This window comes from Podarcis tiliguerta, assembly GCF_965153285.1.
Source record: "Podarcis tiliguerta genome assembly, chromosome: 17".
Classification (NCBI taxonomy): domain Eukaryota; kingdom Metazoa; phylum Chordata; class Lepidosauria; order Squamata; family Lacertidae; genus Podarcis; species Podarcis tiliguerta.
In genome coordinates this window covers 354,875-416,113 of record NC_139550.1, presented here as the reverse complement: position 1 = coordinate 416,113, position 61,239 = coordinate 354,875, and the positions used below count along the sequence as shown (strand labels likewise).

The 61,239-nt window shown below is 46.7% G+C and overlaps 3 protein-coding genes across 5 annotated transcripts; 2 read left to right on the top strand and 1 right to left on the bottom strand.

Moving 5' to 3' along the window:
* The first annotated feature begins 3,251 nt into the window (after positions 1-3,251).
* POPDC2 (popeye domain cAMP effector 2) lies at positions 3,252-13,326 on the top strand. Its single transcript, XM_083420928.1, has 4 exons — positions 3,252-4,202; positions 7,135-7,243; positions 11,165-11,684; positions 12,972-13,326. Exons 1-3 carry the CDS (start codon positions 3,712-3,714, stop codon positions 11,645-11,647), a joined length of 1,083 nt encoding a protein of 360 aa, XP_083277054.1. The 5' UTR covers positions 3,252-3,711; the 3' UTR covers positions 11,648-11,684; positions 12,972-13,326.
* A 2,480-nt stretch (positions 13,327-15,806) lies between these two features.
* On the bottom strand, positions 15,807-32,634 carry PLA1A (phospholipase A1 member A). Of its 2 annotated transcripts, XM_083420267.1 has the most exons (12): positions 31,898-32,634; positions 31,133-31,793; positions 29,875-30,076; positions 28,916-29,093; positions 27,250-27,358; positions 26,672-26,773; positions 25,005-25,094; positions 23,883-24,050; positions 22,400-22,489; positions 20,966-21,074; positions 17,662-17,826; positions 15,807-16,754 (listed from the first exon to the last, which is right to left on the bottom strand). In XM_083420267.1, exons 2-12 carry the CDS (start codon positions 31,203-31,205, stop codon positions 16,670-16,672), a joined length of 1,371 nt encoding a protein of 456 aa, XP_083276393.1. In that variant the 5' UTR covers positions 31,206-31,793; positions 31,898-32,634; the 3' UTR covers positions 15,807-16,669. The 2 variants fall into 2 exon arrangements, with proteins under 2 accessions (XP_083276393.1, XP_083276394.1); XM_083420268.1 differs by lacking the exon at positions 31,898-32,634 and having other exon boundaries at positions 31,164-31,653.
* Positions 32,635-33,587: 953 nt separating this feature from the next.
* Positions 33,588-41,947, top strand: LOC310667803 (uncharacterized protein). Of its 2 annotated transcripts, none has more exons than XM_083420760.1 (4): positions 33,588-33,884; positions 35,383-35,628; positions 37,015-37,116; positions 40,597-41,947. In XM_083420760.1, exons 1-4 carry the CDS (start codon positions 33,617-33,619, stop codon positions 40,614-40,616), a joined length of 636 nt encoding a protein of 211 aa, XP_083276886.1. In that variant the 5' UTR covers positions 33,588-33,616; the 3' UTR covers positions 40,617-41,947. The 2 variants fall into 2 exon arrangements, with proteins under 2 accessions (XP_083276886.1, XP_083276887.1); XM_083420761.1 differs by having other exon boundaries at positions 33,781-33,884; positions 40,594-41,947.
* The last annotated feature ends 19,292 nt before the right edge of the window (positions 41,948-61,239 follow it).

Genomic DNA, 61,239 nt, shown 5'->3' with positions numbered 1-61,239 from the left:
AATGTCAACTGAGTAGTTGGGTGGTGAAGCTGGGCTGGTTGGTTGGTTTCCTTTTATTTGTTAGATTTCTATTTAATCTTTCTGTCAGGGCTTTCAGGGTAAGATGCAAAGCTTTCCAAGTGACCTTATATTGAAGTTCAGGACAGGTCCTGGCCTGTGTCAAGTTTGTGGATGGAATTATTTTGTTAATAAATAAAAAAAATGAAAGCTGCCTCTGACACCTTCAGACTCTGATGCATGTAAAACAGAAAAAAAGACATTTGAAGACATTCCAGTTCTTGTAAATTTCAGAGAATACTAGTCTGCTGAATATTACTGAATCAGAATTAGCTCAGTGTAACACTTGTTTTTCAGCTGCATGATGGAGTTCAGTTTTCAGTGGAATCGCATCCACTGGCAGTGTTGCTTGAGCAAAATGTGCTCCTACATGTTGAGACGCCAGATTTCTATTGGTCTCTCGTCACCTCCCCCACCCCCCTTTGCAGTGTCCTTTTCATATCCTATTATATCTGTAGGGTCCCTCAGGAACAGCTTTGGGGTGGTGCATGGGCGTTAAAAATCAGTAGGGGGGGTTCACTAAAAATCTGGTACCCAACTTGTAAGAGGAAAACTATTTTTTGCTCATCCAAAGCCACCATGGATACAACCAGTGTTGTTTTTTTTCTCTAAAAATGTTTAGGGGTACTCTCATTTCCACTCAAGAAAATCACCATTTTATAGTTCAAATTGGGAACAATAAATACAGTCAATGGACAAAAGTACAAAGATTCACAAAATGTTTAGGGGTACGCATAGCCCTGTGTCCCCCCAGGAAAAAACCACTGGACACAACTGCTGACTTCTGCATTCTGATATGTTTTCTGTATTCTCCACTAGTATTTTTCCTTGAAGGCTGATAATAAATTAGAATTTCTAACTCTCACACAAAGGCCTTATGTATGGAATTCCTAAATTCTGAAATTAGAATAAATTATTAGGACAATCTTATATTTATTTTGGTGCTGGAGGAGACTCTTGAGAGTCCCACGGACTGCAAGAAGATCAAACCTCTCCATTCTGAAGGAAATCAGCCCTGAGTGCTCACTGGAAGGACAGATCCTGAAGCTGAGGCTCCAAGACTTTGGCCACCTCATGAGAAGAGAAGACTCCCTGGAAAAGACCCTGATGTTGGGAAAGATGGAGGGCACAAGGAGAAGGGGACGACAGAGGACGAGATGGTGGCACAGTGTTCTCGAAGCTGCCAGCATGAGTTTGACCAAACTGCGGGAGGCAGTGGAAGACAGGAGGGCCTGGCGTGCTCTGGTCCAGGGGGTCACGAAGAGTCGGACACGACTAAATGACTAAACAAGAATATTTAATGGCTGAAGGCTTGGATAAGGACAAATGTTTGCCTGGAGCCTAAAGACATTTAATGATGGCGCCAGGCGAGCCTTGAGAGAGCCACCACAGAAAAGGCCTGTTCTCCTGTCACCCGTCGGTTCATGTGGGAAGAGGTTTGTCCTTCAGGTCTTGTCTTGAGTCATGGAAGGCTTCGTTGGTCAGCACTAGCACTTTGAATTGGGCCCTGCGTACCTGTTCCCAAGGAGGCCAGGCAAGATTAAACACACTTCAGATGTTCTGAGAATATTGAGATCTTTGCATCCAAAACTTACTTTGGATAACTTAAATCTGCAAGGACATGTTATCTTGCAGCATGTGAGGTGTCTTTTGTCCCTCTTGATGAAAGGGTCAACCTGATATTTTGTATTCGGTGACACAAAACGATATTCTTTAAGGTGTGCACCAACCATAATTTCTTTAGGACATTGTTTTGCATTTCAAACTCTTAAAACTCCAATCCTTGCATACTGCCACTTGTTTTCAAGGAAGCCAAGAAAAATGTGAAGTATACCACACTGTTACGTGCTCAGAAGTGTGAGATCAGTTTAACTCTGTGGGTTTTACAGGGTGATTTGAGGTCTGAATACCATCTTAATCCTGCGTTCCTTGTTGCATGATAGTTCTTTCCACTTCACATAAAATCATAAATGAAAATGCCTTATAGTAGGACGGCCACCTTCTGTTTTCTTGGGGATCACTCTGTTTTGAAACAAAGGGAAAAGACTATATTTTACTCCATTTTGAATGGAATAATTTTCATTTCTTTCTGTTACCCCCCTCCCTGCCCAATGCAGTATTTACACATAAATCTCACATTCCTGCTAAGAAAAACTACTGGTATATTGATAAGGTAAGGCTTGCCTGACATTGCTTTGTGACAGCAGCTCAGCTGTCAACAGGGCATGGTCTTCCTATCTCACTGAGAAAGACAGGAATGCTTGTCCCCCTCAGACCCCCGGTACTCCAGAGCTTTCGAAACTTTTCACGTCGGTGATACACTTTTTACACGTGCTTCAGTTCGTGACACAGTAATTCAGTTTTACTAGCAAAAGGGAGGTTAAAATAACCCATTTGCAGCCCCGGGAGGAGCGCCGGAAGCATTCACACGACACACCTACACACTAAAGCCGACACACTAAAATGTCACGACACAAATTTGGAAAGCTCTGCTGTACTCTCTTTCTCTGCAGTCAGACCCAGCACAATGGTGGCTTTAAGACTGGTAGCATAATTTTAAAAGTGGAAAGTCCACTCCCCCACCTGGTGCGTCTGCTGTGTCATTCTAGTGGCTGAAAAATAGGAATCGAGCATTCTACCACTGGAAGGAAGTAGTTCTGGGGAACACCAAGCAAGAAATGGGACCGCAAAGCAGCTGTCCTTTTGACGTATCACTGTTAAAGGTCAAGCAAACTTCCTTGGTTGACCACTCCAGTCTGAATCATTTATAAAATTGGCAGCCTCAAAATATTGCAGCTTGTTTGACCAGACTCTGATCCACAGCTTCTGTCTAATTTTTAAAATCCCAGCTGTCACCACTTCCTTAGGATACTGTGGTCTACAGCCAACACCCCCCCTCCCTAAAATCCTACCTTATCTTGTTTTCTGTGGCTTGCAGTTCATGATAGAGGAAATTCCTCCCCCCTCCTTGTGATATGAGAGGGGATTTGTTCTGCCAAGCAAGCTCTGGGAACAGACTGAAAGCATCTACAGAGACAATACTCTGTGTAATCTAGTTCTCTGGGTTATGTTAAGTGGCCATCGCCCGGCTGGCCTCTCTTCGCCTCTCAGCCTCTGCTTCTTGGATTTCAATTCCAAACATGGTTATCTATTTGGGGTCGCTCTTCTTTCCACGGCCGGGTGCTCTACATGCCAAATTAGACACAAGTACCCCCCCCCCCCGCTCCTCCCTCCCCCCCCCCTTTGCCCTGGCTGCTGCTCTTTCACTGAGTCTATTTTCATTTTCTCACACGGCGGCAAGGGAGCAAGCCGCAGGCAACTCTCCCCACCTCTTCTTCCAGGGAGTTCTCAAACTGAAAGGCGCCACTTCCTTCGAGATTGAACTTCTGGTGCTTTTGCAAGTTGGTGCAGCTGATTGGTATGAGACTGGACTCCTGCAAACCCCATTTGGTCTTCCACTTTGTAGGGAGGGGTTGCTGGGGGTGTTTGGTGCAAACGCATTAATAATTTCGAAAATGTTCTGGGGACCCACAGGTTGAGAACGGCTGCTCTAAGACATAGCTACTGTTCAGCTCCAGTTCTAGGAACTGGTTTTCAAGTTCTTCAGTATAATTTTTCAAGACATATTGGTGCAGAGGTGAGGAGACAAGGAAAATGAGTGCAAACAGCACCCTCTTGGATCGGATTGTTTTCTACCCAATTTTATGTGAGGGATGGAAGCACTATATGGAAGGAGCGATCTATCACCTTGCTGGCTTCCTCCTCCTCCTGGGATTCATGGGAGGAAGTGGAATGGTTGGCTCCATCTTCATCTTTGGCTTCTTCACCGCTGGTTTCTTCTGTGCTGCGCTCTGGGGCTGGCTGGATGCTTGTGGACTGGACATCTTCATCTGGAACATGCTCTTAGTTCTGATCTGTCTGCTTCAGCTGGCTCACCTCGTTTACCAACTCCGTCAACACGCCTTCCCTGAAGAATTCGACACGCTCTACAAGCAGCTGTGCCAGCCTCTGCAAGTGCCACCTCAGGTCTACAAAGAAATCGTCAAGTGTTGTGAGGAACAGGTTTTGCCCCTGGCCAAAGACCAGAACTATGCTGTGGAGGGCAAGACCTCAATTGATCGTCTGTCCTTCTTGTTGTCTGGCAGGTAGGCCTCACCTTCCCCTGACAATATTTTTTCTTGGCATTAGAAAACTGACCCAACTGGTGCTTTTGAAAAACAGATGGAGTGGCATGAAAAACAAACCAACCCATGCGTTCTCCGAGTTCTCACATAGGTGGTAAAACCTGTGTCTTGGCTGTATCACTTGACTCTGCATTTGAGGACTCAACTCATGTGATGGAATACCCCCTTCTTGTCATTTTATCCAAAAAGACCTTGTATGCCATTGAGAAGACTAGGCTAGAACTTCCTCTCTGGCATCTAGTTTTCTTTTTGGAGGGCTCCTTTGGTGTGTATGTAGGAAGAAGCAGTCCATCCCATACCCTCCAACATTTATCCTATGAAAATAGGGACGTCCTATTCCAAAATAATAATAATATTATTATTATTGATACCCTGCCCATCTGACTGGGTTCCCCCAGCCACTCTGGGCAGCTTCCAACATATATAAAAACACAATAAAAAAGTAAACATTAAAAAACTTCCCTCTGCAGGCCTGCCTTCAGATGTCTTCTAAAGGTTGTCTAGTTACTTATCTCCATGGCTCGGGGGTCACATAACTCTATACTTTCCAACATTTCTCCGATGGAAATAGGGACATTCTAAGGAAAACCTTGACATTCCGGGATCAAATCAGAAACTGGGATGTCTTCTGTAAATCCAAGACTGTCCCTGGAAAATAGGAACACTTGGAGGTTCTGAAGTCCCAGCGTGTATGCTGAAGTTGTGCAGCCCAGCTTTACCTTCTTACAGATTTAGGCTTTTTTTTTACCTTCTAAACATGGCTATCCATGGGAAAAGGGGAAGGAGGGTGAGGGCTTAAGGACCCCACCCACAATGCTTTTTTGTTGCCAATGGTCTCCTCCTGAGGATGCTTTGCAGGACTGATGAGCTAAAGTTGCACATGGCCCACAGTCGTGTAATTTGGCCCTCAGCATTTAGGGAGACAGGTGTACTGTAAAATTAAGGTCATGGCTCCTTGCAAGTGAATCCTTGTTTTCAGGTAAGGTTGCCTGACAAAGCAGATAAAGCAGCTGGCAAACAACAATGATGCTTCAGCTTCTCAAAGGGTTAAAAAAATACAAGTTTTAAATGTGGCAGCTGAAGGTTGGTTCAGGGTTTGTTTGTATGATGGGGAACAGTTGCCGTAATTGGGTTGTATCTATTCCATTCTTTTCTGTCCTATGTTGGTTAAGTCTGAAGTGTTCCACACTCAAGGGATCTGGAATTTTACATTTAAAAAGAAAAATATTTCTACCGTGGGCCAGGTTTTACCTAGTTTGCTTGATTTGTTGGCTTGTTTTAGTTTATGCTGTGATGCAGAATTTGGAGACTGTTTTGTCACAACCTGGAGGAATTAGGGTTGGGGCACATAAAAGGAGATGGCTGTACAATGGGTGGGAAGGGGATTTGCAATCTGTATTGGCCACTGAGCTATAGTTCCCTTCTCTTCCTGCTTGCCTGTTCCATCAAAAGCCCCCAACAACAGAAAAACAAAACAGAGACATGTTTCCTGGGATAGAGCCTGAAACTGGCTTAGATAATCAGAAATGAAGAGTCTGTGGCCAGTTTTTGCACCAAAGACCATACTCTCCCATCAGGGGGAAAAGGCGGTGTATAAATATAGAATACAGTGGTACCTCGGGTTACAGACGCTTCAGGTTAAAGACTCCACTAACCCAGAAATAGCACCTCGGGTTAAGAACTTTGCTTCAGGATGAGAACAGAAATTGTGGGCAGCAGGAGACCCCATTAGCTAAAGTGGTACCTGAGGTTAAGAACAGTTTCAGGTTAAGAACGGACCTCTGGAACGAATTAAGTTCTTAACCCGAGGTACCACTGTAATATAGAATAATAATTGCCATTATCACACAAGTCCAGTGGCGTAGCGTGGGTTGTCAGCACCCGGGGCAAGGCAAGTAAATTGCGCCCCCTAACCCGTGGATTTGTGCCCCTAACCCTAACCCCCAGATGTTGCGCCCGGTGCGACCGGCCCCCCCTGCACCCCCCACGCTACGCCACTGCACAAGTCTCAATGTAGCCTTTAATCTTGTAAAATGTCATATGCATAGATGAGACTGTATTAAATGATGATGATGATGATGCAATTGCCTAAGCGGAACTTGAGCTACTGCAGCAGAGGCCACCCTCTGCCTGTTCGCGGATGCAAATGATCCACAATTGGTGCCATCGCTGTCTATCCTGCGCTGTACACACGTGCTGCTTATAATAAGCATGTCTCCTGCCTTCCAGGGGTTGTTTTGGCCTTTTCTTTTTGGGTTTTATGCAGAAATGTCGGTTCCTACCTTTATCAAGTGATATTTTGCTGCGCAACTCATGTCGAAAACCGTTCACTCCATTTGGAGTGGTTCTTTTGAAGCTCTTTCCCATCTCTTTCTGCTTTTACAACCCTGAGAGTCCCCTCACCCCACCTACCCGCTCCGGAGCTATTTAAGACCTGTATGCTCTCTGGGAAGGCCTAAGCGGAACTCAGGCCGGGAACCAAATGCCTATCAGCTCCTGAAGTTGGCCTGATAATATTTTGCACCAGGACGTCCAAACTTCCATCGGAGAAATGTTGGAGGGTATGCATTTGTTATGATAGGTTAATATTTTATATTATAAAGTGCCTTGACTGCCTTAATGCAAAGGTGGGATGTGAATGCAATAATACATATTTTTTAAAAAATGTTTGCACAACTGCATGAGGACCTCTTACCTGCTCCCACATATACCTGCCAGACCATCACCTACCGTCAGATGCGAGGCGGGTGGCGTAAGAGTAATTTCTGTGGAGCTCCACCTTGGGGTGGGGGCAGGTATTATAATGCACTGTATAACCTTTGGGAAGAATTTTCAAAAAAATAATCTGCTTTAAAATATGTCTTTTTCCTCCCCCCCCCCCCGCCCCAATTAGGGTTAGAGTAAGCCAGGACGGACAATTTCTACATTATGTCTTCCCATATCAATTCCTGGATTCCCCGGAGTGGGAATCACTGCCCCCTTCGGAAGAGGGAACATTTCAGGTAACCTCACAGAACGCAATTGCATCTTTGGGGTTTTTTGAGATTGTGTGTTGTGTGTATGGTGGTTTTTGTTTGTTTACTTTCTGGGTCATAATCATATAGCAACAAGAACAACAACTTATTTATATGCCACCCATCTGACTGGGTTCCCCCAGCCACTCTGGGCAACTTCCAACAAATTAAAACACATTGAGACATCAAACATTAAAAACTTCCCTATATCAGGCTGCCTTCAGATGTCTTCTAAAAGTCAGATACGGTCAAACCTCGGTTGTCAAACGTAATCTGTCCTGGAAGCCCGTTCCAGGCTTCCAAAGCGTTCTGACAACTGATTTATGGCTTCTGATCGGTTGCAAGATCTTCCTGCACTCAGCAGAAGCCACATTGGATGTTCGGCTTCCAAGAAATGTTTGAAAACCAGGGCATTTACTTCTGGGTTTTCGGCATTTGGGAGCTAAAACATTCCAAAACGGAGCCGTTTGGGAGCCAAGGTTTGACTGTAGTTATTTATTTCCTTGACATCTGATGGGAGGGTGTAATAGAGGCAAAGAACTGCTCTAGTCATTCCATGCACTCAAGAAATCTCTGGGCTTCTGTTTCTTAGCAATCCAGCCTCCACCCCACTGATGCCGCATAGCAAGCTGCATACAAATCGTACCTCGGAAGTCGGACAGAATCTGTTCCGGAAGTCCGTTCGACTTCTGAAATGTTTGGAAACCAAAGCGCAGCTTCTGATCGGCTGCAGGAAGCTCCCGTCAGACGTTCAGCTTCCAAAAGAACATTCGAAAACCGGAATATTCACTTCTGGTTTTTGATCTTTCGGGGCTCCCAATGCGTTCAGGATCCTGAGCACGACTGTACTTTGAAAGCGAGGAGACTTTCAAAAGCAGTGTCTGTGGTGATCTATGGAGATCTGCCGTTAATCAAAAGAAAGGTGAAAATCCAAACTGGGGATGCTTAAAATAGCTGTTTGGATCTCCAAAGCAACTGGATCCCCAAAGCCCAAGGGTTGGGATTCAAAGCTGAGGTGTCCTGGGTGCAGCTTGCCTTTAAATTCCCTTGAGACCAGCTGTAGACGTTTGAAATGGCCATGACATTCCAGAGGAAAGGGGACTTTGGGGTTAACGTCTTCATTATTATGGGACATCCATGTCACAGTATTTTTAACACTGGACAACTCCAGACGCCATAAGATTGCTCTATCAAAAAATTCTTTTAAAACACTCATTAAGCCTTCCCCAAATCGCCCAAGTAGAATTCCTGCACAATGTTTGGGATGAATGGTGCCTCCCTGTGTCTGAGGTCCTTTTAAGAATTCAGAGTCAGGATCTGTGACACGGGAAGACTTTTGTCGTCTGGGCTGATAAATGGACTGTTCACTCTACTCAATGGGACTGCGATGGCCTGCAGGAAACTTTAAAATAGAACGCACGGTGACAGGCTGTGGAAAAATCTCAAATATCCATTCCTGTATGGAGTGCCCAGCAGCTGCCTCTGAGGCGAACGTCTTCATGGAATAGCTGTGCTACAAAAGTGAAGGGGGGATGTAGATAAGATACGGGACACAGATTTAGGAAGAAAGGAGGTGGCAGATTTGGGCCCTTTCCAGGAGGCTTCAAGTCTTAGCTGCCTGTGAATGCATAGGCTGCAGTGTTCTTTGACGCTTGCCGTTTTCCAAATTCATGGGCTCAACATTGCAGACATCACACCGTACTTCTTTTGTATGTTCTGTACTGTTTTGTTGCTGCCTAAACTAAAAATGTGACATACATTATATTTCTTCAATTTTCTTTTTCTTTTTTAAACCAAAAAACAGCCATGGGAGGCTCTGAAGAACATGTGTGTGTGTGTGTGTGTGTGAACTCTCTCTCTCTCTCTCTCTCTCTCTCTCTCTCTCTCACACACACACACACACACACACACACACACACACACACACACACTTTAACCCATTCCCTTCTGGATATTTTTCTGCTCATAATAAACATTTTCTGTGTGTGTGCTTTTTTTAAAACAACAACAGGGAGGCAGTTTGGCAGCTTGTCACATCTCTAATTTTGCCCTCAAGCTCGTAAACTGGCTGAAATTCCCTTGAAGCATCAGATTATTTTTAAAGCCTGAGGCTGTATCAAGGAAAGAAGCACAGTAGCGTTCCTCTTGCTTCCCTTAGAAGCCAATCCTTTTTCCCTATTAGGTTTGACTGCGTTTCTTGTAGAAAACAGCAAAAACTGATTTTTAGTGCATTGGAATAACATTATATGACTTCACTATAAGCTTACCAAGTTTTCTAATGGTCTGGAAAATGGGTTTCTCATCCCCTGCAGTCTTTCAGAGCTCCCTGAGGAAAGCGATCCTATTCTGGCTCCCCTGATCAGTGAGGAGGCCGAAGCAACTGCTTGCTTGGCAGCAGCATGAAATATCAGACTGAAGGACATGGCGTGTCGCCTGTCCCTGTTCTACTTCCCAAGCCCCCATTCCTTGGGTCTTGGCCAAGGAGATTCCGGGACCCAGGGAGGCCTCCGGGAGAAGGTGGCTGAGCTCTTCCATCTTGCCCATGCCAACGTCTCGTTTACCCACTCCAGGGAATGAAATCCTGTGTACATTTCAAAAGTCTGGGGAAACACACATCTTTTCTCTCTTGCCAGAGTTTTACATTTCCCCAAACCTGTAAAAACAAAAGAAGCAGCTCTCATTTAAATGATTTCAGATAAAATACAGGAACGGTCAGAGAGAATTGGCACCATACGGTGGTTTGTGATATTTGCTTTATTTACACCTGTGCAAGTGTGACGCACACAGTGGAGGCAAATGTTATTCATTACATTTATCGGAGGCCTCCTCACCAAACTAATTAAACAAATTAAACAACCTATCATTGCGAATCTAAGAAAAGTCTAACAAAAATCCTAAAAACTGTAAGAAATTATGTCCGAGCAGAGTTTGTACATACAGTTCAGCCACATATTATTAAGCTGTGGTTGACACTTGTATGTATGAACTCTGCTAGAACATATGATTATGGATTTTAGGATTTGCTGTGTAGCTATTTGCAGAGCGGCAGAGAGCATCTTTGTGATGTCAAAACACCTCCTAAAATCACGGTGAGATTCAGAGATTAAAATGTTAATGTCCACTATTTCATAATTTTAAGTACTTTTTGAAGACTCTGAAAATAAAAAGAACTTGGCACCAAAAATACATTATGGTTGATGACAGGTAAGCCTCTTTGAGAAGAACATTCCACAGTAGTCTGCATTTGTGTGTCACTGTTAAAAAGGTCCTCTTCTGTGTCAACATCTCCCATATATCTGATTGTGAGGATACTTGAGGGAGAGCCTCAGCTGATAATCATGGGGCACAGGTAGATACATCTGAGAAGAGGTTATCTTTCAGGTACTAAGGCGTTTTATAGTAAAAAACACTCCTACAGTACAGTACAAACTTTTCCAGGCATATTTATTGTAAAATCTCCTTTCCAAAAACATTTGAATTCAAAAGCAATATAAACACCCTCTCATTAATCTGGAGCCCTCATACATTTTTTGCACTGGGGGGTGTTACGTACTGAAGTTCTCACCCTGGGCCAGCAGGGGGATACTGTAGATAGTTTTCACTTAGGTCCTCATATGCAAATAAGGGATTGAAAGTGATGTTCAGTGATTGGATAGTTACAGAAAGTGGTTACAGTTGCATTGTAGTGGTGCTCTATATAAGCAGGCTGGCTGAACCCTTCTGTTCAGGTCTGTTCTGGCCTGTGAATAAACAAGAGCTGTTTGAAGAATCGCTGTGTCGTCTGATATGTTCGCCCACAACTTAACAGGGACAGTATTGCAGCAGAAGTTCGGACAGCGTGGTGACTTTTTTTTACACTCGATACAAAGGTCTGAGGTAGCCACCTCTCCTCTCTCCTTCCCTCCGCAGGTAACGCTGACAGCAGAGACCGACTGTAGCTTCATCACTTGGCAAAGGAAGGATCTGTACTTGCTCCTGGCCAGAGAGCGCTATATTGCCCGCCTCTTCTCAGTCCTCCTTGGCTTTGACATCTCAGAGAAACTGTATGCCCTGAATGAGAAGCTTTTTGCTAAATTCGGCTTGCGGTTTGACATCCGCCTTCCCAGCCTCTACCACGTCCTGGGACCTGCCTCTTCTGACATGGAGCTGGAGAAAGAACCCGAGGAAAGCGAGGGTCCAGCAGCACCCTCGGGCCTTTCGCCCACCTTTGTCCAGACAGCTCCTGCGGCCCCTTGCCCTGTGCCTCCTCCTGCCCCTCCTGCCCATCTCAGGAGACCTCGGCCTGACAGTGACCTGTCTGGTGAGGATTCTACCAGTCTTGTATTGGAAGATTTTGCTGAGTTGACAGGGTCCTTTATGGACTATTTGAGCGAAGGGGAATATATGAAGTGAGGGCACTTCTAACATGGGCACACATCACCCTGTGTAAGTAAGTACTCTTTGTGACGTTAGGAAGAAACACAATTGTGTGTGCTGGGAGGTGGTGTTTGATGTGTCCAGCATGCTGTGCACACCATTGTGCTGGTTTTCCTTGCAGGATGTGAAGGACGCACATCTAGACTCCCAAAGGCTAGTCTGAGTCCTCCTTACAGCATGAAGTAGTGTCAGGCTTTGGGGAATTGGCTTCCTCCCCCATGGCAGTAACAAAAGATCAAAGGAGCGTCTTACCAGTTAGAATCTTTAATAATCACAGTGAGAGAACAAAGAGCGCGTCTCCTAGAAATGGCGGTGCTCCCAATTAAGGGTCACTCCTCCCCCTTCGTCCCTATTAATCTACGCCACTCCTACGTCTTGTAACCTGAGCTTGTCACTTCTGCGTTTTCAGTTCTAACACTTTCTGAGCTCTCCATGTCCTTGGAGAAGGGGGGTGAATGCTGTCCAGAAACTGTGAATCTGTTAACCCTCTTCTAATGTTTCTTCTGCTAGCTGTTCCCCATCCAGTATTTCTCAGCTTCTGCCTTCTGAACTATGCCCCTCTGCAAACCACTATTCCAAATCTATACTGTCCTCCTGCTCTTGGGAAGATACAGGGGGAGGGGGAGGCTCCCACTATTCCTTCTCAGTGCAGCCCTCCTCAGCACTGTCCCTGGCAAGTAGCCCCGATCCAAGCAGCTTCAAATGTGAGGTTTGAGCCTCAGGCCTGCCTGGATGTTATACCTGCTAGATATGTAGGTTCAGCATAAGCTTTCAAAGCCAGTTCAAGAAGTTGCAAATTAGGACCTGACAAAGTGTTGCTATTTATGGACCTTAAGGTCCTCTGCGGGGCAGACCAGGAGAGGCGGTCCCATTGGTACGAGGGTCCTAGTTTTGAAACATTTGAAAACCGAAGACTCAACAGCTGACAGCTAGGCCTCCGGATCTTGCACATAGTGGAAGCCACGTGGCATGTTCGACTTCTGAGGCTTGTTCAAAAACCGAAGAATTTACTTCTGTGTTTACAGCATTCATAAACCAAAATGTTTGTCAACGGAGACGTTCGAAAACCGAGGTACCACTGTATCTCCTTGATGGTTCTCCCAGGCAATTTCCTGAGCACAGGTTTGGCTCAATCCAGCATCTGGCCAATTCCAATACCCCAAGCACTGATTAAACACCAACATTTACTAGATCCACAAATTATGGGTGTATTGCACCCATAAACTCTGGAACCCACAAACGCATAACAATGTGGACAAAAAGTTCTAATGAGAATGACAATATGCTTTTTGTCCTGCAGCTTCTGGAAGCCTCCTGAGGAGTAATCGCCAGGCCTCTGCAGAAAGACGAGCCCCCCTGGCTCCTACGCAGACCCCAGAACTCTAGAGAAAGAGTGTGGACTCTCAAAGACGCCACCATATGGTCACTCAGGGCTGGTCATAATGGGGCTCATTACTTGCGTGTCGACACGTGGATTGCACCAGCACCAGCATGGCGCACTTGGAAGTGCATGCATGAGACTGAAGTGTGAGGTTGGGACACTTCCCACAGATTGTGGAGCTGCAGTGGCACCGGGCTCTTTTGGGTTGTCTGTATTCTTGAGCACTTGCCGTACGGTTCTGTTGTGAGGTGAATTAAACGTCTGGGAAATGGTATCTATAGCTAATGAATGGAATTTGCTCTCTGTTGAGGGGCTGTTGAGTAGTCTTCCATTGCAAAACATATTAGGAAGGTGCCCTAAAGACGTTAAAGCAAAGATTATGGGATAATGCACACAGTGGCTTGCGATCTCGATCACACGCAAGTTTCACACCTGAAACTGTTCTTAACCTGAAGCATCACTTTAGCTAATGGGGCCTCCTGCTGCCACCGTGCGATTTCTGTTCTTATCCTGAAGCAAAGTTCTTAACCCGAGGTAATATTTCTGGGTTAGCACAGTGTTTAGCCTGAAGTGTCTGTAACCTGAAGCGTCTGTAACCCCAGGTACCACTGTATTCTCTTCTTCATGTCTTCCGATCTGGCTGACAAAGGACAAACGCTGCCTAGCTGGAACTGAAATTTAAGAGGGGATGGTTGGAAGGAGGAAGTCATAACCTACGTATATGACTGACCTTTCTTGCAGTAGAGTGACTTTTACCTCAACTGGGGGTACAAACAGAGGCGGAGCTAGCTGCTCCGGCACCCATGCTGTGCACTCGGGGGGGGGGGCAGGGTCAGCTACTCATGGGGAGTGCTGCCTGCGGCGAGCAGTGAGTGTCCCAGGGGGGTGCCGCCCACGGCGAGTGTCCCTGGGGGGCAGCGATGTCACCCACCCGGTCAGGGATGACACCCAGGCTGGGCCGCACACACCACCCACCCCTTCCTCCCCCAGTGGGTACAAACTGGTAGTTTGGGAATTGATGGCTCTGTAAACAGGGTGCAGGAGAACAGAATGTAGATGTGAGCCAAAGGGCGACTCCAGGGCAACTCAAGAACATTGAGGGAAACTGTTAGGATAAAGTTTGAATCGGAGAGTTCAGCTGCTCTCTAGATGCTGCATCCGGAAACAAGATCTGACATGGCCAAAGGCCAGGGATGTTGGCAGTTGTAAGCAGAAGAACTGCTCAACTGAATCAGGCCAAAGGCACATTTAGTCCAACATCCTGTTCTCATGGTGGCCAATCAGATGCCTCTATGAGACAGGAAGCTCACAATCCCCACTTGGGATTCCCAAAATGATATTCAGGAGCCTGCTGGCTCCAACTCTGGAAGCAGAACATAGCCATCATGCCAGCAGCCACAGAGAGCTCCATCCTGCATGGATTTGCCTACGCCTCTTTTAAAGAATTTTGGTGCTGGAGGAGACTCTTGAGAGTCCCATGGACTGCAAGGAGATCAAACCTCTCCATTCTGAAGGAAATCAGCCCTGAGTGCTCACTGGAAGGACAGATCCTGAAGCTGAGGCTCCAAGACTTTGGCCACCTCATGAGAAGAGAAGACTCCCTGGAAAAGACCCTGATGTTGGGAAAGATGGAGGGCACAAGGAGAAGGGGACGACAGAGGACGAGATGGTGGGACAGTGTTCTCGAAGCCACCATCATGAGGGAGGCAGTGGAAGACAGGAGGGCCTGGCGTGCTCTGGTCCAGGGGGTCACAAAGAGGAGGACACGACTAAACGACTAAACAACAACAACAACTTTTAAAGCCATCCACTGTGGAAGCCATTATTGCATCTTGTGGGAGCAAATTTACTATGCACTGCGTAAATAAGGATTTTCTTTTGTCCAACATCCAGCTTCATTGGACGGGGCCAAGTCCTAATGTTATGAGAAAGAGACAACCTCTCTCCACTTTCCCCAAACCATGCGCAGGTGGCACTGTGGTCTAAACCACCGAGCATCTTGGGCTTGCCGATCAGAAGGTCGGCGGTTCGAATCCCTGCGACGGGGTGAGCTCCTGTTGCTCTGTCCTAGCTCCTGCCAACCTAGCAGTTCGAAAGCAGCCCAGTGCAAGTAGATAAATAGGTACCACTGCGGTGGGAAGGTAAATGGCATTTCTGTGCACTCTGGCTTCTGTCACAGTGTCCCATTGCACCAAAAGTGGTTTAGTCATGCTGGCCACATGACCCGGAAAGCTGTCTGTGGACAAACGCCGGCTCCCTCGGCCTGAAAGCGAGATGAGCACTGCAACCTTATAGTCACCTTTGACTGGACTTAACTTTCGAGGGGTCCTTTACCTTTTACCTTACCTTGCATCATGTCCCGCTTTACATTTTCTCTAAATTAAAAAGGCCCCCCAATTGCAATCTTTCCTCGTAGGGGAGTTGCTTCAGCCCCTCAATCATTTTGGTTGTCCTTGTTTGAACCTTTTCCAGCTCCATATCCTTTTTGAGGCAAGACAACCAGAACTAGACACAGTATTCCAGGTGCGACTGCATCAGAGATTTTTATAATGGCATTATGATACTGGCAGTTTTATTTCAATGACTGCGTCACAGAATTCACCTTGTTTCACAGCTACCACTCAGTGACACAACAGTTTTGTTGACTATCACAACGTTCTTTCCTTGCCAATTCAGGCACCCTAAATGCAGCGCTTCTCCCCCTGATGTTATGCCACAGTATAGAACCTATACTATAGAAACCACACAATCCTCTTCCTTTTGTTATGTTTTATTATTGACTCAGTAAATCACATAGTTGTATCCAGTGCTTTTTTTGGGGGGGGGCACTCAAGGGTACGCAGTACTGGCATATTTTTTCTAGAAGAAAAGCACTGGCTGTATCCTATATTTCTTTATTGGGAGTTATGACGATTTTTTTTTTAAATTTTAAAGCATGCAATTCTTTTTCCTTCTTACCACTTTGAACAATCTGATGTCATAATACATGGTTTACGTGCTACTTGCTTTGACATGTTAGGAAAGCATAAAGGCTGCAGCAGAAGCTACAAACGGAATATCAAAGGAGACTATTAGCATCAGGGAATACCTGAGTCAAAATCATGATATCAGACACTCCTCAGTGATGACTTGTTTTACAAATGGTTGAGTTTTAGCAGCTGTTATCGGAAACAATACGACCCCTACAGGTAAGACTCGTCACTAGAAATGGGCAAACTCTTCCTGGGTTGACTTGGGAGTTCCCAGTCTCTCTCCTAGTCTGCTGACTCCCAGCATGCTGTCAGCCAGTATACTGAGGTGATGTAGAAGAGGGAGGGAAGAATAAAATCTTCCTCTTGCAAGGAACTTCAGGATAACAGCATTATGAAACATCAAGCAAAGCGACATGTAAAGAACGCAACATTAATTATGTCTAATCTACGGACAAGAATGTGCTATGAGCAAATGCAGCTCACATTTGCTTCAAAGAATTCCATTCCTAAACACGGGAACTGAGAGAATTTCTGTATCTGCATCCACTTCGTTCCCCGACAACTGGGCTTCTATCACATTTCTTTATTTTCGAATATATGCCTCCACCCTTAGGAGTCTTCTTGTTCTTTCTTAGCTCAGTTGTGCTAATCACAGGCGACGGTGAGGCCACGTAGAAGTGGGTTGTTTCGTGTCAGAGTCAGCAGCTGAGGGAGACAGAATATCTCCTTACTGTAAAAGAAAAAGAACTGAAGTTAAAGGATGCTAAGAAATCCAGTGATAGGGCTGGGAGGCTTTTTGGTAAAGGTATATTAAATCAGCCAGCATGGTGACTAGAAGATTAGACAACAGCTCTCATCGTACACCTTTTTTGGCCCTTTTGAGAATTGCAGTCCAACATCTGCAGCACATCAAGCCGGTTACCCACTGCACAGAGCCACAGGGCCTCAGGTCTAGGGCCGGCCCATCCATGAGGCAAGGGGAAGCGGCCACCTCAGGGTTGTTCAGGCTGTTTTGTCAGCCTGCCGGCCTTCATTTTCATTTCATTTCACTTTTAATTTGTATACCTCTTTTCTATATTACTATAGAAAAGGCAATTTACAAGCTGAAGAAACAACAAAACAGACAGCAAAGATCATGCACCTTATAATAATCTGATCCAATACCAAAAAGTCATAATACAAACATAACTTTAAAATATACAACTTGTATCAAATAAAGCAATATTCAATTGGGATATAATAGTAAACAGTAGAATTATATGTCAGCCAATAATGAACAGTTTACACTTAACGATAACAATAAAGAATTACTAAACTATAATCAATAAAAATAATGGAAGGTCACAATGCATAAAATACCACAAAACATCCCAAACCATGTAAAAGGGTGGGACATGCAAGGCAGCTGTAGTGACAGGTCTCGGTTTGGGAGGCAATGGCTTGTTTTATATTACCAGTTTCTCCCACACAAGTGGGCATTGTTTGGCCTTTGAGAGCAACCCCTAATGAAAGGGAAGAAATCCCTCACGTTAACCTCTTGATTATCTGCGTGGAGCCCAAACACCGTAAAATGAAGACAAAAAGGCTTTCCATTCCTCACTCGGGTTGAGTCCTTAGAAATCCTGCATCTTGGTTACCTGGTGTCGACAGGCAGGGCAGCAGTGCAGAACTGGCCCCAAACAGGAGTCTCCTCTTTATTCCTCCTCCAGGTCTTGTGACGGTGCTGCAGCATCACACTTTTCATCTGGCACAGCGGGGCAGAGTGGGGCAGGAGGCCTTTGCCCACGGTCTGCTGCTTGGGTCTGCGAAAGACAACAAGGGGGTGCGAGGAAGCGACAGGGACTTTTTGCGCATGCAGGATAAACTTTAAGGTGTTTACAGACAATCCTTTACATGCCCCATTCACATATTTTGGGAATAATAATAATAATAATAATAATAATAATAATAATAATAATTTATTATTAATACCCTGCATACCTGGCTGGGTTTCCCCAGCCACTCTGGGCTGCTCCCAACAGAATATTAAAAACACAACAAAAGATCAAACTTTAAAAACTTCCCTAAACAGGGCTGCCTTCAGATGTCTTCTAAACATCAGACGGTTGTGTATTTCTTTGACATCTGATGGGAGGGCATTTCACAGGGTGGTGCCACTGCTGAGAAGGCCCTCTGCCTGGTTCCCTGTAGCTTCACTTCTTGCCCTGACTGAGGGAACCGCCAGAAGGCCCTCGGAGCTGGACCTCAGTGTCCACCGTGTCCAGCTGGACCTCAGTGTCCACACAATATTACCAGCCTTCTGTAAACAGCTCATGTTTCCCCCCTATTCTATTTCTCCCAGGGGTGCCCAAACCTTTTTCAAAGAGGGCCAGATTTGATGAAGTGAACATGTGTGAGGGCCGACCACAGGGGCCGGACTGAACCCGCCAGTGGGCTGGATTAGGCCCCCAAAACGGGCTGTGGACATGCCTGATTTACCCCCACCCCGAGCAAACTAGGAAATAGTAGCCTAAACTCTACCAGTGTGTATGCCCTAGATTTCTACTTCCCAGTCCTTTGATGGGAGTGTAGTCTTTTGCACATGCAATGAGATTCTGGGAGGTTAATCCCTGCGCCTCTTCACGTCCTTCCTGGGTGAACCTTCACCATTACATTTCCCTCAGAACCCATTTGTTGGTTTATTTCTTTGTATGTATTTGTGTGTCCCTTCCTCTTTCTTTGACTTTTTAGAGTTTCCTAAGCTTTACAAAAGGGAAGAGTAAAAAAGGGGGGGGAGGGGGGGGAGTAGCAAGGTTTCCTCCCGGGTGCAAAAAGAGGGTGAAATTGCCCAAGATTATTTCCTAGCATGTTTGGGAAGTCCCATCACCTTCCCTTTCGGTAAAATGAGAGAAGTTGCTCCACAATCTTTTTGCTCTGTCAGGTTTAGCATAGTAAACAAGCCTGCAAGGCTGGCAGCTGAAGAGCTCTTCTCTCTTGTGGCAGAAAGAACAAAGGAGTCAGATGACAAGCCTCCTGCAGGAAAGAGGGATGTCGCTTGCCTTCCCTCAAATATATATATTACACACATTAACAACAACAACAATAATATACAGTCCCATGTTTACAGCTCTAAACAAGAGAGGCCAATTATCCAAGGGGTGGAATGAAAGAATGGTGGCCCCAATAATCAGGAAAGACAACAAGACTCACCCAGCAAAATGTAAACTAATCTCCCTATTCTCAGCAATGAGCAAACAGTGAAATGTTCTGATAGGGCACTGCAAAACTATTCACCAGTATGCCCACCTCTAGGGGTGGACAACTAGGTGGTTTGTTGGGACGCGGGGGGCGCTGTGGTCTAAAACCACTGAGCCTCTAGGGCTTGTCGATTGGAAGGCCGGCGGTTCGAATCCCCACAACGGAGTGAGCTCCTGTTGCTCTGTTCCAGCTCCTGCCAACCTAGCGATTCGAAAAATAGGTACCACTGTGGCGGGAAGGTAAATGGCGTTTCTATGCACTCTGGTTTCTGTCACGGTGTTCTGTTGTGCCAGAAGCGGTTTAATCGTGCTGGCCACATGACTCGGAAAGCTGTCTGTGGACAAACGCAACCCCATAGTCACCTTTGACTGGACTTAACCTTCCAGGGGTCCTTTTTTTACCTGTTGGTGCCCCCTACTGTTCAATTTGTACTTAAGCAATATTGCAACTACCCCTATCCAGTGCTGCTCATAGTCTAAGGTGTTTTGGGGACAGGGCAGTTTCTCTCCTGCTGCCTGCCAAGGGTAGTGTTTTTCTTTATTTCAAAAAAAATGCAATCTCCTGGCTCACACATTTTCAATTTACGTTAATAACAAACATAAATTGAAAACGCGTCTCAGAGAACTTGTGAGTGAAGTGCCTGGCCCTGACTGCCAAGGGCCCTCTCCATCCAAAGGAATGCACATGGTAGATAGTTAAATCTTTATTGTCAAAGCTGACACAGTCGTTTCTACAGGTCCGAATACCCCCCCCCCCACAAGTCTAGCGTCTAGGCAGCTATTTCACGCTCCACACCCTCTGGAGTAGTTGCAGCAACAGGGGACCACTCCCCCCTATCAGTTTATGTACCGTCCCCTGATGGGCTGCACACCCACAGCCAGAGACTACACCTGTGTGGAAGCCTTCAAAGGCTTCCATGAACTCGGTCACCTTGGATTCAGCCCACATTGAAATTTGGGCTCTGAAGGGGGCCATAGTTCTGCAACAACATGGTTCTGCAAGCAGATGTGGAGGCCATGGGCTGTTTCAGGGATGTGCATGCCAGTGTTTTGAGAAAGAACCACCATCTTCAGACTGGGCCATCCCTTTTGCTGACACCCACTTCTCTGGCTCTGTGGTGCTCCGTGTCCCCATGTGCCCCCTCATCCTTGCCAATCAGGCATTCTCCTGGCAGGATGCTACTAGCTTGGTTGCAGTCCCTGGTAAGGAATCGCATGAGCTGCTGCTGGCTTTCACCTGCCAAACTCATGAATAATAAAGACATGTCTTTGCTCAACAACTGTGTGTTCCTTGGCTGAGTTTGGTGGAAATATGGGAGGAGGGGGCTGATAAGGGAAGTGGTTCATAATATGATAAAGTGCTTCTAGGTGAGTGATCTCAGTGGGTGGATCTTCCCCAGGAAATTGATGAAGGTTCAAAATAATACTCCTCTGTTATTTAGGGGAAGGGTAAAGTGTCTACTCTTGGGTGGAAGTTTGTGCTGCTGTTATATTCCACAAATGTGACTGTTGCAGAGAGTCTTGTGAAGATACTTAGGCTGCAATCCTGTACACACTCACCTTGGAGTAAGTCACATTGGAATTAATGGGCTTTACTTTTGAACAACCATGCATAGGATTGCACAGTCAGCTAAGCAAATCTTGAAAGGAAAAGGGGACAGAGAGAATCGTGAGAAGCACATCAAAATTGTCCGTTGTCACTTACATGATGATGCTGGTGCTGAATGAGGAGTTGCTGCTGAGAAAGGCTATCTCAATGTTGGTGTCCGAAGTCCTCCTCGTCTGCAGGCGAAATTCTACCAGGCTATGATACACTAGGCAACAGAGATCACATTTGGGGCACAAAGCACTGAATATCTTTAGACTCTGGCTTTAACAGAAGATGGCTGCTATATCTTCTGCAAAGCCATCCATAATTTACCCCTCTTCAAACCATTTAACTGCTCCTTTGTTTAACCTTTAAGCAAAGTTAGGGTTAGGAACTGACATAATCCACAGCTCTGGATGCATTTTACAGATTTTTCAGAGCTGGATCCTCAGCATCAGAGACCTTAACACTACAGACTGAACTTTTCTATCTCTGACCACGAACGCTTTTTACTGGAGCCAATTCACACATTCAATTCCAGCCATCAAGTGTAGAGAAATAAATTCACGCAGCCGGCATTAGTGAAGCAGTCGCCCCACGAGCCCCTCCAGATCTTTCCATCCTACATGCGACATGTGCAGGGGGGAGTAGGATCATAGCAGCTGCTCCCACTCCTGACCTACACATTTATCTGAAGATCTGCACAGATCAGGGGTTGCCAGCATGGAATCAGCATAACTGAGTGCACCTCTTATGGTCTCAGTAAATATACCCTCAAAATCCATAATGCATTAGACTGTTTGCTCCTCGTGCTTAATTCCTGTTTTTATTGGCTCAGCCTCTCCTACGGTGAACATGCCCCCTTCAACCTACCCACACTTCATTGGATTCTAGGACAGGACATCTGTTTTAATTTCCATTCTGAACAGAAAAGAGGTGCAAATAGCATCTATCTGTAAGTATGGCAGTGGCTGGCATAGGTTTTTTCCCTTTGGGGACCAATGGGAAGGGGATGCCCCACGTTTTGTGGCCCCATCTATTTTTCTTTTCTTTTCTTTTCTTTTCTTTTCTTTTCTTTTCTTAAGATGTGGAAGCCATTTTCTTTTATGCTACACCCTCTCTCCTGCCATTTTGTGTTAGGCCATGGCGCTGTGGCAGCCATTTTGTACGACTAACACCCAATGCGCTTTCCTCAAAATTCCAAATGTGCTTGCTCTGGCCCCCCAAAGATTGGTAGTAGCTCATGGCATTGTGCTCCATCCATGCCCTACAAGTTTATTTGATAGTCTGCACAAAGCCTAGATGTGTGCTCTGGGTGTCTAGAGGTCTCCCATGTGTCTGTGAAAAAACACAGTTCCCAATCATATGGCGAGAGATGCACATGTGCAGGCTCTATGCAGGCCTTCAAACAAATGTGCACAAGTCCGATGTGTGAGAACAGTGCATGAGAGCCCATTCCCTACACCTGTAAGGGGCTCTCTGTGGGATTTTGATATTCTCTGCTGTTGCCTTGAAATATCAAGAAAATCTCAGCCCTCTGGATGCACTCACCACAGTATGGTGCTGATGCAGCTGTGGTCAGGTAAACCTTTACCTCTGTCGATAGTTTCCCCACGTGGACTCCTCCATTGTCTAGCAGTCCTAAAACAAGAATAAATGAAGTTTCTAGTCCTTATGTCAGTGAAGTATGTGAGAGGAAGGCTGAATAAGATACCCAGCAGTCAAGGGGGAGATTTTCATTCCTCAGCCTAGCATAGCTAGCAGATGTAGAATATATGTGAAATGAGAAAATACATCTCTCTTGCTTTGCTTATTGTGCATGGGTATACAAACTGTCAAACGCATCTCTTAGAAGAACTTGGGTTTAGGGCGTTTGGTTTGAGAGAGAGAAACAGAGTCTTTGCAGACATGTACACTGTATCTCTCTATGCGTCACGATGGGTGGGGTATAAACAAATAAATAAATAAATCATCACCACTGAAGATATTTCTGTAACTTTGTGTTAAGCATAAGCAAGATCAGAATCTAGATCACAAAACAAGACCATCTCGTTTCTCATACATCCCTTCTTTGGTGATTTTATTTTCCATTGTCTGAGCAAAGAGAGGGAATGAGAACAAAGCAGTTTTGTTGCCACTACAGAGAAGGCCTTGTCTGGTTCCCTGCAACCTCACTTCTCGCAACGAGGGAACCGCCAGAAGGCCCTCGGGAGCCAAGGTACGACTGTACTTCATTATCAGTCTCTTTCATACATGAATGCATACGGTACAGATAAAGGCACACAAATTGGATCTCCCGTCCACTAAATGTGGATCCCAAACTGGACTGCAGTTCTAGATCTGATTATCGGTCACCTCAAATTATGCCATGGGTGCAGGCAGGCAGTTCATGGGAACCAAACCCACTCCTTTTGGTTAACCTGTGTCGCAGCTCAGGAGGGGGAGATCACCTGACTGGGTTACCTGTCTCATGTTTCTCCTCCTGCTGCCGCCTGAGAGGATGGCCACCAAGGGGGGCCAAGGGCTTACTTTTCTCACTCTGCATGGCGTCAGATAAGCCCGCTTCATAACCCATGCTTTGAGACTGGCTTGTTTAGCAACTAACCATCTAAACCAGAATTTCTGACTTGCACGCCTTGCGGAGAATATTTAACTCTGAAAGGATTCTCAGCAGACCTCTTTCTCCTGGCCCCACAGGATGCAGGAGGGTGTGAGCGTGGTGCTGCTTTGCTGAGGCTGATGCATACAGTGTCAAGCCACAGTTAAAAGGCAAAGCAACTCACGAAACCATCGATTCGGGCTATTTAATCTTGCATCCTGCCATTCAGAGTTTATGTCTGCAATTCTGTCTATTTCCTACCTGCGTAGAAATTGTTAAGGACAGCAAGGCTTCAGCTCCACTCCTGACAGACAAGACTGGATCCCTGACACCTCTCCCACACTCAAAATTTCCAGCCAAATTCTGGATTCCTAGATCCCTCTGCATGCCTGATGCTGCTTCTCATTCATCCAAGAGGCAAGCTGAGCAACATACCTATTGTTGGACAGGAGAGGGGAAAAGGCTCCAAGCAGTCCAAGCAGCGGCCACTTAAGAAATCCTTGTAACTGGAGCAAGGGAAAGCCATCATGGGGCAGGGCTCAGTCAAGGCGCTGATGTAGAAATGTACCGATCTCATATGGTCGCAGATCAGGTAGTTATAGCCTGAAGAAGAGGAAAACAGCATATCAAATGAGGCAAGCACTCCTGATTATCAACTCAGCGGGTGGACTAGCATTTCTCACCTTTGGCAAAGATTGTGTGTCCAGAAGCACTGGGTTGCCATACATCTGGGAAAACCCCGACATGTCCTCTTTTCGGAGGCCAACACACCCATCAGGGTGGATTTTTACATTTTAAAGGAAATGTCTGGGTTTTTTTCAGATTTTTGGGGGCTTGGAATCCACCCAGAGTAGAATTGTTGTTGTTGTTACAACAGAAAGTGTCAAAAATATTTATAGGAATCTGATCTCAATGTAAATATCACCATAAATACATGGAGCACCATCTGGGGTAAAATATATTTTAAGGCTATATCAGCCCATATTATTTTACCACTTAGTTATGTTTCTCTAAATGAATATCAGAGAAAATTCAATAAAACTAGTGCACATATAACACACCAGTTAAGCTATGAAACTCCATCCCACGTGTCATGGAGAGTCTCTACAACAATTCACTTTAACTACCTTTGGCTTTTTAGAGATTTAAGATGTATGGGTATTTCTCTTTCTGCTTAGTTTCAATGTATCGATGTGGGGTTCATTATATATTTGTTTGCCCTGGGCAACAAGATAAAGTGACCGACAATTTTAATAAAAATGAAATAATAAATTGAGAAACTTGCTACCATGGGTTGTATTCATGGCTAAGTGAATATGGACACCAGTGCAAAGATTCCTGCCCCTGTGGATCCTGCTGCCTGAGGCAGTCACCTCACCTTGCCTTGTGGGTGGGCCGGCCCAGCTGGCAAACCTGCTACTACTTTGACAGCACTCACTGGACTTGAATAGAGGGAGCTCCTGATATAGTCTACCTCCATTTCATTGAAAACTTGCAAGGATAAATGGTTAGGAGTGATGGATGGCAATGAAAAGCAGCTTCTATTAGCAAACTTACCAGATGATATAAAACGGGGACATCCAGGCTGATCTCTGCCACCATTGACATAGTAATCAATGTGGCCAACAGGGATCCGGATACCAAAATCTGAAAGAAGACCTGAGTTAGGATTGCACTTCTATCTTGCATTCAAAATATTCCATCTGGATATTCAGGGCAAAGTCCCAGTTAGAAGGGTTGACAACAAATGGAAAATCCACTAACCTAATTCACAAAACCTTTGTGTGTGTGTGTGTGTGTGCACGCGTGTGTGTGCGCGCACACACACACACACATATGGGAGAGGAAGAGATCTTATCATAAGAAAACCTGGTGTGCTCTGGTCCAGGGGGTCACGAAGAGTCGGACATGACTAAACAATTAAACAACAAAACAATGTGGTGTGGATCTATAAAATAGACTTTTTTATTATAATTTGTAGACTTTAGTAATGTTAATATAAATGCTAAATACTGTATAACAAAGGGAAAGTATTAGCACTCAGAAATTAATAACATACACTAACAAAGCACACACTAACAGTGAACCAGCAGTTGTTTATAACTATTTTTAACTGATCATTTTATTGTTTTAACCTTTTTGCAAAGTGCTCTGAGGTTTTATTGCATCCACGTTGTACGTTGATCTTGTGAAATAATAATAATAATAATAATAAAAACTTAAATACAGTAGTGCAATTCACTGTTGTGTGCCAGCTAGAATGGGAGAAAGACTACTCGTATGGGGAAAAAGGCACTGTTATATGTACCCCAATCTCTGAGTGGTGAGAGACTTCAGGGGTGAGAGAGCACATCATGAGTTTGATTTCTCTGGGATGCAGGTCACTGGTTTCTTTATAATATATGGCTTCACTTACACACACATATAAGCTGGAGGGTTTCACAGCATTAACACTCCAGCCAATCTTATTTCCCAGTTAGCTTTCTTTGGACTCAGCGCAGAGAACAAATCTAGCCTCTCTGTGGCTTCCCAGCTCCAGGTGAGACTAGATCAAGGCCAGCCCTTGGTCTCCTACCTATAAGAGGACATGTTCTCCAGACAGGCAAGCGGGTGGAGGAAAGACCTGCCCTCTCCATCTCTCCCCTTTGCTTATTTTATATTATAAGCTCCTTGAGAACAGGGGTTTGCCTATATTTGCCTGTGGAACTCTGTAAGGCACAACATATACAGTTGTACCTTGGAAATCGAACAGAATCTGTTCTGGAAGTCCGTTCGACTTCCCAAACGTTCGGAAACCAAGGTGCGGCTTCTGATTGGAGCTTCCTGCAGCCAATCGGAAGCCGCATCGGACGTTCAGGTTCCAAAGAACGTTCACAAACCGGAACACTCACTTCCAGGTTTGCGGCGTCCGGGAGCCAAAACGTTCAACTCGCAAGGCGTCCGGGATCCAAGGTACGACTGTACTGATGGCAGTCAAAAAAAGTGAGCAGACAAATTATCTTCTATCTTCTCCTGGCCAGGAATATAGAGTGGTAGGGACAACATTCACAAAGTGGCCACCTTGATTAGAGAGGCTGGACCTCCTGCATGTCCACCACTGCAGGAAGCAGGGTGTTTTGGTTGGTATCTTCATAAAACTCGGCTCCAGCTCCCCACCTTGCAGAAGGAGGGGCAAACAAAGGGCTTGGGAAGCATCATGGGATTGGCCACTGCAAGCAACGTACTGTCTGCATCCGTGTGAATGGCTTCCACAAAGACAGCATCGCCCGGATCTAGGCGCTCTTCGCGGCTGGCCTTGGTATACTTGGGCCCTGCAGGATCCAGACCTGGAATATGGATGAAAAACAGAGTGCTACTATGGTCTGGGAGGTCTGTGGCGAGGGCTGGATTCTAGACACATCAAAGAGGCGATTCAGTTCAACGCGTGGTAAACTCATACAGGGAAATCCGGTAGGGAAAGATGGGACTCCACAGCGCCATCTAATGTCACAGTGTTATATTGCACATACAACACATATAGCTGCACATACAACACATATAGCTGGGACCTCACTCATTTTCTGTTTTTGGGCTAACCAAACTTGGGCTACAGTGGGAACATACATAAATAATCTCAAAAAAAGGTTTAAGAAGTTATCCAGACCTTTATTTTTGATTGTGGGTCTGTCAAACTAGTCAAACCAGTAGGATTGCTAGAAATCACCTCGATAGCTGTAATGGCCTGGCAAAGTGGCCAAGAATCCTTCATTTCATTTTTTTTTCATGGGCTAATATAGACGTTTTTCCTTTTTATTCTCCTTACCAGTAATCCTTCCCAGTCGGCCTTCAAAGAAATGGCCTACCAAACCCCCGGCATGGGCTCCCAGGCTCACCCCAATAAGGTGGATGGATTTCTCAGGCACTCCCAAGTCCTGAAAAGTTAGGATGAACAGGATTAATTGACGCCATTTCATCATTTTTCTTCCCTAAAGCCCTCCAGAGGTTCCAGTAGATCCCATCACTGCTGCCTTTCCCTTTGTCTTGCAAGCCTTTTGGTTGGAAGGTCACCAGCAACAGCTCCCCACATGTACAGCACAGAGGAAAGCATCAGAACAGGGGCTGGGTAGAAAGCAAATCGATCAGTGGCATAGCATGCGTTGCCAGCACCCTGGGCAAGGCAAGGATAGCTCCCCCAACCTCCTTGCAGGCGTTGTGCAGGAGGCAATGAGGGAACTTCGCTGTGCCCCTGTGGTGGCCGCTCCTCATGAAGGCCGCTTGCCAGCTGCTGCGTTCACCCGCTCAGCGAGCTCCTGCTGGGAGCATCAGCTGGTGGTCTGGGGCAGGCTTGGTGGCTGCAGCAGGCCTAGGAGGAGGGTGGTGGAGAGCTGGCCATCTCTCCTTGGCCGCACAGCACGAGGACAGGTGCCAGCTGATCCCAGCTGAGTGGGCACCTCTCCTTTCCATGCTCCCGCCACGGGTGCATGCTTTTCTGGCCAGCAGTTCTGCCCGGGGCAGGCGTCCCTTCACTGGCCATGAGGAGAAGGAGGCACCGTTGCAGCCCTAAAGATCCAGCCCGCGTGTGACTGGCCTCCCCGCGGCTCTGGAAGGCAGCAGCCACACGAGGGAGCCTGTCGTGGGGGCGCTGGGTTGTGCCCTGGGGCCACGGCCCCCCTTGCCCCACCATGCTATGCCACTGGAGGCTATAGAATGAAAGGTTGAAGAGGAAAAAAGGAAGAGGAAGGAAGAGAGGAAATCGACACACTGAGAGAGAGGGAAAGGAGAAGTCCCCTAGGGCTTCTGTTGAACTTTCTAGCCCCTCTGCTTCACACTCATGCATGCGTGCGCACACACACACACACAGTCCTCCCCTTTCCTTCCTATCAAGTCTCTAGCTGAACCCAGAAGTCTCTCATCCCTCCTCTGTGGGAAAAGGATCAGTTTTGGGCTTTAAAGAAAGTTAGAAAGAGAGAATAAAAGGGTCAATATTTTTAAAAGTCATAACAATTAACCAGGAACAGAGAGGAAGGGGATGAGTGGGGAAGCTGTTACAGGAGGAAGAAATGAATATGAAAGGAGTGTGGAGCAGAGATGGAAACTGGCAGTTTGCAGGTGGGAATAGGACACAAATTTAGCATTAGAGGAGAAGAAATGACAGGAGATGAGTAAAAAGGTTGTGGTGTTTTTTTGAGAAGCATGGAGGGGAAGGGAAAATATAAAATAAAATCTTTTCAGAACTTAGAGCCTCTGGACCTGCAGATTCTGTCTAGAATAGGGAGTCTGAGACAATGACTTTACCCAGCTTGGGGAATGGTGACGAGTGGAACACCCTGAGGTGGCAAAGAGTTGAGCTACTTTCAGGGAGGGATTAGCTATATAGAGAAAATTATGTCTGTATTTGCCAGTTGATTATGCTCCTCTCCACCACCATTTTGTAGCTGGTTGGCCCATTTCCGTGAAACACCCAAACTCAGAAAGACATTTCCACCTACCAGCAACTTGCGAATAAAACTGGCTATTTCTAGTGCCAACTTCATCACATTTTCCACTGCAGCATAATAGGCGGCTGTGCTCCCGTGGACCCAGTCGACAGCAATCACGTTGGCTTGGGCTGCCTGCAGCAGGGCCTTGATCAGCCCGTCTATCCAGGACGGCTTTGTACCCAGGACCCTGAGAAGACAAGGGAAGAAGGCAGGAGCTCATGCAATGCGGACTTTTGCACTGGGGGGCTGGAGCACTGCACCCCCCAAATTTGGAGAAGCGCGAATTCCAGCAGATAACTGTGTTTTGTTTTGCATATTGTTTGAGGAAGCACAAATTAGGGAGTTTCACATGCTATTAAAATATGAACCAAACCAAACTCTTCCCACATCCCTAGAGATGAGAGCCAGTGTGGTGTAGTGGTTAAGAGCGGTGGACTCGTAATCTGGCGAACTGGGTTCGCTTCCCCGCTCCTCCACATGTAGCTGCTGGGTGACCTTGGGCTAGTCACACTTCTCTGAAGTCTCTCAGCCCCACTCACCTCACAGAGTGTTTGTTGTGGGGGAGGAAGGGAAAGGAGATTGTGAGCCGCTTTGTGACTCCTGAAGGGGAGTGAAAGGCGGGATATCAAATCCAAACTCTTCTTCTCCTAGTTGCTGCACATGCTTCTTGAACATGCAGCCAGCAGAATGCAAAGGGTGAGCACATTGGCCAGAAGGCAGCCCCAGCAGCCCCTTAGGCATGCTTGTAACATGCAGGGGGTTCATCTGAAAACCCCAACTGCTAAATTTTAGAAGGCTGGTCTTGTGTTTTTCCTTAGTAATGATTCTTCCCCACCACAATCTATTTTTCTTACATTCATCTTCACCTTGGGCCATTGAAAGTCCCCACACAAATGGAAAAGCTGTAAACAAGGAAAATGGCTGCCACTTAATTTAACTTTAGCTTGACCATCCATTTTTGTATGTACCTGAAACCATGGATTATTACTTTGGTTCCCAAGGTGGCATTGAAACTGGAGTTCTGCAGGTCCTCCCGTGTGGAGAGCAGCTGTCCACAGCTGGGGTTGGAAGAGGAGAAGAGGAGAAACTGAACTTTGAGACTGCTTCCGCGCAGTAAGCTTGCAGACTGGAAATCGGTGCATGCTTGGCTTCTTGTAATATTTTCAGACCCTGAAATAAGATGTAAGCAAAGTACGCACAGCCAGCTGTTATGTAACAAAAGCACTAAATAAAACCTGTGCGGTATTATTAAATGGTGCTTCAAACACCAAGGATTCGTTTCCACAGTTTCCATAGCTTCTCTGAAGCCTCCCACATCCCATCTCTTTAACTATGCACAAGAAAAGTTGTTGAAAGTCTGAGAGACAACCTTGGAGAAATCGTTTTTGTCTGGACTCTTCTGGGAACAGTGAAGATTTCAGCCTGGATTCTGATCTCATTTGGCCAACACTGGGGTGGCGGGAGGACTCTTATGGAATATTGATGCTGTGAAACCTTCAGACTTATGCCCCCCCCCCCGCCCCTCCAATGCTACTCTCTCCTCAAGGATACAATAATATGTCAGGGGATCAACACAGGACACCCCACCCCAAAATCACCACCTCCACATTCCATGGCTCAGCTTCCCTCCGCACAGGTACAAAAAGCTACTGCATGCAAGACCCTGGTGGGGTGTTTTGAATCAATCTTATTTTTAATCAATCTTATTTTTTTGCCAGGTTTGGTTTTAGATGACGATGATGATCTACTGTTAGTATAACAGAATCTGACAAAAGAAATAATATTAATCGTCATTTTCTCTGTATTTTTACCTTTCCCCCACCCATTTCTTCCAAAGTAAATAATCCATCTCCTTTTCAAACTGTTTGCCCAACTGCACAAAGCTTAGTTCCCAGCGCACATATTTCCCCACTGCCCAAAATGTTTCTGGCCCTGCAGCAGAACAAATCCTGGGGGGGGGGGGCAGGTTGCCTCCCTTTGCTTTCCTGCAGCCCGTCTCCTTTAACCTGCACTACTTGGGCCTGCAAAAAAGAGGAGCACTGGGCAGATGGCTGAGAGCTCAGCTTGAGAGATCCCCAGCTGTGCACCTTTATCTCCACCCACCTGCACGTTCTGCCTGCCTTCGTTTGCATTACTGTTTGTTGAGCTGTCAAAATGCCCCATGGTCAGAGGCATCCTGGCTCTCTCCACGTCTGCCATTCAAACTCCTGCCAGCATCTTCCTTACCTGCACCAACAAAGATGAAAAGCAGCCGTACCATGAGCGTTAAGACAGGACATCTCCTTGGGTCAGGCACCATCTTCCCTGCTGGGTCCTTCCTGGTCGTAGTAGATGAACGGGTGTGTGAACTACAGCCCGGCGGATCAGTTTGGGGTCTTGGTTAATGGTCAACAGGCCCTGAGGCTTGGGACTCCAGCAGCTCCGTTCCCCTTTGCAACAATCCGTTGGATCCAGGCATCAGCTCAGTAGGAGGAGTTCCCAGGGCTGTTTTCTATGCATTTCAATGACCCCTCTGTTCAGACCGCTGGACAAACACTGGTGAATCAAAGCCACACAACCATCTGGCAGAGAGTCAAAGCACTGTTTACTAACTCTGTTTCAAAAGATAGGGATGGAATGAAGCTGTTGATTGGCGGCCTCAGATCAATGGGAAGAGGCTGTGCAGAAGACGCTGCAAACAAGACAGGAGAAAGTCTACCTCCAAGGGAACTCTGTGCCCAATGAATTACCGTATTTTTCGCCCCATAGGACACACTTTTCCCCCTCCAAAAATGAAGGGAAAATGTGTGTGTGTCCTATGGGGCGAATGCAGGCTTTCGCTGAAGCCTGGAGAGCGAGAGGGGTCGGTGCACACCGACCCCTCTCGCTCTCCAGGCTTCGCGCAGATCTCCGCAAGCCATGGGAGCCTGCGACGGGCTCCCGCGGCTTGCAGAGAGTTGCCTGCATGCTGAAGCCTGGGCGCACTGAGCTCAGCGCGCCCAGGCTTCGCACAGCTCTCCGCAAGGCGCGGGAGCCCAGCACCGGCCTCCCATGGCTTGTGGAGAGTTGCCTGTTCTGGGGAAGCTTGGGCTTCCCTGCCCCAGCCCTGCGCCTGGGGGGGAAAAAATAATTTCCCCCCTTTATTTCCCCCCCCAAAAAACTAGGTGCGCCTTATGGGACGGTGCGTCCTATAGGGAGAAAAATACGGTAGTTTCTCAAGCTGATGCAACAACTGCTCAATTTAGGCAAAGGATTGATTGCCCTGAAGATACACCACCAGAATTTGCCCTGCTAGGATTGTGTCAGGCAATTAGGATTGCCTGGAATGTGTGAAGGACTGCACCTGATGAAATATTAATTTTTCGTACCTTGGATAGCTATCTTGTCTGTCCCCTTGTGTCTGCCTGTGTCATTTATTGGTGGATGGGGATAAATAAAACTAGGTATCATAGGAGCCAACTCCTAGGGGCCATGGGGGCTTTGGCCCCCTCAATGAAATATTTGAGGTGGCCGGGCCCCCACAAAGATGATGTGCATTCCCATTCAAATGAGGGTGTGTGTACTGTGCCATGTGATCAGTTATGTGGGGACCCCCACAATCATTTATTCAAGTTGGCACCCCGGCTAGGTATACGGAGCTTTTGTTTGCCTTAGCAGCTCAAAATTTCATTGCACAACAAGGGGTTCTGTGTATTGGGGACCGCCTTAGGTCAAGATGCGCTTCTATACGATTTGCATTTTTAGTGTTTTTGTGATGACGAATGGTTTCTAACAAATAAACTTGGCCAGCTGCTGACTCCCTGCCATCTCCCTCCATGCCATCCTTCCTTTCAGTTTTCGGGCGCGCTGGTCTCAGAGCAGGCGGGCAGGGGAGGTGGGAAAACCCAGCTGGGAGATGGAGTTGCAAGAAGCATCGATAACTGGAGAAATAGGGAAGCCCCCATCCTGCCAGGGGGCACAGATCCTTCCAGCTCCCCTGTTCTATGAGTCTATGCCCAGCATGCACATGCTTAATGTCTGGTGGCTGTTTGGAGGGACGCCATGAGCATGCTGGCGCATGGGCCTCGGGCTCATCCCTGCAAAGAGAAATCCTGGGCCCACCAGAATTTCCCTGTTGTGGATTAGACCATGTCAGCGCTTCACGTGCTTCAGTTTTCTTCGCCTCATCCTGTCGAGTCCTGGCCTTGACAGATACCCATGAAATCATTATCCTCCATTCGTTTGCCAGCACTCCCATCGCCGCCATTAAATTAGGGCGTTTCCCAGTATGGGGAGAATCTGCTAAGGGAAGTAAATCCAGTCTAAGATCCCATGTTAAGGGAGGCACGTTGTGCTTCAGTTTCAGGCGTGTGTGGTGATGTTTCACAGGTGCCACCTAGCACCCCCCCACACACACACCCGGCTCCCATTTTGCTTCCCTGCACTCAGAGGGAAAGATGCAGCATTTAATCTGTTTAAAGCAGCTTCCTGGGGCAGAACTGCTGAAGTGCTGGGCCAAACTGTGGCGTCAAACACCATTTTCTTCGCGAATGTGCAGAAGCGAGAGCGAGAAGCGGGCGGTGCCGGGATGGGATTTCCAAGGATTCAGTCTGCAAGATCCCGATATCCAGGAGGGTCTCTCGGAAATCAAACCGGGTCGGAGATGGGAGGGACCCGGGGACCCCAATGGAATAAAATATCGGGGGCTGGAAAGCCCCCTAACTGCTCGCCAGGTGTGGACCCCCCCTATGAATGGCGACGCCCCTCTTTTATTTGGGGTCCCCCCCGGGCCTTGTCTCCCGCGCCTCGGCCCGCCTCCTGAGGCGGCGCGAGGAAGCCTCCTCTCCGGGCCCCGAACCTGGAGGGCGCGGCGGCGGGCCGGCAACGGGCGCTTCCCGCTTGGCTTCCGTTCCTCTCATGGCGGGGCGCCGGGGCGGGAGGCCGCTGGCCCTGCTGCTGCTTCTGGCCGCGCTGCTTCGGGCCAGAGGCCCCCTCGGCTCCGCCGCCGCCGCCCCGTCGGGTAAGCGGCTCCTCCGGCCTCGCGGGGAGACGGCGGCAGCCATGTGGCGGGGACGGGGAGCCGAGCTGGGCCTCTGCCCCTTCCCGCCCCGTCTCCTCCTGGGCTGCCTCGGAGACGCGGCTCCCGCCGGCCTCCCTTCGCCACGGCAGAGCCCGCGACGGAGCCAGAGATGGCAGCAAAGGTCCACCTGCGGGAGACCCAAGTCGCTCCATTGTTTCTCCCCGGGGCGGGAAAGCGGAGCTCCCTCCAGATCCGCCCGAGGCCCGAGAGGGGACGGTTCCCTCGAGGGAGGCGGCCTGCTCGGGACGGGCTTCCTCGGAAGGAGCAGCTTCCCGGCCGGGGCCTCCGGGATCCTTGGCTGGAGGCTCAGCGGCCTCGGGCCCCGAGTGCCCTCCCTCAGCCTCAGCGGGCGGCCCAACTGCGCCCCGATCTGGACCGGGGAACCGAACTGCTCTGGTCTGCGCTCTGGTTAAAAAAAGGCAAAGGACCCCGGACAGTTAAGTCCAGTCGCAGACGACTCGGGGGTCCCGATGCTCATCTCGCTTTCCTGGCCGAGGGAGCCAGTCTTTGTCCGCTTCCGCAGACAGGTTTTCCGGGTCGTGGGGCCAGCAGGACTGAGCCGCTTCTGGCGAAACCAGAATCGCCATTTCCCTTCCCACCAGAGCGGTATCTAGTTATCTACTTGCACTTTTGGGCATGCTTTTGAACTGCTCAGTTGGCGGGAGTTGGGACTGAGCAACGTGGGGATTCGAACCACTGACCTTCTGACTGGCAAGCTCAAGACATAGCTGTCAACTTTCAGATTTCAAAATAAGGGATCAGCCGCTTCGAAAAGAAGGGATCAGCAGCCTCCCCTGTCCCGGGGACAGTCTACGGGATATCTAACAATCTGGGATAGCAGCGGGAAATGGTGCTGGAATAAGGGAATTCCCCGCAAAAAAGAGGGAAGGTTGACAGCTGTGGCTCGAGAGGGTCAGTGGTTTAGACCACCGTGCCACCTGGGTCCCACCTTATGCTCTGGTTAGATTACTGCAATGCCTTCTGCGAAGGGCTGCCTCTGAAGACAGTTGGGAAACTTCAGCTGGTGCAGAATTCAGTGGCCAGGTGGCTCACCAGAGCAAGACGGTTTCAGCATATTACACCGGTCCTGGTCCGACTGCACTGGGCCAGGTCGCTCCCCAGATCAGTTTGAGCATATTACACCGGTCCTGGTCCAACTGCACTGGCTACCAACTAGTTTCCGGGCCCAATGCAGTCCGCAATACCTCAAGGTCCGCCTCTTTCCGTATGAACCCACCCAGACCCTGAGAGCATCTTCTAAGGCCCTTCTTTGTGTGCCTCCTCCTCCTCCTCAAGAGGTCCAGAGGGTGGCAACACGAGAACAGGCCTTCTCTTATCTGGATTGAGCTCCAGCTTGTTGGCTCTCATCCAGTCCATTACGGAGGCAAGGCACTGGTCCAGCAGAGCGGAGTCTCATCCGTTTACTTCCTCTCTGCAGGAGAGCTACGGTCCCCTCTTTTAATCTGCCGTGTTGACAATAACAGCATCCAGGTGTTCTGCATGCCAGGCTTCCAGCATCCACCTGTGACCTACCACTGGGAATTAAAAAATGCATTTCTTTCTGACCAGCCTGTGGTCAGCATTAAGGGAAGCCTAAACCCCTCTGAACAAATCACATGCACCATAACCACCGCCAATTCAAATGCCAGCACATCCATCAGTGTGCAAAAGTGTTACCTGTCAGGTAAGTGTTTATCCCGTTGGCCTTTATCATTGTTTGCTTGTTTCCCACCATTTTCCTTCAGGGTGCATAAGGTGGCACACCGGGCTGTGTCAAGCTGGTACAAGAGGCCCAGGCTAGATATACAATGTGGGGCCCATTTCATTAATCTTTACCAAAGGGCCCCCCTTTGCCACTACCAGGGGGACTTGGAGTTGGCCACCCTCAAAATCGTAGGCCCATGCCAGTTGGCCCCCCGGCTACCTCCAGGCTCTGGCCTGGTGGTGCCCACGATTCTTGCCCTCCACATTTAATTCCCACAACAAACCTGTGAGGTAGATTGGGCTGAGAGGCTGTGACTGGTCCAAGGTCAGGGCTGAATGGGAATTTGAACCCGGGTCTCCCAGGTCCTAGTCTGACACTGCTGCACAACACTGGCTCTTTATGGAACTTGTAAACTTCCCTTCATTACTTAGTGAATACAGGTTGTTATTCAGCAAGACATGCAAAGATACATTATATATATATATATATACACACACACACACACACACACACACACACACACACACACACAACAACAACAACAACAACACCACCACAGGGAAGCACCATCAGTTGCCTGCTTCAGACATCTCTTCCCCTAGGCTTTCCCTGCTCATTAAGATGGACCCTGTCTTTTTGTATTTTAAAATGCTTTATTGCATCTTTACTGCAGTTTTCAATAGTTTATTGTATATTTGTAATGTCTTTTTCACATACTGCTTCAGGTTGTGTGTGTGTGTATAGGAATGGCCTTAAATAACAATATAAAATCAAAACACTAAAAATATCCAACCATAGTCTGCGCTGGGGGGTCAGAACCCCCAGATTGCAGCCTAACCCAAGATGGGACACACCAGTAGGGCAACATTTTATTTTATTTTAAAGTAAGAAAGTTGAGGGGAAAGTCCATAACTGTCATGGTTTCTCCCTCAAATTCCTGGGAATTATAGTTTGGTATCTGCATTCATAATTCTGTTAGAGACTGCTACCCATCCCTCAACCATCAACCTTCCCAGGGGTTCGTTGGGAAGAAGATATATCCCAAGAGAGAGGGGAAAGGAGCAAAACAGAGTGTGCATGAGACAGATTGGGCAAGAAGTACCAATGCAGTAAAAAAAAAAATTAAAACTAGGTTGCCTTTTGCATGTAGGGATTAAAGGTGGGTTCTTACCGGTAGTTTTCTACCTTTATACCATTGTTCGGCAAGAAAGTTCAGCTGAACATTTTTGCATGGAAGGTGTTGAGTGTTTGGGGTTTGTTCCCCTCTGCATCCAAAAACATTGACCTGATCCATGAAATCAATCCAAAAGTATTGATTTGAGATGGCTCTTTTTTAACCTGCTGTTTTCAAACTTTCTTTCTAAGGAATTACTGCTAACGGAAGAAACAGACGCATCACCCGAGTGCTGTTCATAATCTGTGTCGTCATGATGGTAGTAGTAAGCTGGTTCCTCCTGTATAGAAAATGTACGTCTATTCTTTATGGGCTAACTCCTACATGCTATATAACACTCCTTTTAAAAAGTTCTGTTTGAAGCCCATGGAACGAAACACCTACAAAATATATATGGGGAAATATATTTATTAGCATGACCAGTGTGAAGCATCCTGGCAGAGAGCTTTTGATTTGCACGTAATTTCCCTTCTTTGGTGTATATAGGAACGTAAGAGGCCCATCTAGTCCAGCATCCTGTTCTCACCTTTGCCAACTAGATACCCGTCTGACATGGGGGTTACGTTCCAGGGATAGTGCATAAAGCCCAAATCACATCTAGTCAAAACAACCCCTTGGAATGGCCCTGCAGGAGCAATCTTACCCTCTGGAGCCAGCGCACTGAACTGGCCTTACCCACCACCTCAAGCAAGACCAAGAGCTTAAAAGCTCTTTCTCCTTTGGGAAGACCCTGCACACAAAAAAGCACTTTTAAGCTGTCCGGCTTCCATGCATTTAATTGGTGTGAGTTCAGCCTGCTGGCCGTCAACAGCAGAAAGTTGTAATTGCAAAGGTTAAACACATGCAAGTTGCGAGTTGAATGTACTCTTTATAGTCCTTTTTATCAGCAGTCATTTTATCCCCTGCTTCGTTTTTATTTTCTGTTGCCTTGATTTTAAAAGGTGACAGATTCTACTTCCCCTGGCGAGGCAAAATAGTTTGTAGTTGCCTGTTAATATACCGTGGTACCTTGGTACTCAAATTTAATCTGTTCCGGAAGTCCGTTTCAAAACCAAAGGGTGGGTTAAACCACAGAGCCTTGGGCTTGCCGATCAGAAGGTTGGTGGTTCGAAACCCCATGACGGGGTGAGCTCCCATTGCTCGGTCCCAGCTCCTACCAACCTAGCAGTTTGAAAGCATGTCAAAGTACAAGTAGATACATAGGTACCGCTCCGGCAGGAAGATAAACGGCGTTTCCGTGTGCTGCTCTGGTTTGCCAGAAGCGGCTTAGTCATGCTGGCACACGACCCGGAAGCTGTACACCGGCTCCCTCAGCCAATAAAGCGAGATGAGCGCCGCAACCCCAGAGTCATCCACAACTGGACCTAACAGTCAGGGGTCCCTTTACCTTTACCTTGGTTCTCAAACTTAATCTGTTCCGGAAGTCTGTTCCAAAACTAAAGCATTCCAAAACCAAGGTGTGCTTTCCCATAGAAAGTAATGGATGGATTGATCCGTTATAGTCTTTTCAAAACAACCCCTCAAACAGCAATTTAACATGAATTTTACTATCTAACGAGACCATTGATCCATAAAACGAAAGCAATAAACAATGTACTGCAGTCACATAATCAATCATTCAGTAGCTGAACTGGGTTCCATATAGTCACAAAAACAAAAGAGCCGCAAAAACAAACATGCAAAATAAATAGCAAAACCAGACAGACTTCAGTGTAACACTCAAAACGGACGTGTGGCACTCAAATCGGAAGCGTAATACTCAAAATGGAGCATGTTCGACTAATGGAAAAAGTTCGCAAATCGGAACAATTACATCCGGGTTTGCAGTGTTTGGGTTCCAAGGTGTTTGAGTACCAAGGTGTTTGAGAACTTTGAGAACCAAGGTACCACTGTAACCATTTAGTCATTGCCTTCCACAGCATGAAGACTCAGGATGGGTGACAATTAAAAGAGAATATAATATTCTATCTATCATCTGTCTGTCTGTCTATCTATCTATCTATCTATCTATCTATCTATCTATCATCTCAGAACAAAAATGAACCTGATGGGGCCCTGACAACCTAACGTTGCTGCATGCAGTGCTTCTGAGCTTGGCCGCTTTGAGGCTGGTTTTTGTTTGTAAAACTTGGGTTGTGAATCCATGATCCTGCAGATGTTGATACCAACTCCCATCAGCCCCCGTCAACATGGAGTGTAGTCAGGGGCTGGCTCTATACTCGCCTTTTAGACATTATTAAACATCCGTCCTGTTTGGTTTCACTTAGTTTCCTTTCCTGTTTATAATAACTAGTTGCTCTGCAGTGCCCTCTGGTGTCACATTTTAAGAACGCATGATTAATGTTCTAAGCTAAATATAATGCGACCCTTACATTTTGAAACATTTTCTTCACCCTTTCCTAGCATTATAAACCATGAATGTAGATCCGCCCAGGGAATAAAGGAAGTTGAAATCCAACATTATCTGGGAGGCCACGGTTTCTTCACCTCTGTTTTAAAGCAGGAGACTGAAATGTTCACAGAAGGTTAAAAATAAATGAATGCTTGAAACTAGGCTTTATTTCACCCATGTCAAAGTCCCAGTTTGGCACAGACACACCCCACACATTTGTGTACAGACAGACACATCTCAACACATTTGTTTTCAAAGGGCATAAAAAGCTGGTTTGAACAGGGACGTAGTAGTTCATATGAACAGGGCAAAACAGCCTTAAATCAAAACGTCTCCACAGCTGTTTCAGTTTTTAACTGCAGATAAAATATGGCCCAAGGGGCCAAAACGACACGGACCACCACATTGCCAGCTGCACCTGAGAGCCCAAAACTCCATTAGCATTTTTATCTGAAGAGGTCTTATGCCATGAGCTTGTTGAGGAAAGGTGGACTATAGATCTGTAGTCTATAGGACTATACAGTCAATCTTGGTTGTCGAACGTAATCCGTTCCGGAAGACCATTTGACTTCCGAAATGTTTGACAACCGAAAACTGAAAGCGGAAGCCTCATTACAATACGGGAACTCAAAACGGAAGCTGCATAGGATGTTCGGTTTCCAAAACTTGTTTCAAAACCGGAGCAGTTGTGCTTCTGGGTTTTTGGCGGTTGGGAGCCAAAACATTCCAAAGTGGAGGTGTTCAGGAACAGAGGTTTGACTGTATGCACTTATATAAATGCCCTACTGCCTTTTAAAATAATTATTACAGCAAAGCCTAAAAGTACAGGAAAAGAGGATTCAGTCTTCAACACTACTTAAATTACAAATGATTTTAATATGTGTTTTAGTAACCCGTCTTTCTTCCAACATCCTTACTATCATCTTACCCACCTCTTTATGAGCATTTTGTTCTTGCTGTGGGGTATTTTTAATGCTCCAAGCAGACCTCTCCTGAGAATGTGGGCAAGCTGGAAGATGAGGATTTAGCGGCTGTGGTTGGGGTTCTGCTTTAAAAATTGCCCTTCAAGCCACTTCTTCGTGTGTTAGTGGCCCAGAAAAAAGGCAGTTGCAGATGCCTAAATGTGCAGTTTCACACCTCTCTTTCTGGAACCACCCCCCTCCCAAATGTCCCCCCCCAGCAGAAAATATATGTCAGGCAGTGGTGGTGGGGGTTGATTTTGAGTGGTGGAAATGCCCCGAAAGGGAAAGGATCCTCTGCTGCTGCTCCAATCACATTTGCACTCTCTTGAGATTGCTTTTCATGAATCTGTTCTGTAACACCAGCTGGCCTTAAGCATAGTTTCATAAAAATGTATTCTTGTTGCTCTCTGTTTCAGCAGCTCTTGCAGCAGAAAGATGAAAACAACCCTCATTGGAGCAAAGGGGGAGAAGCAGTGTGTAGAATAAGGAATTTGACAGCACAGCTGATTTCTTTGGCTCCTGTTCTCTGCTTTTGACTCACATCTGGAATAATTATTTCATGAATCCATTGTATGGATTTTGTTTATTATATATTCTTGATCCAGTGGGATCCATTTTTACCTCTTCCAAGGTGTTCATTCTTTTGCACTGAAATTTCAAAGATGAGAAGACATTTTGTCAAGTGGCTGTTCATATTTGATGCCGTGAGCTGGGGTTTTATTTTATTTTATTGCCAATATTTACTTTAACGAAGTTGCAAGAAATTGGTAAGCAAGTAGAGCAAGTTAGCGCTATTGAGATTCTTACAATTACAATTGGCTGTTGTTTAAGGAGAATTAGACGTGTGCCGGTGCATGCTCCTGATTTTCCGTACAAAATATGCACAGTTGCCTTCTTAATGGCATGTAATTTATCCTCTCCTGCATGACTTGGTTGCATCCCTCTCCAGTGTCTTAGGTGATAAGGTTTCTTCAAGATTTGTCAAAGCGCATTGGAATAGAACTGTTTGCACCCAAAAGCACCAAGAGAGTCTCGCAGCACCTTAAAGGGCATTTATTGTGGCATAGCCTTTGGTGGACTGTAGACCACTTCGACAGGTGTGCAGAACGTTACTTAGAGATAGAAATATATATGTTAGGGGTAATGTGCACATTTCCCATCCGATACCCATAATATCCAGCAGGTCTTGGGGAATAGCTCAGGTGACCTTCATACATTCTGCTTGCTTGGTTGTTTTTTTAATCTCTTAATTCAGAAGTGCAGGCTGCCGTCCCTCAGGCTGCTTTTGTCTGCCTAATTCTGCATCGCTCACAGCCACTGAGCACTGGAAGAAAGGCTGGAGCTCCAGATAAAGATTTGTTTTCTTGGTGCAGGTGCAAATATTTTTATTTATTTACATTTTTTAATGTATATGCTTTCTTTAATGACTACAGGCATTACCGTGTGCCATGCAAACTCTAAAATATAATACAAGTATTAGTAAAAATATCATTGTATTATTAGATATTAGTACAATATCTTTAACACCAGACCTTTCACATCACAGTTGCATTTCATTGGTTGTATGTCATCATCTTTTGAAAAACCTATGTTAAATATCAGTCTGTTTTTCTTAAGTATCGGAATTCTCTCTGAGATCTCAATCCCAAATAAGACCTTTTGCTTATGAAAATGTATAAATTAGTTTCCTTTATAGCAGCAAGCAGTCTTTTGGCATTTACGCTGTTATACCTAAGTTTTTAAAAATTATTATTAAAAAACCGTATATAAGATTGTTGGATTCTATTGATTCATTTCCTCCCTAATCTTTTGATATGGGTGTATCATCCCAAGTTCATGTTACAACTTTCAGCTGTTCTCTTTCTTAATTCTTGCTCTCTTAGAAGCTGACTCTGTTCCAAAGATTTCCTGTACTTAATATATACAATATTTGCATTTGATATATTCTGATTTTCACATAGCATTTCCTCAACAATCGTTATTGCCGTTTGCCAGTACGCTTTAGCCTTCCTACACTTCTATCTCATGTGAAAAAAATCCACTTTAGGGGACAATTTTCATCAGGATCGTGGAAGGTTTAAAAGTCTTTTGCCTACGATCACCTCTGCTGCTCAGCTGAATGGGGAAAAGGAGTACAGACTGCAGGGGGGGGAGGGATATTCTTTTGCCACATGAGATTAGGCAGTGAGCCAGAAGTGGCCAGGAGGTCATAGACCTCCCAGTTCTGAACTAGAAATTGAAAAGACCAACCAGAGAATGTGCTCAATGCCCTGTGCAAGAGCTGAGATAGGCACATTTCCCAAAGCCTGTGGGTGATGATGCATATTGGCTGAAGAGTGTCCAGAATGCCGAGATACGTACTCAACAACCCTCCCAAACTTCCTGGAGATTATTATCCATCTGTCATGGATGCCTTAGTCGAGGTTCCTGCATTGCAGGGGGTTGGACTAGATGACCCTGAGGGTCCCTTCCAACTTTACGTTCATGATTCTATCTATTTATCCAGGAATTGTGCAGAATTTCTTGCTTAAGCCTCCTGGTCAAAGAAATAAAATGTTTATGTTTCTTAGATATACCAGTTCTTAACATTTTAAATTCAAGCTGGAGTGCTGGTGTGGCCTAGATATATTCAAAACCTCTCTTTCTCTGGGTGGCTTAGAAGAAGGCCGTTCTCTCTGCTTTAGCCCCATTCCAGCTCCACTGCAGGCACCTGACTCTTGAGATGTGTTTAAGTTTTGAAAAGCTGATTTAATTTGTATTTATACTTCTTGTCACCTGCTCAGGAGATGAAGGGCAAGATATAAGTCTGAAAAATAAAATGCCTTATATTTTTAAGGTATGTAACAGCACAATGTATGTAAATGCTTTGAACACTCAAGAGCTGCAACTAAAATGTACAGTGGTACCTCTAGATGCGAACGGGATCTGTTCCGGAGCCCCATTCGTATCTAGAAGCAAACGTAACTAATGACGGCACGCCTGCGCACGCACGCAACGCTTTTCGCCACTTCTGCGCATCTGCGTGATGTCATTTTGAGCGTCTGCGCATGCGCAAGCGGCAAAACCCGGAAGTAACGCGCTCCGTTACTTCTGGGTTGCCGCGGAGTCAATACCTTGGTTCTCAAACTTAATCCGTTCTGGAAGTCCGTTTGACTCCTGAAACCTTGGTTCAAAAACCAAGGCGCAGCTTCCGAATGGCTGCAGGAGCATCTTGCACTCCATGGAAGCCGCGCCAGACATTTAGCTTCCAAAAAACGTTTGCAAACTGGAACACTTATTTCTAAGTGTGTGGGAGCCAACTTGTTTTGCATCTAAACCGTTCGAGAACCAAGGTATTACTGTACTAAGTTTGCGGGGGGGGGGGGTTGTTTGTTTTCATCTTCTTAAATTTTAATCAAAAGCTGTTTTGTACCAAATGCTAAAATAAACTCCTGCAGTCATTTTCGAAGTAGTTCTGTTTTTCACACTTGTTCTTGTGGCAGCAACGCTTCATTCTGGGAAATGAAACCAAAGAGCAAGACTCAGAAAGCCCAGGACTGCTGGCAGGGCAAGAGATCACAATAAGAATGTGCCGGGCCTACAATAGGGTCAAACTGCTCTTTACTCTTAAAGCTTGACAAGAGGGAGCATGTACTCCTCATTTTAAACAAAAACCTTTAAGAACGGAATATGCGCAAGAGGGACCCAAAACAAAATGTTGCAGCATATCTGCAGCCCCTAATGCGAACGCTCCTGTGGCGGAAATGAAGTTTTTCTTTAAAGAAAAGAAAAGAAAAAGAACATGCATGACACGGCGGGATTTTTAATCTCACAGCACAAGATGCCACCCACCCCAATGCTCCGCGAGACAAGAAGCTATTATATTAAGGGCTCAGGAAGTCGTTTCCTCCCCCTGTTCAGTGTCCTCTTTTAAAAGCAAACCTTTCAGTGCTCCATGACGTGGGCATCGTAATTACAGGCTTAAAACTCAGCTCAGTTATTCCCAGGACTTGTTTTTTTTCAGCCGGAATTTGCCGGAACTCGTTTCCAGCACCTCTTTTTCTAGAAAAAATAGCTCTGCTTCTCCCTTTTCTCAGTTCAGAGTGAAGCTGTTGGGGGGGGAGGGGTGCACATCAAAATACAGCATTTCATAAAACAGCAAAAAAATTAAAAAGGAACAGTTAAGCGATTTACGCCCAGGCTGTTTCCAATGGCCAAATCCCAGCTATGTCCTGGAAATTCTGGACGTATGGCACTCTATCATAGGACACGGCAAGAGAAATGCCGGATAGATGTCGTCTGATGTCTCTACACTGTTTCCCAGTGCTGTGGAGACCAGGAGCTTGCAGGCTGCTGCTTCTTAAAAAGTGTAGGAACTCTGAGACAATCCTTAGTGGGGGAAGAAAACTACCGTTATCTAGTTTCCTTTTGCGTTTACATGGCAGGCAGGAGCCAGAAACAGGCCTGCAGAGCTTGAGCAAAATCCTCACTTGGTTATACCAGATGTGAACTCTTGATTTTGAATGATGTCTATAATTTAACAGCTCACTAGGGGTCCCTCTAGTATATAGCATGACACAAGGAGCGGCACAACAGACCCAAAACTTTAAACCCAACAAGGCCCATCTTGGTCAACTGGTGTCACTGTTTCCTCATTGCTTGGAAACCAGTGCTATTTCCCCATTACAGTACTAAGGACACACAGTAGCACCAGGCTATGACATGTCTAATGTAACTGGACAAATATTTGTCAGCCTGACGCAAAAACAAGTGTCCTTTGGCACTATTATAGTAATTCTTCTATATTTATTTATACCGCTGCCTTTTTCCCTGACGGGGACTCAAAGCAGCTTACAGGTAAAAATAAAACACTGGTTTCATAATTTGATAGAATCATAGAGTTGGAAGAGACCACAAGGGCCATTGAGTCCAACCCCCTGCCAAGCAGGAAACACCATCAGAGCACTCCTGACATATGGTTGTCAAGCCTCTGCTTAAAGACCTCCAAAGAAGGAGACTCCACCACACTCCTTGGCAGCAAATTCCACTGTCGAACAGCTCTTACTGTCAGGAAGTTCTTCCTAATGTTTAGGTGGAATCTTCTTTCTTGTAGTTTGCATCCATTGCTCCGTGTCCGCTTCTCTGGAGCAGCAGAAAACAACCTTTCTCCCTCCTCTATTAGTTGGAAGTTGCCCAGAGTGGCTGGGGCAACCCGGTCAGATGGGGAACATATAAATAACAACAACAGGATAAAAAGAATCGTTTAAAAGCATTCATAGAATTAAAACTGCATCTATGATATATTAAAAACAAATTATTATTATTGATAATAATATTATACAGACAATCACACCAAAAACACCACAGCGCTAGCCCTTTTATTATGTCCTCTCAAGGCAAATCTTAAAAAATGTAGTATAAACACCGACAACTGGGAAACACTGGCCTGCGAGAACAGCCATTAACAAAGGTTTTGAAGATGCTCAAACTCAGGACAGAAGGGAGAAACGTGCTAAGAGGAAGGCACGCTTGGCAAATCCACACCGTGATCAACTCTCGCCCAGAAACCTACATCTCCACTGCGGAAGGAGGTGTGGATCCAGAACTGGCCTCCACAATCACAGACTCACTTTTAAAACCATGTTTATGGAAGACGATCTTACTCTGTTAAGTGGGATCACCAAAGAAGAAAGAAGAAGAATTAAAAGTAATCAGTTCCCAAAAGCCTTTTGGAACAAGAAGGTCTTTGCCTGCCCAGCAAGGAGGAAGCTAGTCTAGCTTCTCTGGGGAATAAGTTCTGACGTCTGGGAGCAGCTTCCGATAGAAGGCCCCACGCCCCACTTTTTAGACAATGCTCAACTGCCCTCAACCTTCCATGAGGTCCAGAACTCATGGAAGGAAAGGTCTCCAAGGGAGCAGGCATGGCACATAGCATTCACCAGGTGGCTCCCTCTGCAAAGAATTGCAGCACTGGCACCATTCTCAGGTCAGAGTCCTTGTCAGCACACACCCTAGAACTCTGCCAGCTTCAATGGGGCGGAGAAACCTGAAGAACTTTGAAAGCGCTGCACAAAATTTCACCAAGCTGAGGGTACCATGCCTTCTTTGCCAAGCCAGAATGAATTACATCAATAGTTTCCACCAAAATTGGAAAGAAATACGCAAATTAACAAAAGGGAGTAGAAGGGCATACGGGTGGCAATTTTCATTGTGCTGCAGGCATATTTATAGACCTTATCAGGTAGCTCATGTATGCCAAGTTATTAAATCAACAGGTGTCCTTTTTGGAAGCAATGGAGATCTGGCACTTATCACGAGAGAAGCCTTCTTGCTGTTTGCCTTAAATAATTTTATTTTTTCCTTAATAAATAAACTTTCATTTATTCTATCTGCTCAGCTGCTCTTCTCAGTGTTCTCTATATCATAAAAACCCACACAGGTAGTTTTCAAAAACCTTACATTTCTCTTTGTTATTTCTATTTACATAGGTATTCCCTTGAGAATGTAGAAATCACAATGTGCTTTTGGTGGTTCTGTTGAACTTTGGAACTGATGAGGTTCTATTTGAAGGAGAAACGGGGAACTCAGAACAAAATAATGCAGTATTTACCTGGTCATTTCAGGACTTGGGCCAGCCTGAATGGTGAGTTTTGCAGCATTTGGTGCTTGCATAAGACAATTTCTCCCCCTTTCTCACTGTCCCACAGTGCTCAAGGGCTTGGGTTTGGCCTGAATATTCACACTTTATTACTACATAGCTGGAGAGATTCTTAATCTTGCGGCATGCATCCCCCTGAACCCACCTGCAGGATACTTGCCCCCAAGCTGTTGGGGGATCAAGCACACTAATTCCCTTTCTATCTCCCTCCATCTTTCATCGGTAAACTGACATGGTTGGCATTCCAGGGCTCCACTGCCCTCAGCCATCCATCCCCTCAATTGCAACACTCACAAGTGTCTTATTTGAGAGTCTGCTTAAAAGCCTCTTGGCTAAACGTGGGGAGTACGCAGATCTGAAAGGGCCACAAAGGGTAAACCAACCAAAAGGCATGCTGAAGAGTTTGCTAAAACAGTAAAAGCACCTACAGCTTATCAAGTAGCGGGTTGACAAAGCAGACGGCACAGAGATTTCTCCAAGTGGTTCTTTATAGTAAGCTGGAACTGAACTGAACAGCTCAGCCGGCCGACTTTTATAGGCAGCCGCCTGTCAACACTGTAACAACAACACCCCAGGGTTTCCTGCCTAATGTAACTGAGGTGGACCTAAGTGAAAACCATATACAGTGGTACCTCAGGTTAAGAACTTAATTCATTCCGGAGGTCCGTTCTTAACCTGAAACTGTTCTTAACCTGAAGCACCACTTTAGCTAATGGGGCCTTCTGCTGCTGCCGCACCGCTGGAGCCCGATTTCTGTTCTCCTCCTGAAGCAAAGTTCTTAACCCGAAGTACTATTTCTGGGTTAGCGGAGTCTGTAACCTGAAGCGTATGTAACCTGAAGTGTATGTAACCTGAGGTACCATTGTACACCATACCCCTGGTGGGCAGGGTGAGCACTTCAAGACATAACATAGCATTGGACTCGGGGTTGTGTGAGTTCAAGGCCCACGTTGCGGGGAAAAGATCACCCGAGGGAGTTCATGGCTGAGCAGGGATTTTTGGGGTATGTACTGGAATCTGGGTTTTCATCATGTATGGGGTGTGGGTCTCAAAGAGAAGAGAAAAGAAGAGAATAAGTATATTAGCAGATGAATAATGAGGTGAATAATGTAGGTTTCAGAAGAAGTCAAATTGTAGCAGAATGGAAACAGGGCTTCTTGCAACGAATACGAGATAGGATGGAAATTGCTGCCTCTTACATCTCTTGTGCAGATACATGGCAAGATTGTCTTGCCGGTGCCTCTGCTCCAAGCCTAACATTGCACCAGCCCTCAAATATACCAACACAGGATGTGCTGTTGATACGATGCCACAATGTTTGCAGAGTAAAGCAAACACAACGATCGGCCTCTGTTTCAAGGAACCTGCCTTCTTAAAACCAGACGGCAGGAGGAGGTAGCCACAGAAGGAGGGGTTAAAAGCACAAGACACAAATGAATACTCCAAATCATAGGAGCAGGCAAGCAAGCTGCACAATTTCCTCTGCTACACAAACCTTAAAGGGACAGGAGCAGCCTTGTTCTCTTTTGCATTCGACCCCTCTACTCTTGTGGCATCCTTGCGGAGCCAGTTGAGAACAAGGGGAATGCATCCTGCTGTCACTCTTGTTGTTGTTGAGTTGTTTAGTCGTGTCCACCTCTTCGTGACCCCCTGGACCAGAGCACGCCAGGCCCTCCTGCCTTCCACTGCCTCCCTCATACAGGTAGCTTCAAGAACACTGTCCCACCATCTCGTTCTCTGTCATCCCCTTCTCCTTGTGCCCTCAGTCTTTCCCAACATCAGGGTCTTTTCCAGGGAGTCTTCTCTTCTCATGAGGTGGCCAAAGTCTTGGAGCCTCAGCTTCACGATCTGTCCTTCCAATGAGCACTCAGGGCTGATTTCCTTCAGAATGGAGAGGTTTGATCTTCTTGCAATCCATGGGACTGTCAAGAGTCTCCTCCAGCACCAGAATTCAAAAGTACCGTATTTTTCGCTCTATAATACGCACCCGACCATAACACGCACGTAGTTTTTAGAGGAGGAAAATCCATAGGCATACCACCCATAGGCATTTCCTCCATAACACGCACAGACATTTCCCCTTACTTTCTAGGAGGAAAAAAGTGAGTGTTATGGTGCAAAAAATACGGTATCCATTCTTTGGCGATCAACCTTCATGGATCACTGCCTTGCCGTGGTGAAGGGGCTTGAATAACTCAGAAAAGCTATGAACTATGCCATGCAGGGCACCCAAGATGGACAGGTCATAGTGGAGAGTTTTGACCAAACATGACCCACCTGGAGCAGGAACTGGCAAGCCACTCCAGTCTCCCTGCCAAGAAAACTCCATGGGCAAAGACAACAAAGACAACAGGCCGTCACTCTAGTGTGGTGCAACTGAAGAGGAAAAATGGAGGCAAGCAGCCACAGAATATGGCCATGCCCATGCTGAGAGGCATAATTAGGGTCCTTTGTGCCCATGGCAAGGAGCTGTATTGGCACCCCCTACCAGGAAAAAATCTGATAAGTAACTGAGGAATGTTCCTGGAGGATTTTTCCACCACTCCCTAGGATGGTGCACCTCTGCCCACACCATACTTTTGAAGCACATTTATACCAACCACATTAACAAGTCATGGCTTCCTCCAAAGAATCCTGGGAACAGTAACTCGCCCCTCGCAGAGCTAGAATTCCCAGCACCCTTGACAAAACCCCATTCCCAGGATGATTCGGGGGGAAGCTGTGCACTTGGAATGCAGTGTGCGGATGCGACCTGAGAGGGGCAAACGTGTTGTTCCTAACCCCCCCTCCAAGTATTGCTGAGGGGGTTTCTCTTTGCAGACCACAAGTGGGGTGGGAGGAGGGTATTTCAGCTTCCTTTGCAGAGCTGTGGGGAACTTGGGTGCCTTGGGCCGGCCTTGGCCAGACACTTGGCTTCAAGGGCTCTGCGAAATCCTGCTCAGTGCCCCACCTAACACGGAAAGGTTTCAGGCATGGGGAGGTCCCACAGGCCTCAAATTCCCAGGTCAGAGTGCATCTGTGTGGCCAAGGAGTGGGAGAGCTCTCCTCTCTGGACGGCGTCCCAGTCAACATGTGCACAGGAAAGCTGTAAACTCAGCAGATCAATGGGTGATCAGATACAACGGTGGCCGTCATCCGGGTCATGAACAGAACCATTTGACAGAAGCACGGAAACCTTCAGGGCAGAGTTGTCTTTGTGTGTGTGTGTGAGAGAGAGAGGGTTGTGAGACCTGAGGGCAGAGATTCTGTGCGGTGCTGATTTTCCCCGGAATCTGCTTTTCTGCTCCAGGCAGCCATTAATCTAATATTAAGCCCCTTAACCTTTCTAATTGTTCTCTTTCAGTGTCAGCTGGTTGCTTATTAACCTTTCAATCTCTTCTATAATGCGGTTACTGCTGACTCCGGTTAGTCCTGGCTCCACAGACATATTACCTCCAGCGGCGAATTGTTTGTCCTCGTGCTTGCCTGCCTTTTTTCCTTTTAATAATAATAATTGTCCCTAAGAGGCCGGTCTGAGCCGGGATGACTGGGTCGGCCTCTATAAATAGCCCCTTATTAACCTTGCTCTCTTTGTAGATGAGGCTTCCTTGGTCCACTTTGCTGCATCCCACCTTAATACCACATAAGCAGGACCTGCAGGATCAGGCCAGTGGTCCATCTGGTCCAGCACCCCCCACCCCCACCCCCCATTGTCCAGCAACGAGTATCCAGACACATGGCAGCCTCTACCTGTGAAGGCAGATCATAGTCCACATGGCTGGCAGCCACGGATCGCCCTTTCTTCCATGAAGTTGCCTAATCCTCTTTGAAAGCCATCTTTAGGTTGGTGACCATCCCTGCCCCTCGCGGAAGCGAGTTCCATAGTTCAACAATGTGCTGCTGGAAGAAGGACTTTATTTTCTCTTTCCTGAAACAACATTCGGCTTCATTGGATGCCCAGCCTATAACACTCTGTGTTAAGGGATACTGTAAGGTATACTTGTAAGTAGAGATGCCATGCACAATATGATGAAACAGCCTTTCTTTATGCAGGTGGCGCTCTGGTCTAAACCACTGAGCTTCTTGGGCTTGCCGATCAGAAGGTTGGCGGTTCGAATCCTCACGACGGGGTGAGCTCCCGTTGCTCGGTCCCTGCTCCTGCCAACCTTGCAGTTCAAAAGCACACCAGTGCAAGTAGATAAGTAGGTACTGCTGCAGTGGGAAGGTAAACGGTGTTTCTGTGCGCTCTGGTTTCCGCCAGAGTGTTCTGTTGCACCGGTTTACTCATGCTGGCCACATGACCTGGAAAACTGTCTGTGGACAAATGCTGGCTCCCTTGGCCTCAAAGTGAGATGGGCACAGCACCCCATAGTCACCTTTGACTGGACTTAACCACCCAGGGGTCCCTTACCTTTACCTTTTTACCTAGCACATGTAATGGCCCCCCGATCGTTCTGCCTGGACGCTGAGGTCCAGCTCCGAGGGCCTTCTGGTGGTTCCCTCAATGGGAGGAGTGAAGCTACAGGGAACCAGACAGATGGCCTTCTTGGTAGTGGCGCCCACCCTGTGGAACACCTTCCCGTCAGATGTTAAGGAGATAAGTAACTATGCAGTCTTTAGAAGACATCTGAAGGCAACCCTGTATAGGAAGCCTTTTGGTGTGTTATGTTTTATTATGTTTTTATATATGTTGGAAGCTGCCCAGCCAGATGGGCAGCAGGGCACACATATTATGATTATTATTATTAATTGCCTTGAGGCCTAAATGATTGGAATCAACCTTAATGATCCATTCTAGTTCATATATATCTGCCAGCTATGGATAACCCTGCATGCATTTGATGAAGTGGGCTCTGGGTCACAATAAATCTGTTTGGTCTCTAATGTGCCCCAGGACTCTTTGATGTTCTTCAGCAATACATGGCCACTCCTCTGGACGATGCTATGAACCATAGGACTTCAATATCCAGGGTCCCTGCAGCCAGACTCCTCGCCTTTGTGATGTTTCCATCCCAAATTGGGGAGGAGCCCTCCAGTTCCTTTGCTGCAGTCAGACATCAACCAGCCTGATCGCGCCGGAGTCTTTGAAGAGCAACAATGCCGCCTCTGTCCTCCCAGATTAGCAGCTGAGCCGGAGCCGGGCTGGAGTCACGTGCCCTTTGCTCTGAGCCGCAGTCTGCACAAAAAGAGCGGCTGCCTCTCTCTCCCCCGCTTCCCTAGTTGTTGCTGCCATTGTGTATTTGCCAACAAGGTTCAATCTCCTTGAAGTTCATCATCTGCGGCTTAGACTTGCATTAGACGGGTGAGGGAGGATGTAAGGCTCAAGGTGAGGTCTGCTAATAGGGTTTGAACCAAGGCCAGAAGACACCAGAAGTTTCCCTAGCAGCTCCTGTGATAGGAATTTTATGGTATTAGAGAACACTCCTTCTTCTGTCCCAAGGCAGCCCCCTCCCCGAAATTCATATGCATCAAGGGACCCCTTTGTAAAGGGACCCCTGACCATTAGGTCCAGTCATGACCGACTCTGGGGTTGTGGCGCTCATCTCGCTTTATTGGCCGAGGGAGCCGGTGTACAGCTTCCAGGTCACGTGGCCAGCATGACTAAGCCGCTTCTGGCGAACCAGAGCAGCACACGGAAACACCGTTTACCTTCCCGCCACAGTGGTACCTATTTATTTACTTGCACTTGACGCGCTTTCGAACTGCTAGGTTGGCAGGAGCAGGGACCGAACAACAAAATGTGGACCACATGTGCTGGGCCTTTATACTAGCCTCACATCTACACCACATGCTGAAAGCACATGGCTTTGCCCAAGGATCCTGGGAACTGTAGCTGACTCCTCCCAGAGCAGCCGTTCCCAGCATTCTTAACAAACTACTGTTCCCAGGACAATTCACAGCGGGAGCCATGCGTTTGAAATGTGCTTTGAATGTGCGGTGTGGATAGGACCTATCTCACATCCTTAAGCTAAAGGCCCTGGAGTGATTGGCCCTTGCACACTTTGTTCTGACCAGACTAAGCCTCCTAGGACACATCAGATGGTTTCATTTGGTCCGAATCGAGTATCCGCTTCCAGAGTTAACACTAAATGCATTACTTCTGGTAAACGAGGCACCAGAGCCGCCAGAGGGACATGAATATTTGCGCCCTGTGCTTTTGAGACTCGTCTACCCATGTGCTATCTGAAACCAAAGGGGGGCGCTGGTTGACAGATGCGAAATATTTTTCAGCTCTGCTTCCCCCACTCTTTCAAAAGGCATCAAACTTGTCACATCACCGTCTGTGCATGTTTTTGAAGGGAAAGGCTCTCTTCATTTATTATTTGATCAGCTAGCCAATCCCCATCCTCAGTTACACCTCTGAGCAGGTCACCCATGAAGCAAGATGAGGAGACCACCTCAGGTGGCAGGATCTACATTGGTAGCAGATGTCAACCTTTATTCCCCGCTTATTCCTGATGTTTCTTCCCTGGTGTGGGGAGCTACATTTTGGGGTTCGCCTCAGGCGTCAATATGCCTCTGAGTGCAGACCCTCCAAGTGTCCCTATTTTCCAGGGACAGTCCCAGATATACAGAAGCAGTCCCAGTTTCTGATTTGATCCCAGAATGATCCCCTTAGGACACCCATATTTTCACTGGAGAAATGTTGGAGGGTATGCGAGCGCAACTTTAAAACAAGCAAAAGGCTTGTCTGCAGGATATAATCGAAGATGCTTTTAAAAGATCCTACTGAACACTGGCTACTGAAGAATTTAAGCCAGGGGTAGGCAACCTAAGGCCCGGGGGCCGGATGTGGCCCAATCACCTTCTCAGTCCGGCCTGCGGACGGTCCAGGAATCAGCCTCTTTTTACATGAGTAGAATGTGTCCTTCTATTTAAAATGCATTTCTGGGTTATTTGTGGGGCCTGCCTGGTGTTTTTACATGAGGAGAATGTGTCCTTTTATTTAAAATGCATCTTGGATTATTGGTGGGGCATAGGAATTAATTCATTCCCCCCCCCAAAAAAATATAGTCCGGCCCCCCACAAGGTCTGAGGGACAGTGGACCGGCCCAAGGCTGAAAAAGGTTGCTGACCCCTGATTTAAGCGCAGTACTACCGTTATCTACAACAGCCAGCCAGCCTAGCTCCTCCTTTCCAGTATGGAAATAATGACTTGAAACAGATAAATCGTAATCAAGTAAATGGTAATCAAGTAACTTCTCCTAACGAATCAGCTGAGGAGCCATTGCCCCTTTCCAAAGCTAAGAGAGGCTCTGGACGCCTCCAAAGGTTCAAAGCTTTATGGCACTTCCTGGCACCTGTGACTTTTTTTTATGACTTCTGGAAACTGATTAACCTGCCAGCCTCAGCCTCCGAAAGGTAATGTTCCTGCAGCAGTTAAACATTTACCCACCTGATGATGTGACACGGAGAACAAAAAGTTCAGAGAGGTGTGTAACCTCCCTGTTTGAAATGAACTTTCCCCTTTCTCGCGGAAAAGTAAAAATAGCCCTATAGACTATTGTCTGCATCGCCCTCGGATCCCACCAGCCGGCTCACAACTCTTGCCTTCCTTCTTGGGCGAGAAGTCAAACGCTGCCGCTCACAAGGCCAAAGTACACTGCGAAGGAACAGAAAGTGCTGCATTCCACATTAGCAGCTATTCCCAGCTTCAGAAGAATCTGTGTGTAGAGAGCACTCTGCAAGACTTCAAGATTTCAAGGAAGTGTGTAGCCGCTGCATCCGTACCAACTCTGTTTAAGCCTTTTAAGGACTGGTAGTGAAAAGCTGCAAACGACAGGCTGTGAAACATGCAGAATGCGAGCCCTCCAACATTTCTTTAGTGAAAATTAGGACTTTGTATTAAATAATAATAAGTATGTTTCCAAGCATAATTCAAAGTGTTGGTGCTGACCTTTAAAGCCCTAAACAGCCTCGGTCCAGTATACCTGAAGGAGCGTCTCCACCCTCATCGTTCTGTCCAGACACCGAGGTCCAGCTCCGAGGGCCTTCTGGTGGTTCCCTCCCTGTGAGAAGCCAAGTTACAGGGAACCAGGCAGAGGGCCTTCTCAGTAGTGGCGCCCTCCCTGTGGAACGCCCTCCCACCAGATGTCAAGGAAATAAACAACTATCTGACTTTCAGAAGACATCTGAAGGCAGCGCTCTTTAGGGAGGTTTTTAATGTTTGATGTTTTATCATGTTTTAATATTCTGTTGTAAACTGCCCAGATTGGGGGGGGGGTGGTAATAAATATTATTATTATTAGTAGTAGTAGTAGTGTCCCAACCACTCTGGGTGGCTTCTAACAAATATAAAAACATAATAAAACATTAAAACTTAAAAATTTTCTGTAGACAGGGCTGCTTTCAGGTGGCTCAGGGGTCAGAGAACATTTCTCTGATGAAAATAGGGATGCCCTGGCCTAAGGGAAAGCGGGACATTCCAGGATCAAACCAGAAACCGTAAATCTGTGACCGTCCCTGGAAAATAGGAACACTTGAAGGGCCTGAGCATGTTTGCATGAAGAGGCATCCTGAAGCACGGGGTTCAGACTAGATGACCCTTTGGGTCCCTTCCAACTCAACAATGCGATGATTCTGAGAAAACCCAGACCAGAGTGGTTTGCTTAGCCTGCTCTGATGCTGTTGGTCTCTTGGAACACTGACCAGGCCTTAGCCTGCAGAAAGCCAAAGCTTCTCACAGGCTTTGGTGTCATCAATAAAAGCAATAAATCAATAAAATAAAGTGGATTTGGGAAGGGATAAAGAAGTTGCCTTTGGGTGCTGGAATATCTGTAACTCAGGAGCCCTGGGATTGTGGCATGTTAAGACCCTGACTGGAATGAGGCTGAAGGTTTAAGGAAAGCAGTTCGAATGTGATTTTGAGGAGGGGAAGAGGAATGCCAAAACAAGGGAGACAGTTTTAAAATGAAAGATGGAAGAGCAACTATGCTGTACATTAAAAAAAAAAAAGACAGAGTTAGCAGCAGCCGAGTTGCTTCAATGCGTGAGGAGGCGAATTCTTGGTGCTTCTGTTGCCCTGATATCTGTGGAACATTTCAGCATTTGCAACTGCCTCCAAATTCCATGACGCGGCTGAGGAAGAAATAGCCTGTCATCGCCCAGGCGGTGGAGGCTGCAGCCATGCATTCCTTCCAGGGCGACAGAGATTGCGCAGACTTTATCGCACACATGAAAACAAAAGAAAGGGGAACGGTGACTAACTGGGGGAGGGCGGCTGGAATGAAAGTGGGCTTTGGCTGACAGAGAGGTCACTCACGGGTTGGGTTGCTGGCGTGACAGGGGCCTATTCCAGGATTTGGAGCTTTTTTAGCAACAAAACTGTCATGCCTTCACAGAGTCCTCTTTGGCAGGCTGTCATTGCTCCTGGTGAACAAACAAAGTTTCATCGTAATGGCCAGAACTGAGTAGCACAACTAAAAACAAGAAGTAGCCCTTTGGCAGGTAAAAAGGTAAAGGACCCCGGACAGTTAAGTCCAGTTGCGAACCACTCTGGGGTCACGATGCTCATCTCGCTTTACTGGCCAAAGGAGCCAGTGCTTGTCCACAGACAGCTCCCGGGTCATGTGGCCAGCATGACTAAGCTGCTTCTGGCGAACCAGAGCAGCACACGGAAACACCGTTTACCTTCCCGCCGGAGCAGTACCTATTTATCTACTTGCACTGGCGTGCTTTCGAACTGCTAGGTTGGCAGGAGCTGGGACCGAGCAATGGGAGCTCAGTCCATTGCAGGGATACGAACCACCAACCTTCTGATTGGCAAGCCCAAGAGGCGCAGTGGTTTAGACCACAGCACCACCCACATCCCTCCTTTGACAGAGTATTGATGCTGCTGTGCAAACTGTATTCTGGGATATGGTGGGAAAGTTTTAAAAATCAATGTTGCCCCATGCTCTGCGTTCACTTGCTGCTGTTGAACCTGTTGCGCAACAATAAAAGATCTAAGTCTACTGTTTTGCTCCAAATTGTTTGGCTGGAATTTCCTTCTTTTACTGACCGCATGGACCCGCGGGGGACTTGTACCCTGAGGAGCTGGGCTGTTGAGTAGTCTCTCAACCCAGAATTTTCCTTAACAGAGACAAAATGGAAGCAGGGGGTGTGGCGATAGATGGCGCCCAGTGAAATGCTACCATGAATGTAAAAAAAGCTGACTCACACAATGTGCTACAGTTGGTAATATGTTGTTTTCCATTGGATTTTCTTCCCTTTATCTATGGTTTGAGGAAATCATAATTTAGCAGGGGGAAATGTGGGCTGCCACTTGGATGAGAAGGATGTTATATTGGCGCTGAGGGGAAAACAGAGACAAAATCTGCTTCAAATCCACATTAAATTCCAGTGTGGATGAGCCCTGGTAGCCACTGATAGCCTAATCTATGAACAATATGTTGATCACATCTAGAATTTAACTATATGCTTTGTGTAGAAGTGTTTCCTACTGTCTGTACTGACTCAGGCTTCTGGTGTTTTGAGAGAGAGAGATAAAAAGTACCTCCATTCACTTTCTTTACATCATTATTTATTTTCTAAACCTTTATATCCCCCCTTCTCCTTTTTCCTAAACCAAAAAGCCCCAAACATTTCCATCTTTGTAGGAAGAGGCTTCATAGCTCAGGAGCGATTTGAACCTTTGGCGCCTTTGGTCCAAGGCCAATATCCACCAGTCACTGCACCCGGCTGGGCATCAGACCTTGACTTCCTGCGCCCCCCACCCCACCCCCAGATTCAAACTGAGCACCCAAGTCACTGGAGCAAAACATGCAGAGTTCATCAATGAAAGCAAGGACGCCTCTTTTCTCCAGATTGCTCTACGTCACCAAAGGCTTGTGCTTGCGCTCCTCTGGAGCCCCTCTGAATGAAGTATTGAAGCTGCAATCATTGACAGGGAAGCTCAGTTACTCATTATCTCCTTCGTATTTGGTCCTCGGGCAGCACTGGGGGAAATGTGTCCAGGAGGACGTGAGAACCTTCATTTTTTCCATCTCTGCTCAGCAATTCTTTGCTCTGGGACTCTTTGTACTTTTGCCACTCCTTCTGCCTGACTGAGTAACCAGATTAGACTCTCATAAAGAGCAACCGACTGGGGAAACCAAGGGGATGTGATTCTGGGTCTAGAGCAATTTACTTATCAACAGGTGCATTACTGAATGTTTATGAGGAAGCCTTGGATTTCCAAGGCTGACTTGTCCTTCCTTCCTTCTCCCCTTCCTTCTCCTCTCTGCTTGGTTATGGGGACTTTCTCTGCCCAGCAGGTTGGGAAGTGTCTGCCTTGCAAGGAAGCAAGGAGAAGAGGACAGTGGGGAGAATATCTGTACAGGTCATCTGTGGTGTTTGCGAAGCCCTTTTTACTGGGGGGGGGGGGGACAGGAATCGTGAGCCTATTGAATTCAGTGAGATCTCCACCACTGATTTCAGAAGGATTAGAAATACAATTTTAAAGTCAATTAAGGACAGGATCCTAGGATTGAGCTTATAATTATCTGCTCACTTGAATTATGTTGTAAGTGATTAGATCACGGTGAGGAACATTTTTTTTCCAGAGACCACATTCCTTCATGGGAATTCTTACAGGGGGGTCATACTGATGGAGGGTGGGACCAAGATATCTTTGTATAGTTGGCTACATTCTCGTCATGCAAAAGTCAGAGGCGTCTGCACCTCCCCACACCCCGCCCCATCTTCCATTCAGTTAAGCAAGAGGCATCATCCCATAAGAACCAATTCAAGGTGTTGATGCTGACCTTTAAAGCCCTAAATGTCCTTGGCCCAGTATACCTGAAGGAGCGTCTCCACCCCCATCGTCCAGCCCAGACACTGAGGTCCAGCTCAGAGGGCCTCCTGGCGGTTCCCTCCCTGCGAGAAGCCAAGTTACAGGGAACCAGGCAGAGGGCCTTCTCGGTGGTGGCACCCGTCCTGTGGAACACCCTCCCACCAGATGTCAAAGAGAACAACAACTACCAGACTTTTAGAAGACGTCTGAAGGCAGCCCTGTTTAGGGAAGCTTTTAATATTTGATGCATTATTGTATTTTAATATTTTGTTGGAAGCCACCCAGAATGGCTGGGGAACCCCAGCCACATGAGCGGGGTATAAATAATAAATTATTAATTATTGTTATTATTATTATTATTATTATTACCTAAGAAGTGCCTGCTGGCTCAGGCCAATGGTCGTCTAATCCAGCATCCTGCTTTCACAGCAGCCAACCAGATGTCTGGGAAACCCAGAATCAAGATCAGAGCCCAAGAGCATCCTTCCCTCTTGTGATTTCCAGCAACTGGTGTTCAGAAGCATTACTGCCTCTGACCGGGAAGGCAAAGCAGAGCCATCACGGCTGGGAGACATCAGTAGCCCTTTCCTCCATGAAGTTTTCTGATGCTCTTTTAAAGCCACCTAGTTTGGTGACCATCTTCTGTAAAAGCGAGAAACTGAGCCTTTAATGCAGCGTTGCCCAAACTTGCGTCTCCAGCTGTTTTCGGACTACAACTCCCTTCATCCTTAGCTAGCAGGACCAGTGGTCAGGGATGATGGGAATTGTAGTCCAAAAACAGCTGGAGACGCAAGTTTGGGAAATTCTGCTTTAGTGTCATCACACCATTCCTGTGAAATACTCTGCTAACAGAGGTCCAGAGTTAGCGCTTTCTGCACTAACTTTTAAAGGCCCGCTGAAAACTTTTTGATTCTACCAGGCCTGTGCAGGGAATTAAGAGCAAATCTCCCATGGCAGTTTAGTGATGCTTGTTTTTAATTTGTTTTTTTTTTATGCTCTCCTTGTATGGTTTCATTTTTTCAATGTTGTAAATCACTTTGATGTTTTGCGAATTAGCGGTGTAGACGCACCTTTGTAAACATGTAAGGAATGAATGAATGAATGCAATTCAGCATAAACAAGTGTAAAGTGATGCACATCAGGACACACACACACACAGTGGTAGCTTAGTTCTCGAATTTAATCCGTTCTGGGAGTCCGTTTGACTCCCAGAACCGTTCAAAAACCAAAGCACGGCTTCCAATTGGCTGTGTCGGACTTTCAGCTTCCAAAAAACATTTGCAAATCGGAACACTTACTTCAGGGTTTGTGGCGATTCAGGGGAGCCGATTTGTTCGGGAGCCAAGCCTTTCAACAACCAATATATATATAATCTTAATTTCACCTATACCAGGGTCTGGTCCAAAAACGGGTTTTTTTGTGGGGTGGAGAAGATGTTCCCAAAAAACATTAGCTCAACAACTTTGTCCTGATTTTCACTTTGGGGAATATGGCAACCCTACCTATACCCCACTGGGAGTCTGAACTGGCAGTGAGTGACCAGGAATGAGGCCTTGGGGCCATAGTGATTGGTCCCGATCCTGTGAGCAGCTATGGTTGAAGCTGAATTCCCTCTTAGGAAGGGAAAATAAAACTATGGGTCTCATAATGCGTTCACATGAATCTACGGTGCGAGCAAATCTGAAATCTTGCGCTGGTGCTCAGGGATATCTCCGCATTCATTTCCGCCTGCAGCCGCCTTATATAAAGCAATGAGACGTGGATTGCCCTGATAGTGTGCCCTCGGTTCCCTCTTTGTCTGCTGAGATTGGGAAGAAACTCAACACCGAAGTTAAGCAGAGTTTCCTTTGCCTGGATTCACATTTCATGTGCTCGGAGTTCGGCACACGATCCCCTGGAAGGGACCGTGATACCTTGAATCTGGTATCAGCTCCGCGCTTGTCACCTGCCTCCGGTTGCAGCTCTGCGCAGGCGGCAGCAGCCTGCTGGATGATAACAAGCCCAGATAGGCCTTGGCTTTGTGCTCCTCTGAGGAGGTCAGTCCTGGTATCTGTTACTTGCCAGCTCAGTGCACAGCCAGGGCCAAGCTGGGCTGGGCGGGGGAGAGCGTGCTTCACGCAGGAAGGAGGTGGCGCGGAGCAGGAGGCCAAGTCATCTGATCCATAATTGATTTATTCTTCTAAAATGTACTCTTGCGGCATGTCAATGAACAGCTTGACGGAGGTAAGGAAAAGAACAGAGGCCTTTGTCCACCTAGCAGGAACAAAGGGCTGCCTATGAGCTCGTGGGCGAGAGTCTGACCCAGCGGAGATCAGCTGGCCTTGGCTTCCTGCTCTGCAATTATTCAAGGCAAAAAGACGGAAGGATTCCAAAATGCTCTGGGTCTCAGAGATGCGTGGGCCGATTCCCAGTGAAGATACAGTGGAGCCTCGGTTCCTGAACGCCTCCCTTGTCGTACGTTTCAGTTCTCGAACGCCAAAGACCAGGAAGTAAATGCTTCCGTTTTCAAGTGTTTTTCGGAACCCCCAATGTGCAACGCAGCTTCCACTGGGTGAAAGCAGCTCTTGCAACCAATGGGAAGCCGCGCCTCAGTTTTCAAACGTTTCAGAAGCCAAACGGGCTTCCAGAACGGATTTCGTTTGAGAACAGAGGTACCACTGTATACAGAAAGTG

Excerpts from the sequence above, each read along its gene's own strand:
- POPDC2 (XM_083420928.1), top strand. The coding sequence starts at position 3,712 with ATGAGTGCAAACAGCACCCTCTTGGATCGGATTGTTTTCTACCCAATT. Across the intron at positions 4,203-7,134 it reads TCCTTCTTGTTGTCTGGCAG|GGTTAGAGTAAGCCAGGACG; the intron begins GTAGGCCTCACC and ends CGCCCCAATTAG. Across the intron at positions 7,244-11,164 it reads CGGAAGAGGGAACATTTCAG|GTAACGCTGACAGCAGAGAC; the intron begins GTAACCTCACAG and ends TTCCCTCCGCAG.
- PLA1A (XM_083420267.1), bottom strand. The coding sequence starts at position 31,205 with ATGGTGCCTGACCCAAGGAGATGTCCTGTCTTAACGCTCATGGTACGG. Across the intron at positions 22,490-23,882 it reads CCTCTCCTGTCCAACAATAG|GACTGCTAGACAATGGAGGA; the intron begins GTATGTTGCTCA and ends TTCTTGTTTTAG. Across the intron at positions 17,827-20,965 it reads TTCAGCACCAGCATCATCAT|ACCCAAGCAGCAGACCGTGG; the intron begins GTAAGTGACAAC and ends TGTCTTTCGCAG.
- LOC310667803 (XM_083420760.1), top strand. The coding sequence starts at position 33,617 with ATGGCGACGCCCCTCTTTTATTTGGGGTCCCCCCCGGGCCTTGTCTCC. Across the intron at positions 35,629-37,014 it reads GCAAAAGTGTTACCTGTCAG|GAATTACTGCTAACGGAAGA; the intron begins GTAAGTGTTTAT and ends TTTCTTTCTAAG. Across the intron at positions 37,117-40,596 it reads GTTCCTCCTGTATAGAAAAT|CTCTTGCAGCAGAAAGATGA; the intron begins GTACGTCTATTC and ends CTGTTTCAGCAG.